General features: G+C 42.3%; 3 protein-coding genes across 4 annotated transcripts; 1 reads left to right on the forward strand and 2 right to left on the reverse strand.

The window, feature by feature from the left end:
* Nucleotides 1–4,613: 4,613 nt before the first annotated feature.
* Nucleotides 4,614–8,336, reverse strand: fzd2 (frizzled class receptor 2). The gene has a single exon (XM_066642234.1). It carries the CDS (start codon nt 8,167–8,169, stop codon nt 6,499–6,501), a length of 1,671 nt encoding a protein of 556 aa, XP_066498331.1. The 5' UTR covers nt 8,170–8,336; the 3' UTR covers nt 4,614–6,498.
* A 1,332-nt stretch (nt 8,337–9,668) lies between these two features.
* moto (minamoto) lies at nt 9,669–19,742 on the forward strand. 2 transcript variants are annotated; one of them, XM_066642207.1, is made up of 8 exons: nt 9,669–9,866; nt 11,686–11,775; nt 11,892–12,031; nt 12,314–12,418; nt 12,561–14,334; nt 14,620–14,754; nt 15,277–15,457; nt 18,266–19,742. In XM_066642207.1, the coding sequence occupies exons 1-8, from the start codon at nt 9,861–9,863 to the stop codon at nt 18,448–18,450; spliced, it is 2,616 nt and encodes an 871-aa protein (XP_066498304.1). In that variant the 5' UTR covers nt 9,669–9,860; the 3' UTR covers nt 18,451–19,742. The 2 variants fall into 2 exon arrangements, with proteins under 2 accessions (XP_066498304.1, XP_066498305.1); XM_066642208.1 differs by lacking the exons at nt 9,669–9,866; nt 11,686–11,775 and having other exon boundaries at nt 11,977–12,031; nt 12,325–12,418; nt 18,266–19,740.
* A 99-nt stretch (nt 19,743–19,841) lies between these two features.
* ccdc43 (coiled-coil domain containing 43) lies at nt 19,842–25,705 on the reverse strand. Its single transcript, XM_066642209.1, has 5 exons — nt 25,251–25,705; nt 23,294–23,381; nt 22,879–23,014; nt 22,335–22,387; nt 19,842–22,244 (listed from the first exon to the last, which is right to left on the reverse strand). The coding sequence occupies exons 1-5, from the start codon at nt 25,422–25,424 to the stop codon at nt 22,057–22,059; spliced, it is 639 nt and encodes a 212-aa protein (XP_066498306.1). The 5' UTR covers nt 25,425–25,705; the 3' UTR covers nt 19,842–22,056.
* Nucleotides 25,706–72,089: the final 46,384 nt, after the last annotated feature.

The following is a 72,089-nucleotide window of genomic DNA, read 5'->3' on the forward strand; positions in this document are numbered from 1 at the left end:
GCAACTGTCAAATTAATGAATGGTTTGCCCAGCCCTTTATGTCTGTGTTGAAATCTTGCAATGAATGTTTACCACTAGTTCAAGGTGCACCCATGGCTGACACAGACATATTGTACACACACACAATGCTCTTTGCTAAATGGGTATAAAGACCCTGAGAATGAGGTTGCAGAGCAGTGGAACTGTGTTACCTTTAATGTTTTCATTTTAGTGGGATGTATTTAAAAGTGTTTTTCTCATTTGAGTTGCAGTTTAATTTCTATACATGTGTTGGACTGGGAATTGTACACTTTGTATAGTTTTATTAAGGAAAAGAAAGGGAGGAGGATTCTGTTTTCCACAATATGGACACTATAGAGTGTTTTAATGAGGTGGCCACAAAAAAGAGAAAAGCTCTCTGGTGGGTTTACTTTCTCCTTCGTCTTATCCTCTTCATGACATCAGCAGCAGGAGTTAAATTACCGTCCTGCGTCTTCCAGGGGGATTCCAGTCCTCAGTTCCTTTGTGCACATGAGTAAGTGTCTGTACTTGACTAGATGTTTGGAGAGATTATTGTTGAGAGACACACGCACACACACACAAAGCTATTTCCATTAGGCCGACAGACGTCACTGGTCTTTCTAGAGTCCAGCCATGGTATTTGAAGTATGCACGTCCCTCATCGTCTGTGCCAGTCAGTATGTGTGTGTGTGTGTATCATGAGTGTGTGTGAGTAATGCATTTCATGGCAGTTGCTGAAGAATCTAAAAGCAAACAGATGTGTGTGAGTCCGGTTGATCATAGTTTCCCTAAATTCCTTACAACACTGACAGGAAACCTATATGTAATTACTGTTTTATCATCATTAGTTTTAATAGGACATGTTGCTATTGCTAGTGCATGGTACTTACACTACTCAAGTCTACTCGCTTTTTGGTATCTGGTTCGTTTTCCACTACCACAGCCCACTCCCAACAAAATGTAGCCAGTGCTGTTGCAAAACACCAAATTTGCCTAAGGGTAAAGCTAAGAAAACCAAGTAGTGTAGGTATCATGCAATGGAAAAGCAACACATGACAACACAATTGGCTTTGCTCCCTGGTTGTGTGAAATGGCCTTTACCCCAAGCACAGCCTCTGTCAGCTGATGTGAAAGATTTGGACAGTTCTCCAAGAGAGCTGATCTGTCCAGAGAAGAAAAACAGATGGTGGCTGGCTTCACATTTAACTATGTGCTAGCTCTCACCTTCCCAACCTGTGTGTGACAGAGTGTCCTGGCTGACAGGTGGACTTGCCAATGCAAATGGTTAGGTGGAAAATTAGGAAAGAAATTAAACAATAAAACTTCTGAGAGGTTTGAGTCTGCACTTTTTACATTTTAATATAATCTAAAATAAACAAAAGAAAATATACTTTGGGCAGCACAGTGGCACAGCAGGTAGTGTTGCAGTCACACAGGCCCAGGGACCTGGAGGTTGTGGGTTTGAGTCCCGCTCCGAGTGACTAGCTGTGAGGAGTGTGGTGTTTTCTTCCACAATCAAAAAACAGATGTTAGCAGGTCAATTGGATATTTGAAATTGCTCACGTCTGAGTGTGTGATGGACTGGCGCCCAGTGCTTTTTCCAGGTGGACTCTGGACCCACCACAAACCTAAACAGGGTAAAAGTGGTTACAGAAAATGAATGAATGAATGAAGTGGTATGGATCACAAGTGTAGTACCTGAACCTCCCACAGAAGTCTGCTTAGTTGTGTAAGAGTGATTTCTGCAGAGGATGCCTTCAAGGGTGCCTACATTTTGCATACGACTGTAGATTATGATTCTTATTTTGTTCAATGACATATCAAAATGCACTGCTTTTTAAATGTCCCTCTTCAGAGTCTGATTAGATCAATGGATATCTGAATCACTTGACAGTGCTACCACACACACACACACACACACGTTCACAGCTGTAGGTCTGGTTTGGGTAAGTGTCGGATGCTTAGTAAATGAGATTTTAGGTAAAGACTGAAGGCTGCTATTGTGTGAGGGACTCAGCATGAAATTGACTGCCTTGAGGGTATGCATTAGACCTGAAATATGAGCTCTCTCTCTCACACAGGCCTAAGTAGGCAGGGGAGTCACTGAGACGTCTGATAAAGATGTTTAAGAGGCTGATGAACTCCATTACATTTTGTAGATTACACAGAAATACACTACAAATACATGTCCAGACATTTATAGATTAGTAAATTTAACTCACAGGACACAGGACTCACAGGACACAGGAGTTCACACTTTAAGATGGAATAACCTCCACAGGATAACTCACTAGAATAGATCACTAGAATTATTCTCTGGAGCTTCTCAAAACTGGCCAAAAATAACCATACCCCATTGCATGTGTTATCCAGCAGGGTATAAAGCCCCTATGACTGAGTTCTGGAGCAGTGCAACTACATTCTTTGACATGGTGGGACAACCAGTATCTTAGGATAAACTGGAGTGGTGTTTGTGATCCAGAACTCCTCATCCGACAACAAGACCTGACCTCACATTCAATATCTGGAATAGACTTCCCAGAAGGTTACAAACTGTTACTGCAGCAAAGACAAGAAAACTCTCCATTGATTCTCTCAGTTCAGAGGGGAAGAAAATGCTGAATGAGCAACTGTCCACAAAACCTTGGTCATATTGTGTCTTTTGGCAATAACTTTGTTGATGCAATATTTAATTTATTCAAGTGAAATTATCTACATAAATTAATTCTTCATTAAGTACATTTCCTATGTTCTAGCCTTTCTTCTGAACTATGCTCTTCATCACTGAAATAGAGAGAGAGAGAGAGAGAGAGAGAGAGAGAGAGAAAATTTTCCTGGCAATGGATTAGGAACAAGGAACTTGGAGAAAGGAACGCTAAGCAAAACACACACGTTTTTTTTTAATAGAATGTATATAGAAATGTGTGTATCATATGTATCATCTCAACCGAGTTTCAGGAGATTTCAGGTTTTTCATATTTAATGGAAGAGGATTGTTTTCTGTTTTAACGTTTCTTTTGTTCTGATTATCTTTGTTTTGACACAGTATTAACATAATTTAAACTGTATCAAAATATGTAAAACAACAAAATATGGAGATGCAAGGCTTCATTTCAACAATATTTTTGCAGTTATGTGCAAATAAAGTTTGTTGATTTCCCAAGGGACTATAAAAAATTTCACAACACTCGGCAGAAAAAACACTTCTGGCACACGTTAATTCACTGGGGTGACGGTGTGTTTATTGCAGGAAAAAAAAATCTTGTTATTGTTCCCTGTAGAGGACACACACAGAGTAAGACCATATATGGATGTATACACCAGTCAGCCACAAGATTAAAACCACTGACAGGTGAAGTGATAAACATTGGTATTCTGGATAAAATTGTCCCTGTTCAGGAGTGGGATATATCAGTGAGAAGCAGGACAAACTACTCTGACGAGTGCCAAACGGTGATGGCCATGTTTTAGCCAGTACATCTTCAAAATGACAGGTCTAGTGGGGTGTTTCTGGTATGTAGTGGTTAGTTGCTACCAACATTTGTCCAAAGGAGGACAACCAGTGAACTGGGGAGAGGGTTATGGACAGTGAATGTTCATTCGGATGTGAAGAATTGCCTGCGTGGTTCAATGCCACAGAAGAGCTATACCACTTACACCACTGCATACCAAGGGCACCTCAAGGCCTGCCGTTTTGGAGAGGCCCTGACCAAAACATTAGGACCATTACAATTTGGCCCTGCTTAAGGTCACTCAGAGCCTTACACTCACCTATCTTTCTTGCTTCATCCCATCTTCATTGCTGCCTAATATATCCCAGCCACTTGACAGATGTAACAATGTAGCCACGGTAACAATGCTATTCAATTCATCTGTCAGCGATTTTAATTTTGGGGCTGACTGGTGTAAGTAAGTATATCCCACAAGATATAAGGGAAAACACCATATTCAGTTTAAACTGTGATATTATGAATTTCATGATCAATGGGCCTGAACGGGGAAAATAAATGTATAAAATCTTACACTAATTACCTGAGTTGCTATTAATTTTGACAGCAATGTATTTATATTTACCATTACTTCTATTACTACTACTAATATGAATGAAAAAAATAGTAGTGCGTGTACATGTACATTTCTGCACCCGTTGTGAACAGAGATTGAATTGTGCACTTTGTATAATCTCCATTGAAATCATGAATTGAAATGCATCTGCACGAGCCTAAGATCACTAATGTCCAATGCTAAGAATTGGCTAGTGGGGTATGACGACTCCAAGCATAGAGCCGTGGGACTGTATTTTCTGGAATGATAGAGCTCATTTTCTCATTAGCAATAAACCAGCAGCTAGTGTAAAGTTGGGAATGTAATGGCAGAAAAGAGGAAAGAATTCTGTATGTCTCGGAACTGAAAAGAAATGTTGGTCATGTTGGCAGCCACGTACTTTTAGCCACAAAGTGTGTATCTGCTACTTTAAATACAGTCTTAGGCAAAAGTAAACTTCTGTTAAAAAATGCTTGGTTGATTTTCAAAGTGAAAGAAAGGCAGCATATCTTCTGCTGGGAAAACGCTTATTGAAGAGCATACGTTATGAAATTAGTAAATTAAGCTCTGTGCAAATGATATGGCACTTATTATATGTATATAAAAATGTCATAAAAGTGTTAAAATGCTAACTGTCAATTAAGCATATGTTCACTTATTATTTACTTTCAAAATGCTTGCTAACCCTGTTTTTCCTTTTTTCACTACAAATTCAGTACAAAAATTTGTCAAAAATACACACACACACACACACACAGTTTGCTCCCTTGTCATGTGCCCCTTGTTTCCTTCTCCCAGAAGCTCCTGCTGTCCATATCATGTGAGAGCCATTTGCTGGTCAACAGCTTCTGCTTTACACCAACAAAATAAAATGAATTTAGAAAAAGAGCACATTTCACCAAGCTCTTGTTTCAACCCCACCAAAAACAGTGTCTGCTTGAATAAACCAAGTATATTTGAAGGTAAATGCTGATACATGTTAAATATGGCTGAAAATGATAACTATCAAGAGTTATAGACGAATTTGCATTTCCCTGAAGAGCTTTTAAACAGTTCACATGAGGTGAGAGAGGAAGCCAAAATTCACTTTAAATGTTTTATACAAGTGGTTGCAGGAGTGCAATCAGCTTGTTGTGACATCTGCATACAAACCTCCCCTTACTTTCTTACTTGACTGAAAATGAACATTGAAAATCAAATGTTACACAGAAGGCCTGTGTCCCCAAACTATTGGAGGGCAGCGTATACTCCTGTGCCAAAACACAGTCCAAGCCCATAATGGAAAAACATTGTTATGTAGCAAGGCTTATTTTCACTCTTGAAACATTGTTTTCTAAAGAACTACACAGATGCTTTTTTTAACAATAAAATATTCACACTGCAAAGACCACCATGAGAACAAGTACAAAGTCAAGGTAAATTGCTCATTTGCCATTTCTGTAATTCTTGTTAATTTCTTGCTAATTAAAAACCCTGCCATTCTGGTGTGTCTATTCTTTCTGATGTTGCTGTATGAGAGGGTTGGGTCACTTTTACCATTCCACTGGCCTATACTGGACGTATGGAGAGGGAGGGGGCCAAGAGAAGGAGGAGCGTTCTGTTTAGTGAACCTTTTTAATGTGAACCAGCTTTTCAGAAGGCAGTCATGGAGCACAAGAGGGAGAAACATGATTATAGATTTCTCCCTCTGATGATGTGTGCAAGGAGAGAGAGAGAGAGAGGGGGGGGGCAGGGTTTAGGAACTGGATCAAACTTAAACAAGAATCATTCCACAGTTTAAATACAAATATATAATTATATTCAAATATATATACTTTCTTACAAATAGTATTTACAGTGCCTCAAAGCACATCTAACACAATTTACTGCAAGAACAAAAAAGAAGTCCACGTTGAAAGACCTCCTCCTCCTCCTCCACCCCTACAGCTCACCTCCCTCCTTTAGCTGAATTCCCAGCTGGCATCTTGCTCTACAAGCCTGGGTTTTTCATGGCTGGTAAGTTGAGGAGGAAAAACAGGGAGGGGATAGACAGTGGAGTAGAGGGGGGAGTGAGAGAGAGTGTTTCAGCACATGGCATCAAAATGGCCACGTTTGTTTCTTTTGGAATATCCAGGTTTGGTTTTGATTTAGCCTCAGGTTGTCCATTTTTGCAACTACAAGAGAACATCAGGGAAAAACAAAACAAACAAACAAGCAAACAAAAAAAAAACACTCAGTCTCCTCATTCTAGCAAAAATAATAATAATAATAAAATAAAAAAAAACAAGCAACATACTATATTCAACAAAAACATCAAGAAGCGAGCGCTTTTGGAATTGGGAATACTGACAAGTGAAAACAAACAGTTCCACAGTCTGTCTTTGTGAAGGCAAATTAATTCAGTCATCAGTTTAAAAAAGGCAGAGTAACATTCCCTTGCTGTGAGTTTGTGTGTTAAAATAAAGTCCTAGTGTCTTACACGGTGGTCTCGCCGTGTTGTCCATTTGTCAGGCGCGTGTAAAACTTCCTCCAAGAGTGGAGGGTCTTGCCCGACCAGATCCAGAAGCCAGAGGTGATCCCAACTATGAGGGTCATGAGGTACTTTATCATGTAGACGGTGAAGTCTGGGGTCATCCGCGGGCTGGGCTGCATGGGGCAGGGGATGGCCAGGCTCTTGCAGTGTGCAGTGATCCAGCTGCGCTCCCAGTGCTCCCGGAAGGCCTGTTCATAGAAGAAACAGGCAATGACGATGGTGGCCGGCACCGTGTAGAGCACGGAGAAGATGCCAATGCGCACCATGAGCCTCTCCAGCTTTTCTGTCTTGGTGCCATCGTGTTTCATGATGGTGCGGATGCGAAAGAGTGAGACAAAGCCAGCCAGCAGGAAGGAGGTGCCGATGAAGAGGTAGATGAAAAGTGGCGCCAGAACGAAGCCTCTGAGCGGGTCCACGTTGTTGAGGCCCACAAAGCAGACGCCACTCAAAACGTCCCCGTCTATCTGCCCCATGGCCAGGATACTGATAGTTTTTACCGCAGGTACGGCCCAGGCTGCCAGGTGGAAGTACTGGGAGTTGGCTTCAATGGCTTCATGGCCCCACTTCATCCCTGCAGCAAGGAACCAGGTGAGTGACAGAATGACCCACCAGATGGAGGAGGCCATGCTAAAGAAGTACAGCATCATAAACAGAATGGTGCATCCTTCTTTTTTGGTGCCCTGTACAATGGTTTTGTAGCTCTCAGGGAAGAAGCGTTCATTGCATACAACCTTATCCCCCAGAAAGTAGCCTGTAATGTATGCAATGGAGACCATGGTGTAACAGCCGGAGAGGAAGATGATCGGCCGCTCAGGGTACTTGAAGCGCTGCATGTCCACCAGATACGTGGTCACAGTGAAAAGGGTGGATGCACAACACAGGCATGACCAGACAAGGATCCAGACTCGAGCAAAAGCGATCTCCTGGTCATTGAAGAACATGTAGGCCCCGTGGGTTCGGGAAGATTCGCAAGGGGCACCGCAATCAGATTCCCCAAGGAACTTGTAGTTGAGGTATGATGGCACCTTCAGTGAAGGTGGACAGCGGAAAGGCCTGTCTGGAGGTGAGTACAGATGATCTTCCGGTGCTTCCGGAAGCGGCATGTTATGGGCTGGGGGCGCAGTGGGTGCTGAATCGTTCTGGCCGACGCATATGTTGCCACCGCCCAACACTGGGAAGTTCTCGCACCTCAGCCTTTCTGGCCACTGGAAGCCGAATTTGTTCATGAGCGCCTCACAGCCCTGCTTGGCCCTCTCGCAAATGGAGCGACACGGGGGGATAGCCTTTTCCAAAACAGTACACACAGGAGCATACATAGAGCACAAAAAAAACTTGAGCTCTGGAGAACACTGGACCTTGACCAATGGGTAGAACTGGTGCACCTCCAATCCAGCATCCTCCTGGCTGTAGTGGCCCACAAGGTTGGGCATTATAGTCTGGTTGTAGGCAATATCCGTGCACAGTGGAATTGTAATTGGCTGGCAGAAGCCGTGGTCAGGCACAGCAATGCCATGGTCACCTTGATACTGTCCAAACACAGCAGAGAACAGCGAAAAAAACAGCAGCAGTAACGTGGGGAAAGCAGAAGAGCTCCCAGCAGTCTCCATGATCATGAGAAGTTGCTAAACTTAAACCGAAACTCCAGCAACAGCAAACGTTAAGCTTTAAATAACATATTATTGGCTGTACTTACTAAAAAAAGGCGAACAGAAACACGAACTTCTCACAACTTCCAGCAGCCATGAGCAGTGTTGCAGGACTGCATGACTTCTTTCACCCTTTGTCCGACAGGGTGGTTTCAAGCCTCCCCTTACTCTGCCTTCTTACGAGATGAAGGAGGAGCCATTTGGGGGGGCCTTGAAACAGACACTCTTCCAGACTCTTTAACTACAGACCAGAGGAAAAAAACCTGAACGTATACCCACATCTTCGGAGAAAAGCCAAGGTTTAAAGTAAAGAAAAGTCATAAAACTGGCCCTTTCCCACAGCGTTTCAGTAAAAGTAAAAGCAAGTTTCACAACTTTCATCTGTACGTGTACAGAGAAAATAAATGAAGTGCACTTAAGCAGAAATACAACAAAGCACACACATTTCTGGTTGTAAAGATTTGTCCTAGATATATGCCTTGATAATGGTTAAATAAAGCAAATAAAAGTATAATTTGCAAATTAAATGCAGTTTCTAAAGAACAGAGAGTCTAGACTGAAATAAAAATTATATTAATAATATATTCATGTGTAAATATATTGTTAATTATGTTTATCATTCAACACTTAATCCAGAGATCTGTCTTTAAATAAAAGATCTATCTTAAACTAAATTAACTAAAAGATCTATCTATCTATCTATCTATCTATCTATCTATCAGCAGCTGTAAATATTCATCGAGCTACCTACTTTACTTGTGAGGTAAGCGTCGCCTCCTTGTGGATATTTTCTTATAATGCATTATAATTCGATTTGAGAGATGGAGCATAAATTATATTATTGCTAAAATTGCTGCATACTACATTGCATAGAATAATATTTTTTTACACAATTTCTATTAATTTAACATTGCTAGGTTATAAAAACCTTTATATTTTATGTCCTAATTCCTAATTTTTCCAGTATATTAAATGAATTTCAATGTTTAAAACAACGAACAATAAATAAATAAATAAATAAATAAATAAATAAATAAAACCAGCACCCCAGACCCCCCCAAAAATAGTATTATTATTAAAATTATTCAATTATAAATTATAATGAAATAATTTTTTTAATTTTAATTTGATCTATTTTTATTCATATTTTGGCACCTCAACCCATTATCTCTGTGTGGCTGTAAAAAGTTCAAAATTAAGACTTTTTTGAAGGTATGTTATATATTTGTATATGTTTTATATGTTTATTATATGTTGATATGCATATCAATTAAAACACAATAATCAAACCATTATAATCTATGCTTATTCCATCAGCTAGCACAATATTAGCAGTGTACTAGGTGACAGTAAAAGTCCGTTTTGTTGCTATGGTTGAAAATTTGCCCTGTGAGTGGAGGCGGGTCCTAATTGGTAGATTCCGGGATTCCGATCCGAGCAACCAATTAGGATCGGCGAAATATTAAATATGAAATATCTGTTCTTTTTTCATGTAGTTTTAACGGTTTCTAGTGTTTCAGTCGCCTACAGTCGTTTTCAGGGGGTTAAAAAGTCCCATATCCAACTAAAACTGATTTTAATGTGTAAGGCGACAATCGTGGAAAAAAATTACACGTTTCTTCGAGACGAATAACGTTATTCGTTTTTTTTCGTTGGCGATGGAGGTAAGATTGATGAAGGAGGTAGCTAGCGATAGCTAATGTAGGCTGGCTGAGGTAACTTAACATTAGCTCGTGAGGGACCAAACCCTTCGTCTCAAACCATCTGTTATTCAATTAAAAACTTTTAGAATCAACATTAAGAATTTTAATAACTTTGTGTTTATTTTAGATAATTTTCATTAGTTTCATGAATATTGTTCCCCATTGTTTCGATCTTTTTCTTAGCGTGTGTTTTCTGTATCAGCCAAGTTAAATTTCCCTTCAGAGAACAGCAAAATTAAGCTAATTTTTACATAACACAGTTGTTTATGGTATCTTAGGCACGTTATCTATTAAGTAAGTTAAATATTAAACACTGAAATGTATTGTAAAATGTGTGGCGCTTGGTGCCGTACTTGTAAAACCATAAATTATTAAATAACTACTGATAAATAACAAGAGTAAATAACACGATTTTTTTGACAGTTTATTAAAAAAAAGTTAGCTGCTTTATAATTTTAAATAATGTTAATTGTTACACCTGCATGTCTACATGAAGTCTACATGGTTTATATGGGTTTTCTTTAAAGGAACACTATGTAATATTTTTACCTTTAACTTACCACATCATAGTGATGCTTAACTGATCTTTAATAGAGAGAACAGAGTCATTGGTACTCTGGCTCAACACTGCAGAAACTGCACTATGTAACATATATATAAGTGCTATAAAAATAAATAAGACTAGAGAATCTAGTGTTCATTGAATGGTGGTGCTACAGCTTGATTTACTACCAGCACCAGGGTCCTGGGGCCTTGGTGTGTGGGGTCTGGGTCTGTCCTGAAGAAATGTAATTAAAATATTTATTGGTTGAGCCAGGTATTGGATGGTAGAGCGGCATGGTGGCACAGCAGGTAGTGTTGCAGTCACACAGCTCCAGGGACCTGGAGGTAGTGGGTTCAATTCCCGCTCCGGGTGACTGTCTGTGAGGAGTTGGTGTGTTCTCCCCGTGTCCACGTGGGTTTCCTCTGGGTGCTCCGGTTTCCTCCCACAGTCCAAAAACACACGTTGGTAGGTGGATTGGCGACTCAAAAGTATCTGTATGTATGTGTGTGTGTGTCTGTGTTGCCCTGTGGTACATCCAGGGTGTATTCCTGCCTTGCGCCCAATGATTCCAGGTAGGCTCTGGACCTGCCGCGACCCTGAATTGGATGAGCGGTTACAGATAATGAATGAATTAAGGTATTGGATGGTAACTACAGTCAGTTATAGGCTTATCAGGATTTGTTAAAACACATCATATTGTCACTGTCCAGTGAAAACATGTATCTCCAAAACAGCAACTATGTGGAAGAAGGGAAAAAATAAAACATTTTTTTTCAGTAGAAATCAATGTGGAAAATTTAATTCCAAGTAAGTTTGGAGCATATCCATTCATCATTACATTTTTACACAATGTGAAGAACAGCTGTGTTCCAATTATGTAGTAAACTTAAAGTTGGCAAAAATGAAGACAAATGCTTTGCATTTGAAAACAATGATATATAACAATACTAATTATTTTATTAATATTATTTGTAAATACTTAAAAATGTAAAAAAAAATTTTTACAAACACTTTAGCAAACACTTACTGGCCAGGGAAATACATTTCATAAAGACAGTACTGTATTAATATCGGAGGTATTTTGCGAGTTTCTTTCTGTATTCACTATACTCAACAAAGGTTTGCTTAAAAACATTCAGTTCAAATGCAAATCAATAAATATTTGTGAATTTCACAGACTGAGAAACTGTGTTTTGTGTATTTATTTAATGGAAGACTGTCCTTTTGTGCTTGAAGGTTAACAATGGGAAAAGCAAAATCACTGTGGATGCAAACAGGAAAAAGATGGCTGTATCAGACTCATATTATTCACCTTACAGATTTCAGGTGAGAAATAATAATAATAATGGCAAATTGCTAGGGAATAAACCCTATCTAAAATATAGAGAAATCACAAAGGGATGTATGCTTGCTATAATTGTGTATTTTTGCATTTCAAACAGAATGATTTTGGTGGAGATAGTGGTCATTTTATGACAGATATTTCACTGCATGGGGAGACCCAACTGCCTTACAATTCCTGGTCATCTCAAGATGACCCTTGTCAACTGATCAGTTGTGCTCAAGGCATCCCAAGGAACAGGTCAGGTTCATATATTTGTATAAAGATGGGTAATTTTAAAAATGCATAGTTTTGCATGGCTTTTAAATACATTTATTTCACAAATACAGTGGGTATAGTCCATTTAAACTTGGCAAGTGAGAGCTCCTTGATTAAAATTAAATTAAATTACTACAATTTAGTAGTAAATTACTAAAACCTCATCTACCAGTCATGCCTTGTTTGTGATGAAAAATCCTCTGTAAATCTGGTCTTTTGTCAAATCTGGCCTTTTGTTGGTAATGACATGTTTGCTCATCACAGGAATGTTTTAGATGGGAATGACTGTGGGAGTGAAGCTGATCTCTATGGATTAGTGTCAAACATCTTGGAGGAGGCTGATCCAGTGGACCCTTACTTCTCACAGGAGTTAGTGTCTTAATGATGATATGCTTATTTTTTCTGAATATGTAAATCAGTATTATTCAAATACTCTCTGTAATGCTTCAAAGCTATGATAATCTACTTTCAACATCTTATGTGTGATTTATTCGAACATTGATCTCAACAGGACATCACCTGGCCTTACAACTGCATGGTCCCACAAATCTATGACAGAAGACAGTCTGCAGTACCCTAATTCTGAGGCAAAGGTGCAATCCAGCTCTGGCATGCAGTTTAACCATTTCTGTCCTGAGCCCATGAGAAAAGATTCTAATCAAAGTCCTGACATTTACCAGAATTTTAATGGTTTCGATGCTGCTGAACCAACTTGGCCTTTCTCCACTTTCATTGGAGAATCTGAGGTATCCATCCCAGCTATCCCAGATCTAACCAGACCTCCTCCTGGCCTCAGTACCCCACCTGTTGTCAATGCCTGCTTTTCCAAGAGCAGGGTTGGTAAATCTGAAAATACCATGCCTATGCCTGGGAAAGAAGACTGCTTTTATAACACCAGTGTTAATGTTTTGGAGAACATGAATGCACTAAATGACCCTCGCTGCCTTCCAAATAAAACAAATGACTCCTACTTCAGCCCATACCAAGACCTCTTTGCATCAAGCAAACGAAAAATTCAAAAGAACTGTTCATTTTCTCTGCAAGATGCCAATAAGCTAGCCAATAACATTCAAGCTCTTCTCATGGGAGATCAGGGTGTTTATAAATTTGAATCAGCTCAGAACAATTTCTTGAGGGCTCAGGATGAAAACATGTCTGATATAAAGAGTCTCCCATTTCAAAACATGTCCGCATTTGTTTCTCATGTTCCTAGTTTTAGGACAGAAATGACAGGGAGCTTAAGAGAGCAAAGAGGTTGTGAGATTGGGAAGAATCATCCTTTGCAAAGTGATTACACAACCAAAGACTTTTTTGGATTTGGTCAGTCGTCAGAATATTTTGAGCTCCCTAAATCCTTTACATCCCCCTTCAACCCCCCAACTCCACCACAGAGTAAAGAGCTGAGTCAAAGAGAAACTGGAATTCCTCAAACCAGCCTTCAACAGTACCATCATGGCCAGTCAAACCAATTTCCAAATCAAGCTAAGATTCCTGCCAAGACCAAAAACAACACTGATCACCAGGGAATATCCAAGCTAATGTCCCAGTCTGTGGCTGAATTTGTTCCACTTCTGTCATCCCAGCAGACGCCTGCAGCCAGAGTCTTCACTGATTTTGGACAGGGTGATGGAGTGAGTATGGAAGGCAGGATGAGCCAGGCATGCTTAGGTTTAGGTTTGGAAGAAGGTCTGAGGAATGGAGCAGGCACTGGAGATGGAGGGGAGTTTTTGCAGTTAGTCCAAAGTAGGCTGCAAGGATCTACTGGCATGTGTGAGGGGCGTTTCTCTCAGCGATTTGGAATGAAACCCAAACCCTCAACTAACATTTCGAGGGAGACAGAAAAACAGCAAGGCCTGCTGCAGAACCCATATCAGATTCCAGGGAGCATGTATGCTGGTCCCACCAGAAAAAATGGTGCTGTAACCAACCAAGCCAAACTTGCACCATCTCAGATGCTCCCATACATGTACCAGATGGGGAATCCCAGGCAAAATCCATGTAATTTGTTCCCTTCCAGCTCCCTGATGCCCTATGGAGCATCTGTGCCTCTTGTGGACATGAGTGAGCTTCTTCCAGATGGAGAATTTCCAGCCTTCAGCCCTTACCTACAGGAACTCTTAGGGCAAAACCCAGCAGGTGGAGATGGACCTCTCTCTGGGTATCTCCCCTCCATGAGGTCACCCAAACTCAGCAAAAGACGAGGCAAAAGCCCTATGAGCGAACTGCACCATTATCTGGAGGAGTGCTATGATCAGTGGAGATTGTTGCAGAAAGAAAGAAAGAAGGTATTGTCCAAATGTTTAAGTGTTACAATTTTCATCTATGATATAAATTGAAATCATGTTGTCAACAGAAAGTGCTGAAGAGTAATTAAATGTTTCTGATTTTTTTATGCAGTGCATAAAAAGCAGTCACTTTTTACGCTATTTCCATCATTTTGAGCAAATTATAACAATTCTAATTGTTAATTGTTGATTTTTTGAGTTATGCATTGAAAGAATATAAATTCTACATTGAGACAAACTTAGGATGTAAAAGATGACTAGCAGCTAAGTGTAATTTTCTAATAGACAGAGACTGTACTGTTGAAGAGCTATCCAGGAAAACGTGTGTCTGCGATGACCAATATCTCTCTGCCCATGATGCCCCCCAACCCTTCCAGAGTGGATAGGTTAATTCTGGACCAGCTTCAAGAGCAGGCCAAGGTCAGCATAAATATACATACGTAGATATTACATCATTATATATATCAAAACATCATAGAAAAGAACCAAGACAATGAACACTGACATCCAGATGTCAGGTGTTTAGGGTGTAACTATGGACTTTATTGAAAAGGAACCTGCTTTTTTTTAATAAAGTGTTCTGTTTTCATATTTGTCTCACAAACCTTACATAATATTTGTAAAAATAATTTAATCACAAAATGAAACATTTCAGGAAACTGTGTCCCAAATGTAATGAGACAGATAAGAAAGGAATCCCCATTAAAAACATGGTGACCCAATTTTAGACACAAGCTGTGGGGAAAAGGCGTAAATGTGACCTAACAGGTTTCTTTCTGCCATAGCTTGTGTCTAAAATTGGATCACAATGTTTTATGTGGGTGTTTCCTTTCTTTTCTTACTTTTGGGATGCCTTGTGCTATGTTGCGTATTTAAGTAATCCCTCATTTTAGTATCAAGACTGGTGCATTTTTAAATTTGCTGATATATTTTTTTTAATAGGTGGTGGGTTTACTGCGGAAGATGGAGCGCTTGCAGAGTTTTCCACTCAATGCCAACATCTGTTCAACATTGGATAGACACCTAGAGTTGATCTGTATTGCTCAGGCCCGCCACAGGGATAAATTCCTCAACAGCAGCAGCAGACAGAGACAGGGCCTGGCTTTCCTCTGGGAGGACAGAGGTAGTAATATACAACCCTAATTCCAATGAAGTTGTGTAAAACATAAATAAAAATACAATACGATGATTTGCTAAATCATTTTTAAACTTTATTCAATTGAATACACTAAAAAGACAAGATATTTAATGTTCAAACATTCATTCATTCATTCATTATCTGTAACCGCTTATCCAGTTCAGGGTCACAGTGGGTCCAGAGCCTACCCAGAATCACTGGGCACAAGGCAGGAATACACCCTGGAGGGGGCGTCAGTCATTCACAGGGCAACACACATTCACTCACAAAGTCACACCTACGGACACGTTTAAGTTGCCAGTCCACCTACCAATGTGTGTTTTTGGATTGTGGGAGGAAACCGGAGCACCCGGAGGAAACCCACGTGAACATGGGGGAGAACGCCCCGAACTCCTCATAGGCAGTCACACGGAGCGGGACTTGAACCAACAACCTCCAGGTCCCTGGTGCTGTGTGACTGCGCCACCATGCCGCCCTAATGTTCAAACAGATAAACTTTATTGCTTTTTTGCAAATATTCACTCATTTTGAATTTGAGGCCTGCAACACATTCCAAAAGAGATGAGACAGGGGCATGTTTACCACTGTGTTACCTTTCCTTTTAACAACACTCAAAAAGCATTTGGGAACTGTGGACACTAATTGTTGAAACTTTGTAGGTGGAATCCTTACCCATTCTTGCTTGATGTACAACTTCAGTTGCTCAACAGTTTGGGGTCTCCGTTGTCATATTTTGTGCTTCATAATGCGGCCACAAATTTTCAGTGAGAGACAGGTCTGGACTGCAGTCAGGCCAGTCTACTACCTGCACTCTTTTACTACAAAGCCACACTGTTGTAATACGTGCAGAATGTGGTTTGGCATCGTCTTGCTGAAATAAGCAGGGACGTCCCTAAAAAAGACATTGCTTGGATGGAAGCATATGTTGCTCCCAAACCTGTATGCACATTTCAGCATTAATGGTGCCATGGGCACTAACCCGCCCTACCATAAGAGATGCTGGATTTTGAACTTTGGCCGATAACAATCCAGACAGTACTTTTCCTCTTTGGCCCGAAGGACACGACGTCCATGATTTCCAAAAAAATTGAAAAGATTTAAAATGTGGACTCGTCAGACCACTTTCCACTTGTGTCAATCCATCTCAGATGAGCTCGGGCCCAGAGAAGCCAGCTATGTTTCTGGGTGTTGTTGATAAATGGCTTTCGCATTGCATGGTAGAGTTTTAACTTGCACTTGCAAATGGAGCGACGAACTGTGTTCATTGACAATGGTTTTCTGAAGTGTTGCTGAGCCCATGTAATATCCATTACAGAATGATGTTGATTTTTAATGCAGTGCCGCCTGAGGGATCAAAGGTCACGGGCATTCAATGTTGGTTTTCGGCCTTGCCGTTTACTTGCAGAGATTTCTCCAGATGTTGAGAAACGTTGTTCTTAAACTTTGCTGATGCAGCAAATTTGCTCACAGTTGTTCACAAAGTGGTGAACCTCGCCCCATCCTTGCTTGTGAACAACTGAGCCCTTCAGGGCTGCTCCCTTTATACACAATCATGACACTCACCTCTTTCCAATTAACATGTTCACATGTGGAATGTTCCAAACAGGTGTTTTTTTGAGCATTCCTCAACTTTCCCAGTGTTGTAGCCCCTGTCTCATCTCTTTTGGAATGTGTTGCAGGCCTCAAATTCAAAATGAGTGAAAATTTGCAAAAACAAAGTTTATCTGTTTGAACAATAAATATCTTGTCTTTGTAGTGTGTTCAATTAAATAAAGTTTGAAAGGATTAGCAAATCTTTGTATTCTGTATTTATGTTTTACACAACTTCATTGGCATTGGTTTGTACTAACCTGGGTGTGCTGAGGTGGTAACAAATTTCAGCTGCTAAAGACATAAATCTTATAACCATTCTTATCTATATTGACAAATAATTGAGCCTATATAATAAATAACAATATATTATTTTTTTTCTCTACTACATGTTAAGCCTGAAATTACGTTTTGATGCCCTCTATTTGAAATTAGGGCTCAGCTGTTGCCGGTTACCATATACCAACAGTCCTGATATGATTATATATTATCAGGCTTTGCCTCAAATCTGAAAACCTTACTCTGCATCATTCACTTTGCACTATTTTTCACTTATTGAACATAAAACTAAAACAAAATATTTATATCTCTGCAGAGCTGTTGAAACTGCTTAATTTGATCTATTGATATTTGACATTTATTGCCTCAGTAGTACTACAGTATAAGCTTATAATAGTATAAATTATCTGTTACACAAATGGATGTTTGAAACTTCATGATCATTGTTACATTTTGCATCACTGCACTTGTGAGTAGGTTAGAAAACAGTAAAGCATCAACATATCATTATCAAAATGTTTACATCAGAAAATTTATTCAACTGTAATTTAAATAGATTTCTTAAAATGAATCAATATATCACTTACTACATCCGCCACAGAGCAGCTTTACAGATGTCCTGGCCCTAAGTGAACAAGTAAAGGATGCCCCCCCCCCCCCCCCAAAAAAAAAAAACACCTCTGAAAAAAGTTATAAAGATTCTCGTGTTAGGTCTTTATATTACCGAAAAAAAAACCTAAAGTAATGACACTGTACGTAATTCAGATTATAGTTGTTATAATAAAATGTTTTTTACAGTGAACAAAAATTTTAAATACAATAATTGCAAATATAGCAGGTACTTCATAATTTTATGACATTTTTGTGCCATTGTTCTCTAAAGTATCCACATATTTGAAACTTGTTTTGTTTTGTCTGTCTCAGATATCCTGATTCTGGCCTCTGCACTGAAGGACCTGAGCAGCAGCACCAGGAAATCTCGCACTGCTCTGTGGTGTGCTCTGCAGATGACATTGCCCAAAACCACCTCCAGTCTTGAGGATGGAGGAGAGGGAGACACCTGTCTACCTTTGAGCCATCACAGTCCTGACCACATAATCTCAGAGTGAGCCTTGTGGCCTTCAGCAGGGTGTCATTTCATCTTGTGTGTTCACACACTACCAAATACACTGCACATATGCAGGTACGAGATTCTTTGTGTTCAGTGGGGTGAGCGAATATTGTTACTTTAGTTATTATACTACAGTGATACTGTAGGTTCTGTTCTGAGCAGTAGATGGAATCTTCAGTTCAGTAATATTTATGTCTTATTTAAATAACCCAATCAACTTATGAACAACTTAAATAATAGTGGGTGGAAATGATGGCCATAAGATCACAGAGCCATTATCCATGGATTGCAAAAGGCCATTCATATGTTTTATGGAATGACTACTTAGAATGAGAGCAAGAGAAAGAGACAGACAGACAGAGGGCAGAGTTTGTGTGAATGAAAGATGTAGGGAGTCAATGGAAAGAAGGACAAGATCCAGAAAGATGAAAGACTGAAAAGAACAGATAAGAAGTGGGACCTTTTAGCTACTGATCAGTGATCATTGTAAAAGAATGTAAAGGTCAGTGAGCTTGAAGGATAATGAAATTGTCACCCTCTTGGCCTCAGACTAGTACAAATGTTAAAACGGTATTTCCCCCCTTTGAAATATTCACATTCTGCTTTAAAAATGAATTATCTTGGAATAGTTTAATCTGGTTTAATTAGTGTCTGCTCTTAAAAACCAATCTTGGGGGTATCTTTAAGTTAAGGCACTATTTATAAGTGAAATGTCAGTAAATTGTCCAATTCTGTTGTGCTTTACCTATTTATTGGAACACTGTCATTTGTTATAACATCTAATTTAAACAATAACTGCAAACTATGTAACTTTCTATGCTATTGAATTTAGATTTTATGTTATTCTGTATTTTTTTTAACCCGATATCATTCTTTAACTTCAGATAAAGACACCATATATACTTGTAATAAATTTGAAAGAGACCTAGTACAATTCAGGCTGAAGTACATATGGTATATCTCAAGTCAAAATACAACTCTGTGTTAAATCATATGTAATCTCAATCTTCTACATGCAGTGTACTTAGTCAAACCAGTCTATGAATTAATCATATTGCTTAGGTGATTTTGATTTGAAGTCGGTAAAGACTGAGTCCCTATGAAGACCTGGGAAAATGATGACTTGTGCATGAATTGATCCAAATGACGTAAACCCCTCAAACCCTGGTGATGTCAGGGCCCATCATTGTTTAAATGATGCATTTTAACGTTTCTGTTTGTGATTAACGTTGTATTGCTCCTCTTTGTTATCAGTTACAGATATAAATAAATTATTCCATATAACAATGAAGTCCAGAAGCCAAACAGATGCTTCACTGCCATTTTTATAGTTATTTGGAAAGGTATTAAAATGCACCCATCTTAATTCATTGCACACACTGGGGTAGGAAACGACATACCACGGTGTAATCTTAGATATTTGTTTAGTAAAATAAACTACATGCAATTAAAAAAAAAAACCTAATACAACAAAGCCAAACAACTTGTTCCATAAGCAATGATTTTCAAAATGCCTTTGTTTCATTAACTCAGCAGACATGGTGCATGTCTGAATGTTACCTCTTAATTCTTAACACACTGATTTTAGGGTAAAGTAAAAGTGGTAATGTTTGGTGTTAGGTATACAGTAACCCACATAGTGCATAAAGTGGCAATCTGCGAGGTATGGATTGGCACATGTAGCAGCTTCAAATGTACGCTAAAAAAATGCCCCTGGTTCTGACAGTGTACTGCTGATGTTTACATAAAGAAAACACTAGTGTTTTTGTAACCAGACTTTTTCAGCTGTATCTGTAGAGTACAGTCAACACTTTCCTACAACTTTACACTACAAAAAATATCTTGAAAAGTGGAAGTACCTTAAACATAAACACACATTTTAATTGTTGGAAAAATATTTTCCAGATTTACAGAAATTAATGTTTGTCAATCTTACAATTTTGACAGATTATTTCTATGGACAATTACCTAAAATAAGCAACATGCAGTAAAGCTGGAAAATCTTTAATATTTTTACATGTCTTTTAATGAGGACGTAGATAATTTGAATATATTGAAGAGGTTTTCACTTACAAAGATATTTTTTGAGAGCAGAAAGCATTGCCAGAAACAAGGGCAATAGGCAAGTGCTCTAGCACTTTCTTCAGCACCTGCCAACTGGCTCCTACTGTAATTATGATTTCAGTTAATAGTTTTATAAATGAACAAAAACGCACCGTACAAGACAGATGGAGACACAGTTGAAATACAGAATATTCCTTTAAATTATTTAGTGCTAAACACATCAGGGAAAAGCAACATGGTGTAAGAGTGACCACAAGGTACTTTAAGCCATTTTAAGATGTGAAGTAGTGAAGCCTAATGTCTCGTTCCCTTTCATCTACAGAAGGCTCACTTCTTTGAGCTCACTTGGAGTATTGCTGCATGTAAAGGCGGCTTGTGGCAGTTTCAAGTTGTTTTGCAAAGGCTTACAAGCAGGTCACGCTGAAAGTAAAGCTCAGCGCTGAGTGCTATTTCTGTTGCATCTTAAACTGTTGAACTAGTCAGTAGAAACAATAATAAAAGCACATTGGTTTACCTTCAAAAAGCAGCTTATACCTAATGACACGTAGGAGCTCTGAATTGTGAACAGTTTGTTTAAACGGGGGAAGAGGATCAGATACCTGAAGTTGAACAGAAAACATGATAAACAGCTCTGACACTTTCAGACAGATTCAAGTTTGATACTAAAGCAAGTGGCACGGCGTATGTTAAAACAATCAAATTGATTCCATGCACCTGATCAGTGCTGAATCATGATAAACACCTTGCTCGGTCACAGCTACAGTAGTTCTATCTCAGTCCTGAGGAGCCCATTCACACTACAATACTTTAACAGGTTTGGCTGAACTCATCAGCTAATGATCAAATAAAAGATTAAAATAAATAAATAAAATTCAGCCAAATTAGCTTCCAGGTAACCTCATTTTTTTCTACTTTACTCCTACTTCATCAATGTGTTTTAAACGTGTAGTTTACAATAAGGTGGTTCCTATCACCACTTTGGAAAAAAAAAAAAACAGGTTTGGTGAGTTCTCTACCACACACCATTTCATATCAAACATTTCTAATTACCCTGTTTTCATATTAAATGATTGAATTAAACACATTAATTCCTGCTGGATTTTCCCTTTAAGACCATTTCTGTGAACATTTCAGTTTGACCTTTACTGGGGTTTTATCTAATGGTTTAATAAACCCTAACCCTAGGGTAAATTAAATCTTTGGTGAACCTGGCCCCTGTTCCTTCACTAGCCAAAGCCAGGTGTGTTACAGAATGAAAACCACTGATGTGCATTGGGTCCTCATGACTGGAGCCAAGAAGCACTGTAACCGGATTTGGATGGACATAATCAGGAAATACATATGTGCTGTGACTTTAGTCAACCAGGCCCTGGGTTAAAATTTCTTAGCAGAGCTGCATGTCAGTTGTTTTTAAAAAAAGGGATATGGGTGCCTATATCTTTCACCAGAACACAGTCTATAGAGGTGTTGTTGTTTTCTTGCTTTCAGTAAAAAGAATCTTTGTATAGTCCAAAAAACGGATTCCACTGATGCCTCCCGTCTATCTCTTGCGCTCGCCTTTTTGTGTGCGTTTCTTCTCTTTCTCCTTGCGCTCCTGTTTGGAGAGCTTGTCTTTCTCCCTCTGCATCTTGTCCTGCTCTTTCTTCTTGTGGGAGTCCTCCTTGGCCTGCTCACGCTGCTGCCGGCGCCGGTTCAGGACGTCCTCCACGTTTGTGTTCTTGAACAGGGCTGAGATTCAGAGTGAAGGGCAAACAGAGCTCTGCATGGCTTTAAACAGGTCAGTATTTGTGTAAGAATGAAGAGAAAAAAAAAGGATACATTTGTCAGTGGGGATTGGCAGAGCTCCTGATTCCTCCTCTTCCGCGGCTTCAGTGGCAAAAGTCAAGGACATTTCTTAAAACATGGGCAAACTCATATGTTCTATAGTGCTTCTACTAGAATCTGATGTTACCCTGTTACAATCCAATGATGTGAGTTTTGATGATATGTAAAATTTTAGATTACGTCTTTGTTCACCAGCACGGTGACCACCCTCCTGACCACCTCACGTAGTCTAAAGTCAGAGGCCCTCTCTGATGCTTAGTTTTTGATGTCTCAGAATTAACACATTATTCACATCTAATCATACATTACAGGCAATGTCTACGATTGTGGGTAAACAAAGTTCTCTGGTTTAGATTTAGAAGCCTGTGTCCTTAAGGTGGAATGGTGTGTTGGAGGGGAGAGGGAAATGCTTCTTCCTTAAACATACAGTTACACTTTAAAAGGTGCTGAACTACTAAATACACACAAAGAGTAAGAGGAGTTTGTTCAGAATCATCTATGTTGCCTTTAAAACACACAGTGTAATGAGTAAGGATATTCTTCCTCATCTGTAACATTGGCATATTGAGCGAGTAAAGCTTCTTTCCTCTTCTTGTCCTCCTCCGGCACTTCCTTCTGTTTGACCACAATCTGGGCCTGCTTCTCTATGAGACTGGCAATGGCCTGAACCTCATCTAGAGCCAGAGAGACAAAAACGTTAACCTAGTTAGTGCCTTAACAAAATCTATAGGAAGGAAAAACTCATTCTGCTAGTTACACAAACAAAACATTGAGTTAATTTAAGCAAGCATGATTTAGTTTTAATTTAGTTTTAATCTATTTGTAGAGTCGTTAACAAAATACCCCCCTAGTGGCACTGGCCCATTTTATTCTAATTTCTTTTCCCTGAATTACACCAAATTTGATTCATGGTAATATTTACTGACAACATTTTAGGATTAACCTTGAAGTACCTTGGTTGCTGGTACCGGAGGATTGAGAAAGGCAGTCTGTCCAATGTTGTAATATCTGCTGACAAACTTCTTCAACTGTGTCTTCCTCCTGACAAGAGATGAGAGATTAACCAGTGCTGCTCAATTAAAAGACAAGCAAATGCAATGACTTACAAAACAAATTAGTTTTCCTGCTTAATATGGACACATTTTTGACGTAGGGTCAAGCCCAGTAGCTGTAAAGATGTGTTATATATCAGTGACATTGGTGTGTATAAATCACTGAAATTGTTACAATATATCATCATGATTAGTTGCTCTATAATAGACACAAATTGCCATTTTTTCGTAGCAAATTTTAATTAAACAATGTTCTAAAGAATCTCCTATTTGACAGAATGAATGACACAATGTTATGGCACTTCAGCACAGATTTAGCAGTAGTAGAGAAATTCAGTGCCATGACATATCACACAGATTTGGCCAAAACCAAATAGTACGTTTTCTGATTCTGGGTTTAGTCACAGAAGTAAATCTGCTTCAGGATTTCCCAGGCCCCCCTTTGCATTGTCCATTACACTAAAGGGATTACCATAGGACCACTGAAAGTATCTGGGTCAGCTCTCAGCAGAGCAGTGGATGTGTAGTAGTGTGTAAACTGTACCCACAGGACGTAGGTAGAAAATAGCCATCCCCCCTGTAAGCTACTATTTATGGAACAATTTTGGGTGTACACTTGCACTGGCCTATCTTCTCTTCCTGTTTTTCTCATCAAATATTTAACGATAGATTTAATCAGATTTAATTGATTATGCAGCTGAGGTGGGAAATATGAAGAGTATTCTTCACTCTTCACTTTTATAGTGTGCATTTTGTGGGTATTGGCAGTGTTTAAAGACCACTGAACAACTGCATATTTCATTAGAAAATGAGCATTTTGTGCAGCACAGTACGTCAACTGAATTTAACCATCATATGCAGAGACTGGGATGTGCTCACTGTGTAAAGATATCATGATACACCTCTGATAAAAAAATTCAACATCTTCAACCTGACTAGTGTTGAATGGACACACTGGATGGGGCATCAGTTCATCACACCATCATACACACAAACAAATGTGGACAGTTTCCCCACACACACCCAGTGACTCACACCTGTGGACAATTTCACACACTCATCTTGTCATTCAAATAAACACGCCCAGACCATGGGGCAATTCCACACATTCACTCAGTCTCTCTCTCTCACACACACAGTACTTGTGAAAAGATTCCTCACATTCAACCAGTCATTCACACCTGTGGACAATTCCACTCACTCACAAATGTGGACATTTTCTCACACTCACGTGTATGAACAATTTCGTACACGTCTAATCCATCTACTGGCATTTTGGACTGTGGGAACAAACCAACCGGGAGAACACACCAAACTCCAGTGACACAATGCTAGGACCGACTCAGGACCTCCAGACCCTGGATCAGTGGCGCTGCTCTCAGCCGTGTCCGTATATATGTGGCGTTATTAGCAAGTAATAGAAGCCACACTCAGAACTGTGCACGTGTCCCTGCCTTGGGTGATCAACGTCTGTGATTTTCAGGCATCGAAACTGAATTCAACTTCCACACGTTTTAACGTGAAATGGGAAAGTTAGACAAGAGGCCAAATGTAGTCCTTATATAGCCTCAGCACCCCCACACACTGCACATGTCACTAGTCGAGCCTCTATGTAACTCTTACGCCATTTAAGGTGGACAGGAAAACTGATACCAAGTCAAATTTAACTGCCATTGCTAAACTATTTAACGTGGAACGGTAAATAGAAAAGATTGGTGCATTTTACATGTCCCTGTTTTGGTGAACAAGCAGCGCCTCTGAGCCTCGTGTGCTTGAAATTACCCGCTACACCATTTAATATGGAATGGAAGATTCGAGTAAGCAGACGCAAAGGCAGTATTGTCAGTAAAGCCCTCACCAGCATGGCCGAGAGAGTGGCTCTGAGAGCGTCCAGGCGCTCGGCCTCGCTGTCCTCTTCCTCCAGCAGAGAGCGGATATAAACCCCGTAGACGTCCCGGTCCAGCTGCAGCGCGTCCAGCCGCGAACACAGCCACGAGTCGAACTGCTCTCGGCCCGCCGCCGCTGCCGCCATACTGCCGCACCCCCGCTCTCTCTCACTCCTGAGTTTTCACACCGAGAGAGAATCACACTCAGCGCCAGGGAACACCGCACCACCGCGTGGTCCCAGGGGAGACAAACGGCCGCCGAGATATTAACTTATATTTAGACCCTAGGCTCTCTACGACGCTTCAACAGTTGTTGAATGAAAGTTCGCTTCCTGTCCGCCGCTCTCTGTTCCTCTGATCTGTAGCTCATACAGTCACTGAGCACCGAGGAGCTGGTCGATCCGCCTGTGCCATAGGTCAGAGGAAACAGCGCAAAGGAAGTGAGATTGTCGGTTAATACTTTCAAAAACAAGAGTTAATTCTGTTTTAAAGTAATTCAGAGTAATACTTTATTTGAATATATCTTATATTTTATTTGAATTTATTATATGTAACTACTATTAATAATGTAAAATATTTTAAAATATTATATCATGTTATTAATCCCACAGTGGAGATTTGCAGTAGCTTCAGAAACAATAACCAAAAATAAATATATGAATAGAAATACAACAAAAATAAAATTATAGCTATTTAAATGATAAAAATATACACTTTTATGTTATGTTCACTATGTAGTAAAAGTACCATAAGTCAAACAACTCAAATATTTACCTGCACACCAACTGTATACAGGCACTTTTTATTATGTACATTGTAGGAATTAATCTGTGGATAAATGTACATGATATAAATCCGCTCAATTTATCTTCTGCTATGCTCTGTATCTGCAAGGTATCTTGTCCTATAATGTGTTATTGATAACAGTTAACTGAACACACCTGTAAAGTTGAGTGATAAATGTTGGGCTACATACTTCAGACTACCGTTCTCACCCTTGACATTTTAAAATCTTTTTGAACATCCTGTTTTCTTGTGAAGAGATGGTGATGTCCTCTGTTTGACGCTAGGTGGTGATGAGAGACTGTGTTAAAGCGCTTTGAGTGAACTGTGAAATTTTTTTGAAGTCTGCATTTTTAGCTTGTGTTTGCTGTCAGTTGCAGGTTTAATGATGTTCAATTTTAGAGCAAAATGGAGCTGATGCTATCACAGAGAATGGTGTACGGAGAGCAGCAGGCTTAGTGAATATCTGTAAAAACGAGTGTTGAAGAGCTGGAGTTCATCTTTTTTATTTATTATTTATCCTGTATTGTATCTTTTCCTTAGTTATGGAGGCAGTGCAGTCTTAATAAAAGTGGTTTTAATAAACGGAGCATGCTCTTCTATCAGCCTTTTTGAACCATATGAAGAAACTTTTCAAATGACAAAATCACTAAGCTCAACACTTTTGGAGGAGAGCATTATCTTACAAATTTGTTGCTAATGTCAGCTAACAGACATTTGTTTTTTGGCTAGTATTGCACTGAATGATAGGGAGGGAGGACCATTTGATGACCAGCACAGGACCTCAGGAATGTTGTTTTTTAATAGCAACAGTGCAGGTGGTGGTTATACATCCTGGGCTTCTTGTTAGTCTTTGAAAAACTTTCCTTAGTTTGTTTCTAATGAATACACATATACAGATGTTTTCCAGACCCCCAAAGCCCTTTACATTATTAGGAACGCTTCAACCACCATCAATGTGCAGCGCCAACCTGGACGACACGATGGCAACAGATCCGCTTTATTACTTTCGTTGCGCAACGGCAATTTCGGTTGGAATTCTAAGTCATCACGCACTCATTCACACCCAAAGAATATTTCACAGAGCCAGTCCACCTACTGACATGTGTTTGAATTGTAGAAGGAAAATGGAGCTCCCAGTGGAAACCCATACATACATAGGGAGAACACACCAAGAATACAGCAGTGAATTCCTCATGAATGTGTGTGATTAGACTGGAGTGAGCCGGTCCATATTTGTGCTCTCTGCTTCTGCCCACGTAATGTTACACGATATTCTATACAATGTAGATATTTCACAGTGTGAAATATTTATTTAATGTCAATACGTAGATTTACTTTGATCCCTTTAAGTACACAGCTGCATAAGCTCTGTATGTTTTGTTACATCAGTTTAGATAACATTATTTGCTTATTTTGTATTTACTCTTTATACACAAATGTATTTTGTAAGGTCAAATATGTATGCATTATTTTCACCAAGATAAAGTGATACTGTCTCATACATGAAATAAAGTGATTCTGATAAGGACAGAAACTGTGTATGTGTGTGTGTGTGCTCAGGGGATATAGAACAGAATGTCTATTGTTCTGGTGTGTGTCCCCTGTGTGCTGTGTGATGAAGGAGAATATTGTGCTGACTCTGATCAGAGCACAAGCAGAAACTCACCAGTGCACAATTCTTTACAAGTTACACACATAGAAAACCTGTGAAAAACCTCATCTGTTCATTTCATTAAAAAAAAAAAAATTCATATATTACACTTCAGGACAACACAGTGTCGCAGTCACACAGCTCCAGGGACCTGGATGTTGCGAGTTCGAGTCCCGCTCTGGGTGACTGTCTGTGAGGAGTTTGGTGTGTTCTCTCTGTCTGCGTGGGTTTCGTCTGGGTGACTGTCTGTGAGGAGTGTGGTGTGTTCTCCCTGTGTCCGTGTGGGTTTCCTCTGGGTGACTGTCTGTGAGGAGTGTGATGTGTTCTCCCTGTCTCCGTGTGGGTTTCCTCTGGGTGACTGTCTGTGAGGAGTGTGGTGTGTTCTCCCTGTCTCCGTGTGGGTTTCCTCTGGGTGACTGTCTATGAGGAGTGTGGTGTGTTCTCCCTGTGTCCGTGTGGGTTTCCTCTGGGTGACTGTCTGTGAGGAGTGTGGTGTGTTCTCCCTGTGTCTGCGTGGGTTTCCTCTGGGTGACTGTCTGTGAGGAGTGTGGTGTGTTCTCCCTGTGTCCGTGTGGGTTTCCTCCAGGTGACTGTCTGTGAGGAGTGTGGTGTGTTCTCCCTGTGTGCGTGTGGGTTTCCTCTGGGTGACTGTCTGTGAGGAGTGTGGTGTGTTCTCCCTGTGTCTGCGTGGGTTTCCTCTGGGTGACTGTCTGTGAGGAGTGTGGTGTGTTCTCCCTGTGTCCGTGTGGGTTTCCTCTGAGTGACTGTCTGTGAGGAGTGTGGTGTGTTCTCCCTGTGTCTGCGTGAGTTTCCTCCGGGTGACTGTCTGTGAGGAGTGTGGTGTGTTCTCCCTGTGTCCGTGTGGGTTTCCTCTGGGTGACTGTCTGTGAGGAGTGTGGTGTGTTCTCCCTGTGTCCGTGTGGGTTTCCTCTGAGTGACTGTCTGTGAGGACTGTAGTGCGTTCTCCCTGTGTCTGCGTGGGTTTCCTCTGGGTGACTGTCTATGAGGAGTGTGGTGTGTTCTCCCTGTGTCCGTGTGGGTTTCCTCTGGGTGACTGTCTGTGAGGAGTGTGGTGTGTTCTCCCTGTGTCCACATGGGTTTCCTCCGGGTGACTGTCTGTGAGGAGTGTGGTGTGTTCTCCCTGTGTCCACATGGGTTTCCTCCGGGTGCTCTGGTTTCCTCCCACAGTCCAAAAACACAAGGTGGTTGGTGGATTGACAACTCAAAAGTGTCTGTAGGTGTGAGTGTGTGAATGAATGTGTGAGTGTGCTTCACCCTGTGAAGGACTGGTGCCCCCTCCAGGGTGTGTTCCTGCCTTGCGCCCAGTGATTCTAGCTAGGCTCCCTGAACATGATAAGCACCTACAGACAATGAATGAAAAAATTACTGTTACACTTCAGCATATACAGGCCATTCACCTTGGACAATACAGTTGGCTAATAAAAAACCTTTTTTGATATAATATTAAGAAGCCAATGAACATTAAATAAATAATACAAATGTTTCTCAAACTGCTTCAATTAGTCAGTAAATAATTACTAGAAATTATTCAATAATTCATATAAAAATTGCATATATTTTCAGTGTTTAATACAGACCCAGGAAAACATTTACACAAGACTTCAGAAGCAGAAATCAGTGTCTTTTTATACTTATTTAAACTTATAATGAAATAAAGGAGATTCAGACGATCTGTGCTGAAATGACCCTTGAACTTTAGTCCATGACCAGGCTGTTTGTAGAGCTGCTGTGTCCGTCTTGACGTGGTTCTACAGTTAAGTGCTTCAGGCGAGTAAAGATGCTTTCAGCCTCTGTGTGTGTGTGTGTGTGTGTGTGTGAATTGACTGGAGTGACCTCGACCATATCTGTGGTCAGTATGAACAGAAGCCTGTGTTTCTGAACCCATTACACTGCATGTGGCTGCTTAATCTAGAAATAGGTTTAAACGTGAAGCTGGATTTAATATTTATACTTTGCTAATTATTTTAACATGCAGAATATCACTCTGACTGTTAAGATTTTCTTGTATGTTGCTATTATAAAATGTTACTGACAGCCGTGTTCAGACTAACTGCGTCTATAGAGGTTATGTTGTTACTGTCCGATCCAAACCAACTATCTAAATATGAAAACAGCAGGCCACTATTTACCATGTGTCTAAAAACTCACAATGAATGAATCAACTGTGTAAGTCTACAACCCCCAGTCTCTCTATCACACTGAATGGCTCTGACTCAGTCGCAGCACTGACTAAGTGGCTGCTTACAGCTACAGAGCCACTGCTGGGGCTTTATTTTTCTTCTTTTATTAGAATGAAAAATTAATTAGAAAGACTGGCGCCCCCTCCAGGGTGTGTTCCTCCCTTGCGCCCAGTGATTCCGGGGAGACTCCAGACCAACCTCGACCCTGAACTGGATAAGCGGTTACAGACAATGAGTGAATGAATGAATTAATTTATTTCTAAAGGATTTTTAGATGTGAAACAATGAAAAGAGCTTTAAACTCACTCACATTTCTACTCCTTCACTTTTTTCTTTTCGTTTTTTTGTAATTACTCCACAAGCGTTGCTAATTCTCACATACTAAATCGTAACACAAGGTGGCTCTATGGTACTTTGCATCAGTGACATTTCCTATTAATGTTATACCCACTTTTTGCCAATTTTTCTCAGCAGTTTAACACCAGGACTCTCCCAGTAACAGCCAAGGTTTTGGCATCATTTTTCAAATATATATTTAATAGTTAATATATATAGGGGCGGCACGGTGGAGCAGCAGGTAGTGTCTGTGAGTAGTTGGTGTGTTCTCCCCGTGTCCGCGTGGGTTTCCTCCGGGTGCTCCAGTTTCCTCCCAAAGTCCAAAAACACACGTTGGTAGGTGGATTGGCGACTCAAAAGTGTCCGTAGGTGTGAGTGTGTGAGTGAATGTGTGTGTGTCTGTGTTGCCCTGTGAAGGACTGGCGCCCCCTCCAGGGTGTATTCCCGCCTTGCGCCCAATGATTCCAGGTAGGCTCTGGACCCACCGCAACCCTGAATTGGATAAACGGTTACAGATAATGAATGAATGAATGAGTTAATACATATATATATATATATATATATTTAAACCATTGACCATCTGAAATGCCACTAACAAATTTAGATAAATATAAATTTACAGAAAAGAAAACTGTAAGCTTCCTATAGTGCTCTGGGTGTAGAAAGGGATGAGGAGTAGAGAGATAGCCCTGCTACAGAAAACTCTCACTTTGCTTGCTCCAGGTCAAGGCGAGAGCGTGAAGCTGCAGAGTATAGAGCTGTGCAGAACCGGCTAACTCCAGCTGGGATGTAGCATTATGCTTAATGTGCTAGCTGGGTCTCTGTTCTCCTTTGCTTAACAGACTAGAACCTCTGGTGTATCTTTTATAGTGCCCTCTGACGCAGTAGGGAGTCCTTATCGAGTGTTTAAACCCTGTGTCCACTCACTGTCCACTCTGTTAGATACACCTACATTGTTGCTCCACCTTGCAGATCTGAAGTCAGAGAGAGCAGCTCATCTGTTGTTGCACACTTTGTTTTGGTCGCCCTCTAGTCCTTCAGCATTGGACACAGGATGCTGCCCATAGGTCAGAGCACCTGGAGGAAACCCAGGCAGAAACAGGGAGAACACACCAAACTCATCCCAGACAGTGACCCAAGGTGGGGCTTGAACCTAAAACCACTGGAGTTCAAATGTTTGCACACGACTGCATTAGACTGTAGTTTTAGGCAGAAACATGGTACATTTCTGGAAATCGAATGAATAACTGTATACCATTCTTTTGACATAATGAAATATTTCAGACTTTTTTTTTAATAACTATGTTTTCACTAGCAGAGACGTCATTTGTGTGTCTAAGAGTGTGTATGGGGATGGGCTCTAACTACTTAGTATCCCCCCCAGACACACTTTTGAAAGCAAAACTAGACCCTTGGCTGGTGAGAGAGAAGTGGCTGGAAGGGAGGAGCAGAAGGGGACTATGTGTGTGTGTGAGCACTGCTGGAAGCCCCCCTGGGCTGTGAGGTCCTGGGTGGATGGCCCATGATGCCACTCTGCCTGGCTGAGGGCCATGCGCCACTATTTTTATCAAGGGGACACAGATTGATGTAAAGTGACTGGAACCGGGGGCTGAGTGGACTTCTACACACACACACACACACACACACACACACACACACACACACACACACCGATCTCCATCTCATCCAACTCTGTTTGGAATTCCCCTGGGAGTCAGTTGTCCTCATTGCTGCGTCCAAATTTGAATGTGACACAAACTCAAAAACCCAGACCCAAACTCAGTGTGTATGTGTGTGTGTGTATGTGTGTGTGTGTGTGTGTGTGTATGTGTGTGTGTGTGTGTGTGTGTGTGTGTTCGTACCAGGAATATATCATATTGAGGGGACCTAAACTTGTTTAAACATATTCATATTTTTACAAGGTTATCCTCACAATCTATAATTAATCCATGTATTAAGGTTACGGTTTGGTTTACAGACATGATTAGACTAATGGCGCTACATGGTACCTACTCTACTCGACTCCGCTCTTCTGTTTTCTAACAGGCAAATCTGGTACCTAGTCCCTGGAACCAGGTACTTTTTTAGTACCTACACTCTCCTGGTTCTAACTGAGCCGTGTGAAGACTAAGCATGACACGTTAACCTTGCAGTGCTCTGATTGGCCAGAGATACTTGTCTGCACAACAAAATGCAGACATCCAGCACCAACCAGACATCCCACAATCTTCTGCATAATCCCCAAATTACAGCAAAGGACATATTTGTTTTATTTGCCTCAAACGGCAGCTCGTAAAATTACACATTGGTCTCGGAGAGGTTGAAACGCTCCTTGGACCAGTGGCCTATGAAATAGCTCAGTGAGAGGTGGACGGGGCAATAAGGAATGAAAAAAACCCACTGATCTAGGGCACAGAGCTGTGTTCAGTCCCAAAAAACATCAACAACACATGAATACACAATGAGTAAACAAAGCTAAATTGTTGTGGTTTCCAAAGCAAGTGGTTCCCATTAGAGATGGGGTTTTATGACATCACCAGCTATGTTTTTGTGGAGGTATAATGGAAATCCAACCAGTGACCAAACCATTAGAGCTATTTGTGTACAGTCCAGTAGAGTAGGTACCATACAGTGGAAAAGCAACATAAGACTTCAAAATTTAAAGCTTTGGGTTTGGCTACTAGTAGCTATGGTCTTCATGAAATTAATAGAAATTTTTAAATTGTCCCCACAGTTCACAAAAAAGTAAAATATTTATTACATTGTAACAATCTAGCCCCCCTCCAGGGTGTGTTCCCACCTTTCATCCCGTGATTTCTGGTAGTCTCCGGACCCACCGCAGAGGCAGCACGGTGTCTCAGCAGGTAGTGTCACTGTCACACAGCTCCAAGTTCCTGGGGTTGTGGGTTCGGCCTTGCTCTGGGTAACTGTTTGGTGTGTTCTTCCCGTGTCTGCATGGATTTCCTCCTGTTTCCTTCCACTGTACAAAAACACACATTGGTAGGCGAATGGGCGACTCAAACCAGGTGTGAGTGAGTGGGTGACTGTGTGAGTGTATGGTGTCCTGTGATGGACAGGTGCTCTGTCCAGCATGAGCTTCTACCTTGCAGATACACTGCGACTGAACAGGATGAAGTGGTTAAAGAAGATGAATGAAAGAATGAATTGATAACAGTGATCCCAAAAGTTTGAGGGTATTATTCAGCCCAGAACTCGTGTTTGGTATGCTGCTCCAAATCCGTGGAGAATACTGTGAACACAGAGAAGGGACATAATGAAAATGTCATTTACATTTATGGTATGTGGCAGCGTTTCTTATCCCTGTGAGGAGTGTTACTGGTGTTGTGGGGTGTTTCCGCTCAAGATGGGAATTGAACCTTAATCTCACTGTCTTTTACAGAGTAAAATATAATTAAAACTGATAAAAAAAGTAGCTACTTTCATATGATGACAGGTGAGTGTGAAGATGGTAAAATTCTTCTTGTCTTGTGGCTCAAAGCACAGCTGCCGTGTTCATGATATTTTAAGAACTGTGCACTTTGAACATGCGTTTGAGGGTATTTGAGGACCAGTGTGTGTGTGTGTGTGTGTGTGTGTGTGTGTGTGCCCTGCTTTTGTTAGCGCTGCATATAACAGACAATCCAGCTGTACAATAGACACAGAGGAGGTTGAGTGTGTGGCTGTTTCAGTGGCATATGAAGTGGTCAGTGAGTCTAGAGGTTATCACTTCTCTTCTTCTGCTTTTCATTCTATGACAGCTCTCAGCCTGGCTGAGGTCCTCTCCAAACCCGGTCCCCTTATCTACACTCACTCTGCATTCTCCTGTTCTTCTCTCCCTGTGCCGCTCTCATTGTTTGTCATCTGTCTCATCTTATCACAGAGCTGACCCCTCGTGTTACTGTACTGTTAATAGTGGTGTGTATCGAACTGTGGTTTGGGGAAAATAAATGGATTTACATTTTGCTACTTATCTCAACTATAATTTATCAGCCATTCGGGAAAAGTGGCAATTTTTGGGATATTTAGTTGGGTTTTACTGATTTTTAATAAATGAAACCACAACCTTGTCTCTATTAAACAATCTGATGCAACATCCTTGGTCTCAGCACAATTTAAACACGGTTCAGACTGTCCTAAAATCTGAGTGTAACCACACTGTAAGAGAACTGATAATTGGCTTGGTCGTTAGCACATTCGCCTCCCAGCACTGGGATCTTGGGTTCAAGTCCCATCTGGGTGGAGTTTCCATGTTCTCCCCGTGTCTGCGTGGGTTTCCTCCGGGGCCTCCGGTTTCCTCCCACAGTCCAAAAACATGGAGGGTGGGTGAATTGGCTTCTGTAATAACTGTCCTGGTTTGTGAGTGAATGTGTGTGTGCCCAGATATGGATTGGCGCTCTGTCCTGGGTGAAATCCTAGTGCCCGATGCAGTCCTCCAGGTGGACGGCCGTTCCTGGTTGAGAGTACGCTGTGCGCGTTTGGCTGCCGCTTCTCGCCAGTGTGTGTGTGTGAATTGAGCGTTCTGAGCAGTGTAGATTGTAAAGCGTCCTTGGGTATCTAGAAAGGCGCTATATAAGTGTAACGATAATAATAATAAAAGAGACGATTTTAGCCTGCTGTTATTATGATGGACTCATTTTAATAACGAACTTGACTTTAAGTGACTTACACGTGTCTAAATAACTCCTTATGTCCACCTTTTTCTTTTTTGCTGCCATCCTCACTCGCTTTCGACACCCATGTGTCACCCATGATGCACCTGAGTCTTGCTCAGTAATACTGGCTTATGAAGTTTTCTTTCCAGTTTTGGTGCTGCTAACAACCAAACTACAGAGACTCACGTGAAAGCAGGGAAAGGCACAGCCAATCACACTGGCCATATGTGTTACGTAGAGGTAGGATTCAAGTGGAGAACATGATTGAACACTTTCTGCAGCTCTTGGTTAATGAGACGTTGACAGATCGTTTTTTTTTCTTTTCTTTGGAGGGGATCACATTTTCAATAATCGCTGGATACTGGTGGGGACACCTCTGTGCTAATTCTAATTGACATTCTGAGGAACTGGACAGTGCTCACTGGCGCCGCCACATGCCAACAGCACACTTGTTTGGTTCCAAGTAAACACAGCCCAAGAGTTTATAATTAAGAATGTGACTAGCTTTGTTGACCAGCTGGCCACTCTGTGCAGGGGAAACTGGGTTTTGAAGAAACTACTTTTGAAGAGACTGACTTTTCTTCCATAGCTTTTTTAGCTGCATTAGCTTCTTAGCTACAGTGCAAAATTAAAGAAGCCAACTTCAGAACATTTAACATGTCTTTGATGAACAACTGTATTTGCCATTAAAGGGGGCGCTGGGTGGGCTGCTTGAAGAGTCTGTGTTTATGAGCTTTGATAGGAGTGCCTGCATATTGATGGGAGACAGAGGCACAGCTAATGGGATTTGATCACATGGGAACGGAGGGCACACACACACACATAGATGCTAGCCTCAGAAGGAGAGTTTAGCATTTCTGTTGGGTGTATTGGGAGTGAGCAAAGATGCCAAAAAGGAAGCAGAGGAGAGAGGAAGTGACAGAGAAGAGCGAACGATAAGGAGCTAATTAGTGGAGATGAGGAGAAGTGCGATGATGGAGAAGCCCGAGAGAGATGGAAACATTTGTGTAGGCCCACACACACTGTGTATGTGTGAAGATGGGGTCGAGCGCGTGGAAGCTCCGGTGGGAGTGTGTGCGACAGAGTGTTTTCCACTGGCTCCGAGAGGCCGCACCAAGTTCAGAACGAGTGACTACACTGCGCTGAGCTTCTAACAGACGCCATCCTCTCACTCAGAGACCATCACGCAATCGTCCAGAGAGGCGCCTCCTCCACTCCCACCACTGAGAGGTTTTAAACGGAATTATGACAATTAAACGGGAGCCGTGTGAAGGAGGGATGAGGGAAGAGGGTAATGATGGAGTGATGAATATTCAGATGGCAGTGCTGCTGGTGTTAGGATCCAAAGGGGAATTCTCCCTTTCTCTCGCATTGGGTTGGGTTTCTGTTTCTTCTTTCAAACCACAGTGGCTAAAAAGTACAACTCTTAGTTGACAGTGCTTTTCATGTGTGTTTACATTGGCCAACAGATGTTTAGAGGTATGTTAATGCTCAGCACCCAGCTTCATGTACATCATAGTATCTTCCTTGATATAAAAAAGCAGGATTTGTATAAATTGTAAAAAGAATATTTTCTTTTCTAAAGTGTAGAGGGGCACAAAGTGGTCCTGGTGCTATTAGGGGCATGGCCAGATACACTATTGTACATAATCCTGGTTACAGTTTGGACAGGTACCTTGTTATCATTTCCGGGCCTGTTTCTTGGACATAGTTAGGGACCAGAGGAACACTATCTCGGTCCTGAAAGTGGTGAGGGCATGTCTGCATTAGAATTACAATTTAGAACCAACTCCAAAGTGGCCCTGTCCAAGACATTTACAAATGTGATATCGTTGAGTCTGACCTATCACAGCACTATTGCTGTGTTTGTTCATTCATTCATTTATTATCTGTAACCGCTTATCCAATTCAGGTGGGTCCAGAGCCTACCTTGAATCATTGTGCAAAGCGGGAATACACCCTGGACGGGGCGCCAGTCCTTCACAGGGCAACACAGACACACACACACATTCACTCACACACTTTTGAGTCACCAATCCACCTACCAACGTGTGATTTTAGACTATGGGAGGAAACCGAAGCACCCAGAGGAAACCCATGTGGACACAGGGAGAACACACCAACTCCTCACAGACAGTCACCCTGGAGCTGTGTGACTGTGACACCGTGCTGTTCTGTTGTGTTTGTGTCAAAATGAAAAGAAGGGGTTAAACTAAACAAATAAACAATGAATGCAGAGAAAATGAGCGCTAAGTAAAAATGTAGAAAATGAGAGAGAAAAAAGAGAACCAAGCGAAAATGGCTAAAAAAAACTCCTGCTCCTCGCTCCTCACTGCTGTACTCTCAGGTCGCGGTGAACAGTGGATTATTTTCATTTAAAGGAACAGGCGGTGAAATCCACCGCTATGAACAGGGCTGTTGAGACAGGGAAAGAATGCTGTTGTGGTGTTTGATCCTTGTGGTATTTTCACCAATGCATGCCAAAGACCCCAGGATTGTGTTCAATGTGGAGGAGAGAAATGGAACTAAACATATTACATAACAGTCATTATTTTCCATAGATATTACAGGAAAAAGGACATGCGTTAAGAATTAATTTAATTTATATATCATTCCATACAGCAATTGGATTTCAGTGTAGGTAACAGTAACAGCAGACCCCTGACTGCAAGTGATTTGGGGGAAATTTTGCCAGGATGCAGTCAAAGAAAAGGAAAAAAAAAATCAAATGCTTACTTTCATGTCAAAACCTTTTGAAATTATGGTACCCCCAAACATTTAACAGCCAGCATGATAGGTCTATGCATGTGTGTGAGTGGGAGAGAGAGAGAGAGAGAGAGAGAGAGAGAGAGAGAGAGAGAGTGTGTGTGTGATTCAGAGTCATTCTGCTCAGAGGTATTTAAGAATGCGTGATCTGTCTCTTTCCAGGTCGTTGAACTTTGGCGACCTCCTCCAAGCGTCACTCTCAAACTTTTCCTCGTCTGGGCCCTGGCTGCCTGCCTCCATTTCTGTGCCAACTCCTGCAGTTGCCATGGAGTGAGGTGTGTGTGCGTGAGTGTGTGTGTGTGTGTGTGTGTGTGTGTGAGTCAAGAAGTGGTGGCGATGGCAATATTGGGCACTTAGCAAGAGAGGCCAATGTCCAGACGACTGAGAGGCATAGGGCAAATATTTAGCCTTGCCACTGTGGGACCCAGAGGGAGAGAGAGAGAGAGAGAGAGAGAGAGAGAGAGAGAGAGAGAGAGAGAGAGAGAGAGAGAGAAAACAGAAACGTGACTGGTGGCCTGGCACTGAAACCTATGCACCCCTGCATCCCCTTCCCCACGTATTCAGGGTCACGGATCTCATCTCTGGGCTAATATCTCAAGCGCCCCACAGATGGGGGAATTAAATTGGAGGGCTGCCTCTGTATTGGGCAATGGATGAATGGATGGATGGATGGATGGAGTGGAGGGTGAAGGAGGCAGGGAAGGAGGGACAGGAGGCGTAAGGGTGACAGTGATTGATGATGGAAGGTGGAACCAAATGGGCAGAGGGGAGCGTGGAGGAAAGAGTTGGCAGAGACGAGGCTAAGGTAAACAGTAAGACTGATTCCATCCGTTTTCTTCTGTACGTGGCTCCTGCTGAATAGGTCAATATGGCTCAGAGCTCTCTGAGGCCACTGTACGTGAGGTCTGACCAAAAGTTTCCTGGAATCTTTGTGCTTTTGTAAACCTACACTATGTTTAATGTCTTAACTTTCTTAAACACTACAGGGGACCTACAGCTACTACAGCACCTCACAGCATGGAGCAGAGCAGGGGTATTTCATTACATCTCATTAAGGTCCAGTTAGAGGAAATTTCCTCCAGCCAAGGCTCGGAACATTATAATGTGCCATATCCCGTATATTGAAGTAGGCTAGTGGTGATTATCAATATCTTATGTAGCAAGCAACAACAGAATGTCAAACCAATTCAATAATGAATTTAAATCAATTTCAACAATATTTTTCAGTTTTCACACAGAATTGGATGAATTATAAATAACAAATACTCAAAATATTCTTTTCTCATTTAAGTAAATAAATAAAAATAATACAGATCAATAATAATAACAAGAAAAAGCCTATTAATAGGAATTGCCTAATGGCTTGTCTTGTAGTTGCAGTTGACTTTACTGCTTTTCCTCATTATCATCACAATAACATTGACCCTCCTCCGCTCGCTGCATAACCAAAAAGCCTATTAGCTCTTTTTGCTGGTGGGACTTTATCCGTGAACAGACTGTTGACATTTATAACTCCCTCATATTTCAACTGGTGATCAGTCTCTTTATTAATAACTAATTAATTTATGGTTTTACCCCAAACACTTTCATCCCAAAAGTGTTTTAAAGGAGCCATGGTGTATTTTTATTGGCCCCACGACATCGATGTGTGGAGCACTGCCCTGTGTTTGTCATTTGATCAAGTTGCAGCGCTCATCATAACGCACAGATCTGATTGGCTGAGTAGTGTCATGTGTGATATGTACATGAAAATTGTACAGTAAGAGCTAGAAAAGTTGTATCAGTTAAAATAACATTCAAAATGAAATAGTTGTCAGTAATAGATCAGTTAATGTCCTGATAGGACAGCTTTTGAGTTGCTATATACCATTATGCTATATACCGTGCTATACCAGTAAGGGTCCTTGGGTTGGACTCCTAACATCCATTTATGACATGATTGGACTGTAACTCAATGGCCAGTCTGCTCAATGCTGTAATGGCAAATACTTGCTGTTGCCCATTTTCCCTTGGCATTTCGACTGTTACACCAGATGCAGTTATGTCAGCGAATTCAGGCAAAGGAGAGCTCATTTTTCTGATTGGAAGTTTCAGACTGACTGATCTGAGAGCAATAATCTGGGAAAACTTGTTTCTATCAGTTGGCTACGATTGCCCTTTTACCTGGTGCTCTCCATCCTTCCCAGGGACTCATCCTTGCTGGGCTTTTATACTTTATGGTGTGCCTGCACTCTGCACACTGCATTCAGGGAGATGTTTCTCACAGGATCAGCAGCAGGAACAGGAGCAAATACCACATGTGACAGAAAGCAGCGCTGGGACTAATGAGCTAATTAGCACGACAGTTGTGGGATGTTAAGACCCTACTGCCTGTGATAGGTGATTAGGTGTTGACGTCTAATGTCGTGTGGAAAAGTTCATGTCCTGGAAAGTCTTCGGATGAGAGCGAAAGTGTGAAGTGCGTGCGTGAGGAAATGGCTGTTGTGTGCATAACGGCGTAACAGAACTGCGGTGGTTCAACTTGGACTCAGATGCCTTTTGAAAATAATGCAGCGATACAATAAATCTGAAGGACAAACAGTTCCGACCCTGTTATAGCAGCGTTCGTCCTTGTGCCATATGCTGAAGTCACATACACTAAGAGGAAAGTTAGCAAATTGATATTTGAGCGGCTATTATTGGTTTATACGCTCTCAAACGCTTTACAGGCAGATGCTTTTATAATGTTGTGCCCAAGTCGAGTAGTGATGTAAAAGGGCTCGTAGGCACTGAGAAGTTTTGGGACAACAGATTGGACAACTCTTTATCATCACTCACACACACACACACACACACACACCCACACACACCCACACACACACACACACACACACCCACACACACACCCACACACACACACACACACACACACACACACGCTCAAGGGTGCAAGTATTTCCCCTGGTCTGTCTCTGCCTCTTATGGTTTAGTTTTTTTGCCTTGGATATTTTAATGATTTAAATGGAAATTTGTTTTGACAGAAGCAATAGATAGATGGACTTAAATGCAAGCATATTTAGCTATTGAGATGGTGTGTGTGTGTGTGTGTGTGGCTCGTAGGACCCTCCAAATGTTGGGAGGATGAACAAGAGGTACCAATCCAGGGCGTGAATTGCTCATTGACCCACTCACACTTGTGGACACTTTTACACACTCACCCAGTCACTCAGGTTCCACTGAGATACGTTGGAAGTATATGTATATATATATATGGACAGTGAGTGTAGATACAGTGAGTGTTGATTTGGTGTAGTTGTCTCTACATTCCTGTTTCATTGCTGAGACAATCCTGAGTAAGCCGGCCTGGGCATCACACATGTTAACACTGCCTCAGAAGAGTGAAATGACAGAAGGTAATGTTTGGTAACGTTTGTTTGACCCGCTCACCTGCCTCTGTGCTCTAAGAGGCTGCTGCTCAACCTGCAGGTGTCCACTCCCTCACTGGCAACGTGGGAGCCTGGCAAGTGCACACTGCCAATAGGGAGACTGACATTCTGTTAAAGGGCGTGTGTTACGTCCCCTGTTGTCAAATGATTGGACGGGCCAGCGTCTGCCTTCTCACCAGACTGACCTCGCACTCTGGACACACTGCACCATGCATACAAATCAGTGTGTACCTAACTTTGAACGAGCATTCTCTCGCTGAACTCTGATTAAACTACCAAACCAGGAGATGTCCAGACCTAAAGTAGTTTTTTAATGGTCTGTACAGGGCCCTGTTTAATATATTTCACTCAAAACATTGCCTAGAACCCTAATGAGAAAACCAGGTAAAGTCTTGGAAGTCAGCCCAGCGTGGCTAAGAGCTTCCTACTTTGACAGGTATGGTACATTGATTTAACAACCAGTCATGAATTGCCCATTGCTCACTAGTAGCTCAACACAGATTCTCAATATTTTTAACACAGAGAACCAAGTGTCCTAGTCCATTTCAATACAGGGTTGTGTGGAGAAAATATGTAACGGGAATATGTGGCATAAAAATTACCATGTTGAATTTCCTTCTATTGGCAGAATAGCCACTAGAGGGATCTGAAAAAAGGTTTTCCCCAGGGATAATCTTAGTTTGTATAGAGGCACTGGGAGAATACAATGAAAGAGACGAAAGCGGTACGAAAACTTAATATTATGATTATTCATTCATTATCTGTAAGCGCTTATCCAGTTCAGGGTCACATAGGGTCAGAACCTACCTGGAATCACTGGGCGCATGGCAGGACTACACCCTAGAGGGGGCACCAGTCCTTCACAGAGCAACACACACATTTACTCACATCTACAGACACTTTTGAGTCGGCAATCCACCTACCAACGTGTGTTGTTGGACCGTGGGAGGAAACAGGAAAACACCCGGAGGAAACCCACACGGACACGGGGAGAACACACCAACTCCTCACAGACAGTCACCCGGAGCGGGAATAGAACCCACAACCTCCAGGTCCCTGGAGCTGTGTGACTGTGACACTACCTGCTGTGACTACTAACCATTATTGTGGCCAAAATATGTGCTGAAAAGTTAAATATATTCACCACATTTTATATTAAATAACTGAAATTAGCAGCACAATGTATATGCATTAAAATAAATTTCTACCAAAAATGAAAAAGACCTACAATAGACAATAAACTCTGCATTCATGTGAGATTGAGATAGAATCAACACGCAGAGGCATAGCCCTGAAACTCTCTGAATGTCCTACAGAAAATAACTCCAGAACAGCTTGGTGTACAGGCACAGATCCTGAATGAGGTGCTGGAATCCCCCGTGTGCTGTTGTCTTTTCTGGAGATTGGGGTGAACCCAGTGTGTTCGTCATTTAGACGCAGGGCTTAAAATTGAAATGACAAATTTGTCATTCTTACTAGGCTCATGTTAAGAGGAATAGCTGAGTGAGGCAGGCCCGGGGCTCGGTTTTGAGAGGTAGACCTGATGTCTTGTTCCTCCTCCTCCTCCAGTGCTGAACACGGAGAGCCCTGTGGACCACGGTACCCTTGAGGAGCGAGGGCAGAGAATGCAGTGAGCTCCAGCATTAGCAGTGACCTCTGTGCTGACTGGCGATCTGCCACCAAAGCAAACCGTGCTATCTGCTGATAAGCTGCCACTGGATATAACCACACACTCCTCTGCTACTCACCACCATCTGCAGCCACATCCAGGGTCCACTTTTCTGCAAATATCTCTGAGTCGCTTCCCTCCTCCAAGCGATTCTGTCCTTCTCCTCCGCTTCCCCATTGGGGTGAAAACCAGAGAGCCGCCTCAGAGCCAAGAAGAGAGATGGAGATGAAAATAAGTCGCTCGAAGTGTGGACTACAAATGCCTCCATATATATATATATATATATATATATATATATATATATATATATATATATACACACACACACACACACACACACAATACTGTGCAAGAATTTTTTTAGGCACCAGAGATTGAGATTTAAAAAGCTATTTATCTGAGCAGTAAGTGTTTATTTGCTAAAAACAAACAAATAAACAAACAACAAATAACACCCAACATTAGAATAAACCTCACCTACTGCTTTATAGAAAAAAAAGTATCTTGTTTGATTTGTTTTATATTATTATTTTTTGTATTTACTGTGAATATATGATTTTATACAAGCGCCACACTTACTGAGAGGGCATTAGTTTAAATATATATCATTATCTTAGTTGCCTAAGACGTCTGCACAGTCTATATACATATACATATACATATACACACTCTTTAAACTTGACCAGTAGGGGAAGCACTGTGCTTACTTATGTATTTTCATTGTTTTTATGAATTATTTAATACCTATTCTTCTGTTACTAGATGTCTCGATTTGTCTGCTGTGCTGGACCACTGTTTTGCTGCATAATACTTCCTATTGTAAAACAATGAAAGTATTTCCATGTGCAAGAATAAGAAAACCCACTGTGGGCCGCGAAGAGCGGGTGTAAGAGGGAAACTGCAACCAAGTCCTTTTTTGTCTCTCTGATTTTCTCCCTTGCTCTCTCAGCTCCACTTTCCTGAGTGTGTGTGTGTGTACAAGTTGGCTGCAGGCGCTCATATACCCTTCTGCGCACCAGTGAGCAGCACACACTCTTCCTGGCCTCGTGTGAGGGGCTCGGAGGGCTCAGTTTGACATCTAAATCACAGCGGTCAGCTTGGAGCTATCAACATCTGAGTGAAGAAAGAGAGAGGTACTATTCCCTTTATGGGTTTTAATGGGTCTATCTAAGCTCCGCCCACAAAGGCACTGTCTTATAGAAACCTCCGCAAAGCTTTATAGAACATTCCCCAAAAACCCTAGAGCATTAGTATAATTAACACGGCTAAATCTAGAGTGAGTTATCATACTTAACTTTTAATGATTATTTACAGTGTAAACAGATGCTGTAATTTCACAGTAAATTAAAATGCAGTTGTAAATGCGGGTTACTGTCTGTGAGGAGTGTGGTGTGTTCTCCCCGTGTCCATGTGGGTTTCCTCCCACAGTCCATAAACACATGTTGCAAGTGGATTGGTGACTCAAAAGTGTCTGTGGGTGTGACTGTGTGTGTGACTGTGTGTGTGTTGCCCTGTGAAGGGCAGGATGTGTTCTCACCTTGCGCCCAGTAATTCCGGGTAGGTTCCTGACCCACCGCGACCCTGAACTGGATAAGGGTTGCAGACAACGATTAATAATATTTGTATTATGGTAGTTTTCTTAAACATGTATTCTACAGTATATTATTGAACATGAATTTTGGGAGCTGGCAGCCATTTTCAGCAGGGTAACTACACCCTGTAGCTACAGCTAACGGCTATTTATACTACTGTGAATATACGCGTAAATATCTGTGTCATGACGCTGCTGTTGTCCATTAACCTACTTTAACATCGTGTGAATGTGTGCACTACAGTGCAGAAAACAAAGAGGATAGACTTGTGCTGCATTGTACTCAATGAGCTGTCACAGGAAAACACTTGAAAAAATAAGTGATATGCACTGTAACTCTCACGGTTGAAGGGAGGATCAGGAGGTGGACGTACACGCAAGGAATCTTTATTTAAACAAAACCAAAGCAAACACAACAAACAGAGAAAACTACACACAAGACCAGACAATGGAGCACTGAGAATAAGGTGGTATACACACACACACAAGAACATAGAACACAGATGAGAGGGCAGTGACTGAGGCGGGACTAAGGCGAGGACTAGGACAAAATAAAAACAGAGCCATGTTCCTTTAGCACATGGAAGAGAAGGAAAACAATGCTAAAGCAGCACATGGTAGACACGGGAACTCAGAAAACACAGAAACAGAGCAGGAAGTGTGACAGTAACTGAAGATTACCTGTGACCTGCTTTAACCTTTCTGACCACACAGTGTTTAGCTGAGGTCCTGGAGGGCTCCCCAAAGAGAGGTATGTGGAGCACATACTTTTAAAACAAAGTGCTCAGCACTTTTGGAGGAGAGCACTAAGTGCCACAATCACATCATATTCTTTTTCCAACAATGTGTTATTATTAAAAAAAAATTAATAAATATATATTCATCTCTCTCTCTCTTTCTCTCTCTCTCTCTCTCTCTCTCTGTGTGTGTTTTCAGGGTTGTGTGATGTTCCAACACTCATTAGAATCTCACCCTTGAGGTGGAAAAACAAGTCCATTTGTGTTTAGATAATACGATGTGAAATGTAGTACTGTGTTTATAGATTCAACCAGGAGATCAGAGAAATTGAGAGAGAGAGAGAGAGAGAGAGAGATCTACTGAATGCAGCAGTTTGCCGGAGGAGGGAGTGTTAGAGTACTAATCGTTAGCAGTGTGTGTGGAAGTGTGTGGACTGCTTTTCTTCTGCACTTTTTCTCTCTCTCCCCAATCCCTCGCTCTTTCCCTGAGTACACACACTCTCCTCTTCCTCTCTGTACAGTTTCTTAAGTCCAGCACTGACACACACTTCTGACACTGTGTCCTGTGTTTTTTGAAGTGGGCAGTATCTTTATATTCTTGTGTGTGCGTGTGTGTGTGTGTGTGTGTGTGTGTGTGTGTGATAAGAATCTAATGATGTGTCAGTTGTTCCTCAGCTGAAGCTGCTGCCCTGCCGTCTCGATGTCACTTCCTGTGAAAGCCCTGCAACACAGGAGACAGATACAGATCTGGCGCACACACACACACACACACACACACACACACACACACACACACACACACAAACACACTGAGCTCTTTAAAGGTTTTTTTCTGCTGCAGTTGCTTCCCCATGGTGTAAAGCAGTGGACAGAAGAGTGGTCATTTTATCTGGAGCGGCCTGAATCCTTGGGTGCCATCATTCGGCCAGTGGACACTCTTTTATCTCCTTTACCCCCCCCCCCCCCCTCCCTCTCTTTAGCTGTCCATTCTTCCATTCAAACTCCACCCACAAATGTGTGCTTTCTAGGAAATGTTAGAGAGAGAGAGAGAAAAGAGAGAGAGAGAGAGAGAGAGAGAGAGAGAGAGAGAGAGAGAGAGAGCAAAACATGGTCCTTCTTTGCTCCGCAGTTTTGGATCCACTGAGACCCCAGTCATTTGCATGTGTCCTGGGTGGTGGATTGATAAAGGTCCAGTGTGAAGAGGGTAAAGGGTATTGTGTCTCCACTGTTACATCACCACTGAAAGTGTAACAGTGACCCAAGCCACAGGTTAATGCCAGGTGTGATGAAGGTCTCACCCATTTCTCCTTCTAGAACCGACTGTTCACTCGTTGCCTGAAAATACCCCACTCCTCGCCGAGGACCATCGTGACCTTCTCTGTGTCTTCACCTCACTCAGCAGTGGTTGATTGGCATGTGTGTTTGAAACAGAGGGGAAAAGAACAGAGCAATGGAAGAGGATAAAAAGAGGAGAGAAAGAGAGAGAGAGAGTGAGCAAGAAAAAAAAGCTTAGAAGGAGAAAGATGTTCAGAGAGAGAGAGAGAGAGAGGGAGAAGTTGGTGAAAGGTAGAAAAGGAAAGAGGTAAAAATGGACGAGAGAGAGAGGGTGAAGGAGAAAGGACAGAAAGAAGGTAGATAAAAGAGGAGAGATGGAAAATGAGAGATGGAGAGAAAAGGGAATAATAATGTGTGTGTGTGTGTGTGTGAGAGAGAGAGTTTGTGTGTGTGTGTGTGTGTGTGTGTGTGTGTGTTTCAGGGTTGTTTTGTTTCCTGAACTGATTTCTTTAATCTGATGCTTGTTCCACTCTCTGTAAACAAGGGGCTTATTTCTGTCAACACACACACACACACACACACACACACACACACACACACACACAGGCTCTGTCCTAATTAGACTGAATTAAGACGAATGACTGGCCCTCCCAATATCGATTGGCATTGAGCAGACCCCCATAGTACAGCTCAGGGGAGCCCACCTTACCCAGCGCATCATTTATATCAATCGTCTCTGTTTTCTTTAACCCAAACACACATTTTCTCTCTCTCTCTCTCTCTCTCTCTCTCTTTCTCTCTGTGTGTGTTGAGTATGCGATTGGTGGAGAGAGGGATGGATGGGGAGAGAAAGCTATTGCGGACGGCAGTTCAATTTGTTGGCGAGTGCTGTAGAGAAGAGAACAGATTGAGTGTGCTTGTCTTAGGGGACCTTGTGTGTGTGTGTGTGTGTGTGTGTGTGTGTCCATGTGTGCTGTCCACATACAGTAAGTTTAGCTTTTATATAGATGTGCCTGTATATGTGTTTGTGTGTGTGTGTGTGTCGCTCTCTTTATTACAGCTTCCCTCCTTTTATCAATCAGTTGTTCACACAGAGCTGTGGGACAATTCTCCCCTCCAAAGTCCAGTCTCAAAAGTTGTTTCCACTTTCCACTTCTCACAGTTCAAGTTGATCTTAAACACATTCAGTGTTGTAAAGGTCTGGGCTCTAAGGTTGCCAGATCATTGTTTCTTCGTCTGTGTCTATTCCCGTTTCTCAGTGTGCTGTTCTCCACATCCTTTCAGACCCACATCGATACATTGAAAAATGGACACAGACAGCCGTGGATGTGCTCAGATCTGAAGCTGAGAGTGGGGCTGGGTTTTCTCCTGTCTCTTAAAGATGAAGGAATGGTAGTTGCTCTTCTATAGCACTTCTCTGGACCCCATAAAATGTTTTATACCAATGTGCAGCCTCCACCTGAACGCACCACACATTAAACACACCTCATATATCAGGCCGAGAGGAGTGGAGAGGAGAGGGAGTGATAGTTGCAGATTGGGGTCTATTCTTTGGATCTTTGGTGACATCAGAGAGTTAGGACTTAGGCTCTCATCTGAAGGACAACACCATGTCTTCAATACAGTGTCCCTGTCACCCAGGCACCCCACGCAGACCACAGGGACAGTGCCCTCGTTGGTCCCACCAACACCACCTCCAGTAGCCACCCAAGCTCTGGCCATGCGCAGACCTGCTTAGCTTCAGAGGATCTGCAGTGCGATGGTGCCATGATGAGAGCTTAAAGTGCTGTTTATATCACGGGGTCAGTGTTGGTTAGAGATCATGTGTTGTGCAGTTGTTATTAGTCTCGCTTTTTCAAAATCTCTTAATGAGGAGTATCAGGAAAATGAATAAAGATCATTTAGACTGGAAATGGAATACATTATGGACTCTACTGAGTGTGTGTGTGTGTGTGTGTGTGTGTGTGTGTGTGTAAGGTCTCAGAGAATGAAATATTAAAGCATCTCTGCTCCTGTTGACATTCAGTGTGAGTGGATAAGGGGCTCCCTGCTGCAGCCGGACGGAGCAGGAGCCACAGGGCCAGCCGGAGGACCCCCGAGACCCCCACTGCAGAATGGGAAAGTAATTAAAGTTTCATTCACTTATGCTGAAAAATATTCACTGCTTCTACAATGATGTGTAAAGAAAAAAAACCCAGCAGTGATCTAAATAAATACCAATAAATACATGAGCATCATTGCTATTGTTTTTAATGATTTTTGTTGTTGTTGTTATTTTGCCTTATTCCTGTAGCGTTAATGATGTTTGGAGCTAATCTCAGGTCTTTTGGACATAAATCTCTCAGTGAACTCATGTTTTATTGATACTTAATTCATTATTAACATTATTGTTATTATTATATTCACAAAATAGCTCCAAGAAAATTAAGCTAAATATTTGGGCAGCTGTGGCCTAGCACCCAACCCCCAACTGCTCCCAGGGCGCCAGCCCACTGCTCCGTGTATGTGTGCTCACTGCCCCCTAGTGTTCTCTATTGTGTGTGTAAATATGTGTTTCACTGCACGGATTGGGTTAAATGTGGAGAACAAATCCCTCTGTGTGCAAGCGCAGTGCCCAATAAAGTGATTCAGATTTTAATTCTAATTGATCAGACTAACAACTCTTTCTAAAGGAGATTTATTGGTGGAATCTGAGCCTAATCACTGTCCCTGATGATCCTAGGCTTAGGCCCTATCCACATGGATCTGTTTATTTTTCGTTATTGAAGAAAATCCTCATCCAGATGAATATGAAAACAGCTGCATTATCATGCCAGACCAGTAGGGGGACTAGTACCTCATAAAAGCACCACGATGCATGAGAGAATTCCAGATACTCCCATTGTGTAGTGCACAATGCAAGTAATAACATTACTGAATCTGGATCTTAACAGTGCATTATATATTTCTAATACAGCCTCATTTTTATTTATTCACATCTGAAATCTAGTGCTGTCTGAATGTATACTGTAGTTTAATGACTCTTCACTGGTACTAGGGCTGCAAATTAGCTTAGCTACATGTCCTATAAACATTACATACGCTACATTTTATGTAACAAAGTTTATCTGTATTGTCACTGTCAAATAAAATAAAATAAATAAAATCCTACAGAAGGAGCGAAGAACTATTTGCATTTCAGACAGAAACAGGCACGGTGTGTGACGTTAGCTTTTCTGAAAATATCCTGTTAACATTTTCTAAAATCTCTAAATTTCTAAAACCTTGGAGAGTGTTTTCGAAAACCTGTATTTCTCGTGAGGACGGGAGGCCAAACACAGACAAAAGCCTTTAAAAAGAAACAGATCTGTGTTGACGGTGCCTCAGTGTGAGCTGAGCCTCATTTAATCAGATCTTGAAGAACAGCTGCATAAACTCATTACGACCAAGAGGGCAGTGATACAGTCTGAGGGCAAATGGGCAGGGACGGCAGCCCCTCCCTTGTGGTGGATGTGTGCACGTGCCTGATGGGCCCCGTATCAAAATGACCTTTAATCCCATCTCACAGAGCTCCTCATTGCTGATTCATTCACAATCTCCTTCTTTGACCCCTTTAACTCATTAAAATCTGCCCCCGGAGCGGTCGCTGGAGGTGTGTGCCCATGCTGGTCAGAGTAAAACTGGAGCTCTCTCTGTGTGTTACACGCACTCACTCCTTCATTCAATCCCTCATTCACTCACATCTTCACTCATTCACATACTACTCATGCACTTATCTACTCATTCATTCACTCGCCCACCCACACATTTACACACTCATGTCCTTCACATACGCATTCTCTCACACACACATTCACTCACCTAATCATGCACTCACTCATACTCACACAGTCATTCATATATTCACTCATTCATTCACATATTCAAGCTCGCTTACAAATTCACAAACAAAACACTCAACTGTGCACTCACTCACTCACTCACTCACTCACTCACTCACTCACACAGTCACTCACTCACTCACTCACACAGTCACTCACTCACTCACTCACTCACTCACTCACTCACTCACTCACATGTTTACCCTCTCTCACGCATTCACTCACTCATGTTTAACAAAGTGCTCCACAAGGGACACCCTTTAGTGCCCGGACAGACACAGTCTTGTTGTTGCTGGCAGTGTATTTATGATAATAATGAAGTAATTACAGTGTTGTTACTGTGTTGTTTTTCTTCAGTGCTTCTCCCCTGCCCTCTCCCTCACTGACCAGCTGCACGATGCTGACCAGGGAGGATGACTGACTGAAGAAAACAGAAGAGTACTGTGTACAATAATCAGTAAAGTATAATTACTGTAGTATTTGTTGTTCTTTCTTATTTTCCCCCTCAGCTGTCCTCCTGTGTCCTCTCCTTCACTGACCAGCAGGACAGCGCTGACCGGGTGGTATTCCTCTTCATCTTTGGCTGAATCTCTGATGCAGGCGGTGAGGCGATGCCGAGGGCTAGTTTGAGTGCCGTGTTGAGGGACGGACAGAGCGAGAGAGTCATTTCAGTGGCTGAGCTGCGGTCAGTTCAGGCGTGGCCTCGGGCTCAGTCGGACCTGTCCAGAAGGCCCGAGTGGAGCTGTGTGTGCTGGTCCCGCTGTCTGGGAATGCTGCAGTGTGTTAGGGAAGGCTTTGTTGATTCGACTCAGTCAGAGTTAACTCCGCGTTGGAAGCCTTGCCGAGAACTGTGTGTTTCTCTTTTCAAACCGCAGGCCTCTGAGCTACTGTCACAACTCTCAGTGTGTGTGCGTGTGCATGCATCATATGTGTGTGTGTGTGTGTGTGAGAAAGAGAGAGCCTGGGCATGTGCAGCCCCCTCAGGACATGATAGTTCTATCTCTCCTGCTCACTAGCTTTTTCTATCCCTTTCTGTATCCCTCTCTCACTGTCTCTCTCTCTCTCTCTCTGCCACCTGCTCTCCACTCACTCGCCCCTGTGGGGGACAGCTTTGTCCTCTCCTCACCTCGCCCAAACCTGCTGCATGAGAGAGAGACAGAACGACAGAGGCTAGGCTGTAGGGAGAGAGAGAGAGAGAGAGAGAGAGAGAGAGAGAGAGTAGGCTCCTTATACTGGAAAAAAATATTTTCTGGCAAGTGAAAGTATCTCAGATATTGGCACTGTTTCTGATATTCATGACTCTAATATTCCTATAAGAACACCATCACATCCTCCAGCGTCTCCAGATCTGTTCGACTCAGTTTAACTTTGTATTCAGTCAAACTAATTCAGGGCTTTTGTTCTTTTATAAGTTAAATACTTGAAGGAAAGACACCACCTTCCACTGTTGTTTGTAGAGAGAGAGATAGAGAGAGAGAGAAAGAGAGAGAGAGAAAGAGAGAGAGGTGGAGGGTTACATACACACACACACACATACACACACACACACACACACACACACACACACACACATAATATATTACATTATATATATATATATATATATATATATATATATATGGCGATTGCTCTAAGACTGCAAGGGAAGCTCAGCTTCCCCTAAAATGTAAAAAAATAAGTGATCAAATATATACTGTTGTGTGTACATGTCATTGAATAAATATGCCCTACAACGCGATTAACTTTTGTTCAGAATCAGCTTCTTATCACTGGTAAAGACGCGGCTTTCCTCTAATCATTCCTGCAGCTTCACAGTGCTATAAACAGCGAGGACTATGAGCGTCCACAGAGTTCAATAGCAAAGCAGCGAAGTGCAGCGAAACGAGATGAGTCATTGGATAAATGCTGGGCTTTGTCCCGCCCATCAGACGTTCAGCATCTCTGGGGGTCTATGGGGCAGTGGGCTGGTCTCGGCTGGCCTGGACGCTCAGCTTCTGCATGATGATTGGATGATCTGTCTGAGGCTGAATCCCTTTTTGATTGACAGCGAAATGAGCGAATCAGCGATCCTTTGGTGTAAAGTTCTGTGGGAGCACAGGCGGACACACTTCACATGGGCCAAGGCTGTTTAAGCAGCCTAGCTCTGCTGGACATTGAGAGGACACTAGTCAAGTCCCTGGAAAAGACACCTTGTTGGTACGACAGGGTCACAGATCATTTTCTTAAAAAGGAACGGAGGGTAGAATTTACGTATAAATAAACCAACACATTTTATGATGTAGGCCGAAATTGAGCTTCCCCTCCTTGAAAGATCAGCATCCGCCACTGATCTATATATATAGTATGTGTAAGTATGCATTGTACATATATAGACACATAGATAGCAACAAACCAAGTGAAGCCAAGTACTCCAACAATGCCTTTGACAGCTCAATACTCTTGAAAGACACCGAAAGCCCAGATCTGTTACACCAGCTAACAGACTACTGAGCATGATGTGGATTGGCAGGGAAGAGGAGGGGCCATCCTACCCACACAGCGAGTGAAGACTACACTTCTCTCTTAGACCCGTGTCAGAGGAATGAGACATCACTGGGGTTCAACACAGGGACCCAACCTGTACAAGGAGGAGGCCTTAGAACCGGACTGCCTCCCTCCGCCTGAACTCGTTTACTCTCCGCTGTGCGAAACCGAGGGACGAGGGAGGATGAGAGCCATCATTTGAAGGCATATGTAATTGTTGAACTACATCCCGAGCTGTGATTTTCTCTTCTTTAGGCACTTTTTTTTTCCCGTGGATCGAGCGCAGGAGGGCTCCAGATGCTGGGTAAATATTACCCACGGTGCCGTGCGGTGATTGTGCCGCTTCACCGTTATTTTCCTGCTGACGCCTCCCTCACTAATGAGTCTCTAAGGACAGTGGGCGATCTGAATGGCCACAGCAATAGAGAGGACAGAACAGAGGAATAGTGCTACCTCTGCTTTTTCTTCACTCTGTATCTGTGTGTGTGTGTGTGAGTGTGTGTGTGTGTGTGCAGGGATAAAAAAGAAAACTACTTAAAGATTGATACAACTGCAGAATAAAGCTTTTAACAAATCAATAAGAAATGAACATTTCTATTACAAATTCTAACAAGGAAATCAGACATGAATAAAACATGGCGCTCTGCTGACCCATGCAGAAAATCCATAGATGCTTAAAGCTGCTATTAATGTTCATGAATAACCGCATAATGTACATGCATAAGGCAGCAGAAGGTAACTGCACATTGTTTCTGTTCTGCATGCTTAATAATAATATCATGAATCACTTGAGGGCTTGATGGACAGGGAGAAGTGGGCAGACGTAGGTTATGATACAGGAACACATTAAACTAGGTGTGTTTAACAATAGAGCAGATTATTCTGGAGCACTTCGTGTGGTCACACAGTGATTCATTTTTACTCTCAGGTCTTTTTGAGTTTTATGGCACAAACGTCAAAACTCTTAATATAAAGTAAAAAAAAAAAAAACACCCCTAGAGTAATGATACTTTCTGGTAGCACCCCTGCTATGAGATTTCTAGTAATAGTTTAGTGCAAATATATCAGCGGTGTACAAGCCCTTTTTCACAAGTTTAGATTAAACAGATATTTTATAAAGAATAGAATAAAGTTAAATATTTTATTTGGATACTGTATCTTGAGTGCTGCAGTTTTAAACCGACTCCTTCAGTAATTTTGCCATGGTTTTCTAACAACAGTTACCTCATGAGAAAATACAGACGAGAAAGGACTTTTATTTTTTCATTGTCTAGAAACTTGACGTGTTGTTTATTTTCATGAAAAAAAACCTTTCAATTTCTCCAACTCATTAGCCCTTATCGGAAGGGGCTAAAAATTGTATTAATACATATTACATGTATTTTATATCTGGATGTAAATTCAGCAGAGCTGTGTGACTGCGACACTACCGGCTGCGCCACCGTGCCGCCCTGGATGTAAATTATTAAATAAATTTAAGTTTAATTTTTGTCTGTGGAGAATGGTTCCCCACTGATATTACACTAACTGTGGGAGTATTTTAATTTCAGTTGCTGAATTTTGTTTCATTAATTTTTTTCTTATTATCAAGAGTTTGATAATTGGCTAGCTACTCATTGCTAACATGAAAAGTAAACAGAGAGATTTAAGTATCTTCAGTAGGAGAATCATATCTGGGGGTTTTTCTGTGTCAGGCGAGTGGTTGCAGCTGGAAATGTTCTATGTGCTTTAGGAATGGGAGGGGCCTGTTCAGCATGTGCAGTATACACAGCATGAGACTCCGGAACATTAGTGGCTATATTCACACATGCGCACCAGCAAGATAAAGTCTGTGTAAAGTCAGAGACAAAAGTTACAGATGCTTTCATTCACAAATACATTCTGAATTATTGCCCCGTGCTTGAAGGGGAACACAAATTGTCTGTTATACCAGCTCACAGAGGCTGATTTTGGCTAGGATTGTGATTGGTATGAGGGAGAAATGGAGGGCCATTGTAGCCACTCAGAGGGTCCTGCTGTGTTCTCTTAGAGTCCGGACCTCGGATGGGTTTCGAAGCCGAGACCTCCACAGTTAGCTCTTGCGTTAGTTCAGAATTTTCATCATATGAATTTATCTTCTGTAAATAGCACATCCTTTGAGTAAAGGCCTTCAGTGTCTGGCTCAGTGCTGTGTGTACAGTGTGTTGCTGGGAAAGCAGTGACTCTGAGCCTGTATCTGAAACACAGAGAGCTTTCTGGAGCTCACTCGCTCAGTTCTGAATAATCATTTGTTGCGGTTTGTGAGTCAGGACTTGTGCGTAAACAGCGGCGGAGACATGAGGCCTCAGGAGGGGTCAGAGGAGCTGAGGCTTTCGCTCTGGGACCCTCAGGAAGAACCACCATGAGCAGGAGGTCAGGAAAATCACGCTTACGCTGGGAGCTCTCTCTCTGTGTTTCTCTGGGTTTTAAGGGGAAAAGGGGTCAGGACAGTACCCTTGACAGTGATGTGATGGAGCCGACACAGCCTCTCTCTCTTTCTCTCTCTCTCTCTGGATGGTGATTATAAAAGCCGATTACTCCACTTACCCGCTGCCCTGTAATTTATGCCTGATTGCTCTCCTACAATCTGCGGTGATCTGTCTTCCTCATCATCACTGTCTGTGCTTTTAATCTTTCAAACCCTTAGCTCTCAAATACCTGTGTGCGTGTGTTTGTGTGTGTGTGTGTGCATGCGGTGCTGTTCATATTTCATAATGTTTTCTGTTTTGTCAGAATGGAATTAGTTACCTGTGGTACTGCTTGGCATACATAGAAAAGGCCTTGGGGGGGTTTCAGGGGGAAGCCAAGCTCCATCCCTGACTGTGCAAAAAAAAGTCCTCATTAGTGCTTATTATACAATAGGAACCATTAAATTACTGATCACTTACAGCTTGTTCCCACCTTAAATATTTAAAACTGACCTCCAAAGCTTTTGTCTTATTAGTTGTAGGTTAATGCTTTCTGTGTTTGTCATGGCAATGTTTACGTGGCTGCATGATGCCGTGGGATACACCAGCTGTTCAACAGGGCATGGAATCATGTTCTTGTTTCAATTCTAGTGTGTAAGAAGAGCATCACCATGCTTGGCTGCTTCTAGAGGGTGTAGGAGCTTGCTCTTAGCATAGGCTACAATGTACCTAGCAATCAAAGTGAAAGACTCAAGGTTTTTACACTAGCAGGCCTTGTAAATGCCATTCTCCTGGAAAAACCTGTGGTTTCTGTGTTGAATGTTGTGATTCTTGTTTTGTTCCAGTCCTATTTACCACCACCCACTGCAGCTTTGCCTTTCTATGTGTTTATGCACCATTATATTTTTTATTGATAAACCCCAACACAAGATTTTAGGGTTCATCCAAACAACATCTTACAATATTTTCATCAGGACTCAAAGGCAGCATTTGCGTGGAGCTGCTAGCAAGCAATTTTGGGTTGAGATCCCCCTGCTATGACAGCAGTTCACATTTCTTTGATGTGTCAACCTCCATGCTGAGATAAAACAATAGGACTGTGTGTATATTCAGACGTTTTAGTTACTACTGGCTCACCTGGTTTAAATGCATGTGTCTGTGTGCCTCATTGTGTGTGTGTGTGTTCCTGTGTGTGTGTGTGTGTGTGTGTGTGTGTGCATGTGTATGTGTGTGTTCCTGTGTGTGTGTGTGTGTGTGTGTGCATGTGTATGTGTGTGTTCCTGTGTGTGTGTGTGTGTGTGTGTGTGTGTGTATGTGTGCTCTCAAATGTGTGACACACCGGGTGAATGAGTTTGATTCAGGTTAAGCTAATAGAAGCTGACCCATTGGTTTGTTTGCTTGCTCTGAAGGGAGAATATATCTTAATTTACCCTGGTGTCCCTGCACTTGTCCTTTTCTTCCCCCGCTGGCCTATTTTCAAAACCAGCATCCACCCAGGGAATAATAACAACACAGGGAACAATTAATAACACAAACTGCCTATTTAATAGAGTCTGTGCAGTTATAAAGACAAGGTTAGAATACTTATGGATTAGACGTTTTAATGTCATTATCAGTGGCACACTAAAACCTTCCAGTGTGTGAGGGACTGTGTGTATATAGCAACTTTGCAGGCAGGCTTGAGAAGGCATGTGTGTCAGAAACCTATTCACTATATAGTGCACAGGTTTGGGTTTCTGCCATTTTGTAATAGGGTCTGAAAACATTGTGGTGAGGTTGACTATCACTAGGTGTGACCCCTATAATATGGGGAAGGGGACCCCTCGCTAAGCCACTCAACTAAAAGAGTGTAAGAGCCAGCCAATAACACATGTGCATCAATCAGGATAGCAGTCTTGGTACAAATTTTATTTCAATTAATTAGTATTTATAAAATTGGCGGCACGGTGGTGCAGCAGGTAGTGTCGCAGTCACACAGCTCCAGGGGCCTGGAGGTTGTGGGTTCGATTCCCGCTCCAGGTGACTGACAGGAGTGTGGTGTGTTCTCCCTGTGTCCGCGTGGGTCCAAAGTCCAAAGTCCAAAAACACACGTTGGTAGGTGGATTGATGACTTAAAAGTGTCCGTGGGTGTGAGTGTGTGTGTGTCTGTGTTGCCCCGTGAAGGACTGGCACCCCCTCCAGGGTGTATTCCCGCCTTGCGCCCAATGATTCCAGGTAGGCTCTGGACCCACCGCGACCCTGAACTGGATAAGGGTTACAGGTAATGAATGAATGAGTATTTATTAAATGCATTAAGAGAGAAAAAAACATGTTTAATGTTGTAAACACTATTAGAAAATGATATATATGGTATAGACACTAAATAACATAGCACTGGCTCAAAAAAGTGTGAGCAAAATTCACTAATTACAAAATTATCACAAATTTACAACACCACCGCACAAATACCACAGACCACAGACCACAATCTGAGGTCACCACCAAAGTAAACCACCCCAAAAGAGCACAACCAGAGCACCAGGGTGACCCACTCCTTGACCACAAAACAATGAAAAGAACCAAAACTAGCAAAGCAACGTCCTGGAAATGTCCTATGATATGTTATTAGAATACGTTATAGATAACTGCCTTGAGGCCTCAACCCCCAGCTGCGGCCCCACTCCAGGTGAAAGACACTGCTGTTATACAACTGTTCCATAGTAGTAACTCAATGAACATGCAGCAGCGTAGAACCAGCACTGGTTAAGTCACTGCCAACGCCAATCCACAGTTTATTAACAGGTTTAAAGCAATTATTACAAACACTGTATTGTTGGTGGGCGGCACGGTGGCACAGCAGGTAGTGTCGCAGTCACACAGCTCCAGGGGCCTTGGAGGTTGTGGGTTCGATTCCAGCTCCGGGTGACTGTCTGTGAGGAGTTGGTGTGTTCTCCCCGTGTCCGCGTGGGTTTCCTCCGGGTGCTCCGGTTTCCTCCCACAGTCCAAAATCACACGTTGCAGGTGGATTGGCGACTCAAAAGTGTCCGTAGGTGTGAGTGTGTGAGTGAATGTGTCTGTGTTGCCCTGTGAAGGACTGGCGTCCCCTCCAGGGTGTATTCCCGCCTTGCGCCCAATGATTCCAGGTAGGCTCTGGACCCCCCGCGACCCTAAATTGGATAAGCGGTTACAGATAATGGATGGATGGATGGATGGATGTATTGTTGGTGAGAGTGAAATATTAGCATTGTTATTTTGACTTACACTGATCAGCCATATCATTACGACCACCTCTTTGTTTCTACACTCACTGTCCATTCTCTCAGCTCCTCTGATCACGCAGGAACAATTTGTAGTTCTATAATTGCAGACTGTAGTCCATCTGCATAATTTGTTAAACATTTTTACCCTGTTTTTCTTTGTTGACCCTCACAGGACCACAACAGAGCAGGTATTTATTGCACAGCAAATTCACCTTTGTGAAATGAACAATAAAACTGTTAAATTATCACTGTGTGTTAGAACTGAAAACTGTGCTTCCTTTGTAGGCTTCTTAGATTTGCAGCTCCACTGGAAAACAGAGGAAGCAAACTTCTGACCCTAATCATGTCTTGGATGATGGACTGCATATAGAGTGAGGGACAAACTGCATTCAGAAAGTCAGACTATTGCTTTTAAAGCCCAGGCTCATTACTATAACAGTGTTTGTGGTGGTGGAGCTGCTGCTGTTCGTAAGTCTTTGAGTCTCTGCTGGTTCTGAGTTCGAAGCCAACAGCACAATCAAATCAGCTCTAACCAGCCTCTCTGATTTTCTCTCTCTCTCACTCTCAGTCTCACACTCTCTTTAGCTCGCTCGCCCTGCTCTGCAGGATTCATTGGATGTGAGAGAACTGTGTTTCCTTCGCTAAACGGCTCCAGGGACGAGAAGCGGATGAACGCAGATGACAAGGCAATCTAAACTCCAACTCCCAGCGCTTCAGACCAGAGTCCGCCGTCAGTTAACTGTCTGTTTGTGTTGATTGAACGAGGGAACATTTGCATGATGGAGCATTGGAAAGAGAGAGGGGAGAGAGAGTTACAGAGAGGGAGAGGGAGTGTGTCTGTGCAGTGACAGATAAAGTCGAATAGCATACAATAAACATCCATGTGCCTGTGTATATTCATGTTAAGATTTACTGTATTTTACAGAACAGCGTTCGGTTTATCCTTGTTTATTGTTGTTTATTCCTGATTATTTCTGTTTATCCTTGTTTACAGTCGCCACTACATCTATCGGAGCACCAGGCTTCAGGCCTGACATTGATTTCCCATTGCTCGATGCTGGCTCCAGTTAAATCACAATGGCAGAGAGCTTCTTTGGTTCACTCCTCTCTCTGTTCCCTCTCTGTCTCTCTTCCTTTTTCTTTCTTTCTCTCTCCTTCCTCCCCTTCTTCCTTGAGGAGGATGACCTTTGTGTCTTCAGCTGCAGCAGTGTGGCAGCTGAGAAAGGACGGAGGGAGGGGGAAAAAAAGCAAAGAAGGACAGAGGAGAGACTTGTTTGATTATTCATGATAAAATGAGAGTGAGAAGGAGAGAGAGGGAATTAAAGAGTGACATAATGTGTGAGATTATAGGGAGAGAAATAAAAAGAGAGAGATGGGGAATAGAGAGACAGAGTAAATGATAGAACAGAGAGAGAGAGATTTGAAGACAACGAGAAAGGGAGACAGAAAAAGATCTGTCTGTCTATCTATCTATCTATCTGCAGGGGAACTGAAAGATTCCTCACTCTCTCTCTCTGCTCTCTGAGGGTGGGCCAGAGCTGTCAGAGCCCACTGAAAAATGAAGACAAGCTGCATGGACCTAGGCTGCATTGTGCAGAAGTGCATATATGGAAAATGAAGAAGTAGCTTGGAGGTTTGGAGCTGTTCTGCCAAAGGTCTCTGCGCAACTGAATGTGGAGCTGGGAAAGTCTCTGCAGCAGGAGCTCCACAACATGGAGGGTGGCACTGCCCCAGGGGTTGCTGAACTTCCAGTAGAGTGTTGGACATCTGGCCTGGCATTGAATTAAAGTTCAGGCCTTGAGCTGAACAGGAGCGACCTGCCGAATATCATCTGGGGACCAGTTCTCCAAAAGCAATGTGTGCAAAATTACTACTCAAAACAGTTCTGGAGGCAGCACTGTCTTTGAGGCAGAATAAATGTAATTGGTTACCAGCCAACATGCGAGAACCAATCTGATTGGTAAGCACACACTGAGCAGAGATTTTGAAAAACTGTGCCATAAATTGCTAAAGCTCCACCTAGACCTCAGTGGTTTGTGTGCTCTGAATGCCATAAATGTCTTTGGAAGAAATTCTTATGGAAATTTTTTTTTTATTGGAAGATTTTGCAGAAAGTGGCAGGAAGTTTCACTCATGAAATATAACTGCCTTGGATGACTGTGGCACAAAATCGCTCATCAGGGTGAATTCCATTCAAACTAATGGCTATTGTTTAGTGCGACCACAGCTTTAGGCCAGTCGTGGGATATGACAAGGCTGAGCTTCATCTGGAATCTCTTCAGTCAACATTATGCTCCAAAATCGAAAGGGTTGTGTTTTGTCAACATCATATTCAGCTTCATATTTCAGCCTGCGCAACCATAACCATTATGGCTAAATCAGACCAATCAGATATTTGTCACAAGGTGGGTGTAGGGGAGTGTCAGGGTGGTCAGAGATATAAAAGAGAACAGAGGTAATTGCAGGAGACTTTTAATGAATACAACAAGGAAACTAAACAGAAAGGCTAGGGAACTAGAGAAAGGGACTAAACACAAGGGCTAGAACGCTAAACACAAGAGCTAAACACAGAGGCTAAACAAGAACAGATCAAAAGGGGCAAAACACTAAACCGTAAGATGAACATTAAACAAGAAGACTAAACAAGATGGCTAAACAGAACAGAACACAGAAACTAAACAAGAACTAAAGAGAGCAGGCTAAACACTTAACAAAGAGGATAAACACAAAACAGAGACTAAACTATAAACAGAGAATTAAAACTTAAATCACGGACATGAACCACAAACATGCATACAACCACAATGACCCACAAACAGGAAACACTGACCTGGACTATAAAAAGACAACACAAACAAGAAACACCTGGGATAGATAATGAAGGAGCAGGAACACAAAGGAGGCACAAGAGGGAGGAGAAAAGGCAGAGACGAGGAATAAAACAAAGAGCCATGTGCTTAAATACATGACAAACAAAAGAATGATACACAGACAGCAGGAAAACAATAGACAGGGCTATACATGACAATATTGATCACTGACTTTCTGCTGCGTGGGACTTTGTGGCAATTTGTCTGCTGCCAGAGAGATGTTCATTCATTCATTCTATTCATCTGTAAGCGCTTATCTAGTTCAGGGTCATGGTGGGTCCGAAGCCTACCCAGAATAACTGGGCACAAGGTGGGAACACACCCTGGAGGAGGCCATCAGTCCTTCAGAGGGCGATCCACCAATCCACCTACCAACATGTGTTTTTGGGTTGTGAGAGGAAACTGGAGCACCTGGAGGAAACCCACACGGACACAGGGAGAACACACCAAACTCCTCACAATCACCCGGAGCGGGACTCAAACCCACAACCTCTAGGGCCCTGGTGTGTGACTGCGACGCTACCTGCTGCACCACTGTGCCGCCCCAGAGGGATGTTCTGGTCATCAATACTTGGATAGAGTTAGCTAAGGTGGCACAACAATGTAAAAACTAGACGCCACTATTAACACAATGTGATAAACCTAAACCTGTGATTTTATCATGTCTGTGCAAATGTGGAATCATAACCACACGCTGATATACTGTAGTCTTCCTTCTCAAATCGATTGTCTCCACACACCAAGTGCATTCACCTCAGCTTTTCTATGCTTGAGTTTAATACAGGGCCCCGGGGCTCATGGTCCTTCCCGTAAGTGAATGCTGTTGGCAGTCCTTGTGTCATCACCGACAGCACATTAAGAAAAGACTTCTCCAGAAGACAAAGACAGCAGATTAAGAGGAACACGGAGAGGTGATTTAGTTTTAGGATTATCTTGTAATAATAATTCACACATAACACAGCATGCACCCACTGACTCCCGTTGCCCACTTACTCAACCCTGCATCAAATTAATAGGATCAAGCTACAACGCGCAGACTGCCACTCAGCTTCTCAGCCTTTCACTGACAGAAACGATCTTCAGCCCGTCCTCGAAATCTGTCAAAACCACCCTCATGTCAAACCCTGAGCACAGAGCAGCTGAGGTGACTTACTTGGTGTGTGAGGACAAACAAATCAAGAAGGAAGAGAGACTGCAATGTTATGATAAATGCTAAATTTCACATGGGTGCTTGTGATTCAGATATTTCTCCTCGCAACATGTTAAAACTCACAAGTTCACACTTTCCCCCTTCAGTTGTTAAGGCCTCTAGATGGGAAGGCTGGCCATATTCAGCCCTCAGCTGCTGTTGTTGTCAGGACCCTCCGGTTGGGCTACCGGCTGTTCTATAAACCATCATGGATGGCTTTTTTTTAATGGACAAACATCTTCCTTAAGGTTTCTGAGAGGCCCTGGAACAGAGGGTGAACTGCCAAACCTCCCACCGAACCCGTCTCCCTGTGTGAGGGAAAAAACCTAGAGAGAAACCCAAACTTTGGCCCAAAAGTTGCTTGGACTGAGGTGGGTCTGCTGCCCCAAGACCACTCTCACTCCATCCAGCTCTGCTGATTACTTGGTAGTGCAGAGCTACAGTGAGATGCCTGCTGTAGGATGTACTGGCAGGAATATGAGAGAGAGCCAGAGAGAGCTGTGGGCAGGAAAATAAAGGGGCAGAGACAGCTTTCAAAACATGATTGAGAACCGGCCAGAGGGCTGACCTGCTCCTGTCTCGACTGTCCAACTTCCCAAGACGGCATGGTCCTTGCCACAGAGGATGAGGCCTGGTGCATCTGACAAATAGACTATCAGCATTTTGGTTGCAGCTTGTACACATTTTTAACTGACTCAGGGGACTTAGTATGGAGGAAGACGGACGACTACTTTTTCCATCATGGACTGCTTAAGATTTGGACATAGGAAGTGGAGGGGCACTGTGTGGACATAGTGAAACTCCAGCACATGGTGGAGGGCTTCCCAATTAGTCCTGGGGCCTGATCACCTTATGAGGGCTGTGATGAACTTATAGGTAAGATGGCTGATGGCTGAAGAGTAGTTCGTATTAGAGGAGTACTGGACTGGATGTGCTGTGGCCAGTAGGGAGACTGGTGACCTAGAGGAGATGGTCTTAATGGTCTCCACACAGTCTCAGGGCAGATCAAGCAAAGCTCACACTCTAACTCAAGGAGAAGAAACTGGAGAACAGACCTGGGCTGCTCTGGGTTTCCCACAAAACACGTTTGGCCATATCTGGCAAAGATATGGCTGTGCTGGGTGAGGCAAACTGGATTTGAGCCAAAAGTGGCCCAAACACTGACTTGTATTTATGTGGCCCTTGTGTGTCAAGATGAAGTGCCGTCAAGCCTTGTGGGAAGTGGACCATGAAAATGGGGCCTGTGGGCCAGCTCTGAATCAGGAGGATATGGGAGGGTGTATTTCTCAGGTGATATCTGGAGATGAAGAATTTGGAAGTGTTCTCATCAGAAAAGTAGAGTGATGTTCCAGTGAGATGTTGTGATGTCCTGGACACTGTTTGAACTGATTAAATAATAAGCTTCTGTTATTCCAAACACTTTCTTTCTTTCTTTTTTTCTTTGTTTCTCTCTCTCTCTCTCTCTCTCTCTCTCTCTCTCTCTCTTTCCCCACCACTGAAAGGCTTCATATTTATATTGAAAGTAAATAAAAATATCAATAAAAAGAATGAAATAGAAATAAAAACAGCAAGAAAAAAAGAATAAGAGAGAAAACGTAAAATGGAGTGAAAGAAAGGAGGCTGAAAGGAGTAAATGAGAACAACAGTGAGAAAAAAGAAAAAATGAGTGAAAAGCAGAGAGAAATGGGTAATAGAGGATGCGAAGAGAGAGAGAGATGGTGTGAAAAAAGAAGGAAGAAAAGAAATAAAAAATAAAAGTGAATGAAAGAGTGTGAGAAAGAGAACGCAGGAGAGAAAATAGTGCTAAAGGGGGATGGATTGATTCAGTGCATTTCATTGTGTTTGATGAAATCATGAGAAATAGGAAGAGAGAGGGAGAGAGGGAGAGAGAGAGAGAGAAACAGAGAGTCATCATCTCTGATATGAAATCATATTTCATTTCCCCCACACCGGCAGAGACGGATGGTGGGCCTGAGCTGGAAATATCGATATGAAATGAAACTCCAGGCGATAGACACTTTAGTTCAGAGGAACCTGTATCAATATTAGTTTACTGTATTTCTTCTTTATGTGAAAGACACTCCCCCCTCAGTCCCCTGCCTCCACTGCGGGCTTTGCTCTGATGATCCTCCTGTTATGATGCAAAATAAAATAAAGATATGAGCACATTCTGTTTTCTGCAAAACCCCTTAGAATTAAATTATTCCATTATTAGCAAGATTAGCAATGCAAGAGCACAGCAGTCCACAGGGCATAACACACACACACACACACACACACACACACACACACACACACACACACACACACCTGTGCACAGTTTCACACACTCATCCAGACCCTTACCCATGTGGACAGTTTCACACAGCCACTCCACCTTCAATGTCTTTGGACTGTGGGAGGAATCTGGAGTCCCCGTAGGACAGACACTGGGAGAGCATGCCAATCACCTCCCAGATACTGACCCGAGGCGAGGGTCGAACACACAACCCTAGGACCCTGGAGCTGTGAGACCTGTAGTGTCACCCTGACATCCTCCAAACCATTAAGTGCACTGGAGGGAATGCAAACTGCCCAGAACTGTCAAACCAGCTGAAAGACACCTGTGGTAGCTAGCCCTGTAGGCAGTGATGAGGGAAGAAGGGGCTGTCCTACCCATACAGAGTGAGGCCGCTTGGGCTTTCTAGGACTCCTGGCCTCGGATGGCTGCTTTTAAGGGGAACCACAGACTTTGAAAACCACAATAGCAGCTGTAATTTTAAGCGTTGTTTACTCATTGTGTATTCGCATGTTGTTGTTGTTATTTGGGACTGAACACAGCTCCGCAGCTCAGACAGATCAAGAGAGTTCTTTCATGCCTTGTTGCTTTGCTTGGATCCTGCTGGATTTTTCCGTTGGCCACAATCTAAGGAGCATTTGAACCTCTTCAAAAGACCATGGCATAATTTTATGAGCTGCCTAACTAATGTGATATCTGCTGTAACTTGGAGATGACATGTCTCTGGCCAATCAGTGCTCTGCAAAGTTTACACGTCACCTTTAGTATCTAGTCGCTTCGCTTGAAACCACAGACAAGAAAGGACTAATAAAGTACCTGGCTCCAGGGACTAGATGTGTCTAATAGAAAAGCAAAAATAGCTGAAGCAAGTAGGTACCATGCAGTGGAAAAGCACCAGTGGGTACTAACCTGCAGTCTCCAGGTTCGGAATCACAATCCCAACACTACCTTGTTCCTGGGGGACCTTGTAATCTTATAGCTGACACTTGCCTATGGGCATGGTGGCCATAAGCTCATGTTCAGCTGCTTCAGAGCATCCCTTTCTACTGGACAGTGTTATTAAAGGTAGTCTCCACAAACTATCGGTCATAAGTTTTCAGAAATGGGTGCCATAGAAAGCCAGCCTTGATTCCTTTACTTTCTTTGTGAAGTTGACGGAGTGTAACTCTCCCTGATTCATTGGTGGATTGATGAAAGGTGTGTGTGTGTGTGTGTATCACACATTTTAAATGCCATGTTCCAGGAGACTCTGCTTCGTCTCTGTCAGATCTGTGATTAATTTCTAATTCTCTCTCTTTCACACCCTCTCTCTCTCTCTCTCTCTCTCTCTCTCTCTTTCTTGAAGCTTCTGTCACTTTGTGACTTCTGACCCCATCATCAGTCATTCTTCTCTATGCTGGATACTGCTGATCTCTGACCCTGACCCTGGCTCTGTCTCTTGCTTCTCCTCATATCTCTCTCTCTCTCTCTCTCTCTCTCTCTCTCTATCTATCTCTCTCTCTGTCTCTCTCTCTCTCTGTCTCTCTCTCTCTCTCTCATCTCTCTCTCTCTCTCTCTCTCTCTCTCACACACACACACACAGCCACACCCCTGACCACTGTTTGGCTTCAGCGCATTCTATTCAATCTCTATCCACACACATTTTTATTACTCAGATTTAATAGAGCATGGGATACCTCCTCGGCCACTCAGTGCTGGGACTTTTATTTTGAAGACAGAAGTCTGAATGTACCAGCAAGAGTTTTATCAATGGTTTATTTGTAGGCCCTATTTACAACTGTAAAGCACAGTGAGGAATGACTAACTAATGTGGTAAACAGCCTCTCTGCTGCTATAAGCTACATATGTAACCACAGACCCCACATTTGTGAGCTTGGATCAGTGATGGGTTAAACACAGTATGGGCATCCCACCCAAAAATAAAACATATCTTTAAAGAAATACCACCCACAATTTGCCCATATTGTGCCCCATAATGCAATACATTTACAACCACCTACTTGTTTCTACACCCACTGTCTGTTCTCTGAGCTCCACTGACCATACAGAGAGTCCATCTGTTGCTCTACACACTTTGATAGTCTTTAGTACACTGAAGGACTGAGAGACCGCACTGGATGATCCCATGTCCCGATGACTTAGATCACACTTGCCCTTCTGCCACCTACTGACCCAGGAAAGGATCTAATAAGGATGATGCCTGGATGCTTCCTGCTGGAGGTATACCAAGCACAGCCATGTGGGAGGAAGCCCCAGGGTAGACCCAGGGCTCAGTGGAAGGCTGGCCTAGGAATGCCTGGGGATCCCCCAGAAAAAGCTAGAGGAAACTTGTGGGGGCCAGAGACATGTTCCTGTTGCTTGAAATGGACCAAGCAAATGAGATGAGAGGTTTGGCCACACAAGGAGTACTCACTCCTTACAGTCCATGCTGACCACTGATTTGAAGCCCAAACAGAGGCTGTGCATTAAAAGGATTCCAACTTATCGGGTATTGAATCTCCAAACCTGCTTCATAACAAGGTCTCTGAAGGAAAAGATGCTTGTTTTTCACTTGTATTCTTTCTCCTGCTGCTTCTGCTGAGTTACTGAGTAGTACTTCCGTTTCTTCCGGGTCTGTGTTTATTCTCTAAAGCGCTGGGTCCTGTCATGGTGATCATTTTTCTGTGCCACTTTCAGCTGAATCACACTGCTGCTTTCTTTTCTCTCTCCCTTTCTTTGTGACAGCATTGGAACAAGTCAGAGTTATCTGTGTGAAATCGTGTGAGAAGTGTGTCACAGAGAAGCTGCCTCATACACTGCACTGAATGTGTGTGTGTGTGTGTGTGTCCCTCGCTGGTGGAAGGAGAGCACTGTCAGACAGGCGTTTGAGTCCGGGGCCCGAGAGGGGACATCGCTGCAGCGACAAGAAAGGAAGGGAAGATGGAGGAGTGCTCTTCTCGCGCTCATCAGACGAGTGCCAAGGCTGTCAAGGCCCCCATCAGTGGCGCACCCTTGCCTTTGTTTCGCCTTCATCTGTATTCATCCGTTTATCTCCAAGTTTTTCCGTGCCTTGACATCCAGCCGGCTTCCTCACTTTCGCAGCGATTGCTTATTTGGGGGTGGCTGGACTGATTTTCCTTAATTACTTTTTTTTTCTTAACGCTGTGTGACCTTGAGCAACAAGTCCCAGATTTTAATAGTTTTCCTCAGATTAAAGTTTGATTAAAACCCGGATTAAAGGGTTGTGTCTCCGCTGAGGTTGAGGCCTACTTTTAATTTGGATGAAGTGGCTCAGAGAATCTCTAAATATTCAGCCCTGGGCTCTGTTCACACTGGGCAAAGACATTAGTTTAGGCCCTTTTTAAAAGTTAACACAGGCTCAGGACCAGCCTAACTTCCCTATGCTCTAAAGCCCTTTGATACGCTAATCAATTAATAATATTACAATGACCTCCTTTTTTAAACTCATTGTCCATTTTATCTGCCCCCATTTACCCTGTCCTCCAATCATCAGGACCCCCCAGTTTCTCCATAGAGCAGCGCTGCAGTGACTCTGGTTGTTGTGTGTTATGCCGATTTCACACCAGCTTTCGGCAACCTAGGAGTGTACAGGATCTACACGCCCAGCTGCAGCATCTGTGGGCAAACATACCAAAGGATGAGGAACCTGAATGCCTACATGCCAGTATACAGGCCGAACAGGGGGCTAGAGCCTTCTTTCAATTATTTTTGTTCAGTTTACCCCGATTAACTTATCCTCTCGCATTAATATTGTAATCACTTACATATATCATCATTACATTCCCTCATTGCCCTGTGAAGGACTGGCGCCCCTTCCAGGGTGTATTCCCGCCTTGCGCCCAATGATTCCAGGTAGGCTCTGGACCCTCCGCGACCCTGAACTGGATAAGGGTTACAGATAATGAATGAATGAATGAACATTCCCTCATACAAAATTTCATTTGATTCCAACAACTCCTTAGTGCATTATATTTTTGTCAATGAGTGTATAATACAGAATACTCCTCGTGACAGGCCCTGGGGAAAGAGAGGTCTAGATACCAAAACAAATACTGAATAATACACTAAAACATATGTTCACAATATTTAAAGACCCTCTAGAAGCAGTAAATTCAGTTAAAATGAGGTCCAGATGTTGCATACAATCTCAATAAAAAATGCTCAGGACCAGCTGCACATTTGCTTAAAGTCAACATGCTCAATGCCAAATGTCAGAGTATAAAGCCTAAAAGCAAGTTTCTCAGGAGTGATGGAGCTCCATACAAAGCTCATGAGATGAGGATGGGAGTGAATTTTTGCTCCAGATATGGCTGATTTTCCTGTGGCTCAATGCAAATTCACAATAAAGTTCCAAGCCTTTGCAAAAGAGTTGAGGCTGTTACAATGCAACACTGACCAACTACTTCATACAGAGTATATGCTCATAAAGACATAACAAAGGTTAAACGAATAGCCGGTTAATGGCATGTTTATTCTCTCCTCAGTAGAAGGCTCTGGCGTTTTGTATTTAACATTTCATAACTCATATCTTTCTGCGAGATAAGAGGAGCGTAGCGCTGAGCTTAAGCCGGTGAATAGCTGATTTGGCGTGTGTTTTAGGGCTGTACGCTCACCTGGCTGATGTGATGGACACTTTTATTGTGTGGCCTCGCAGGAGCATCCATCACCTTGATCACAGAAGAATAGAAAAGTCCGCTCTGCAGCATTTGGACGCTGTGTCTTCCTGGGTCTAAATGTTAAAATGTGCAAAAGAAAAAGAAGCATTCTTTTTTAAGCATCTCTATTGTTACTTTACAGACGGCGCTGGTATTTTCTAATTTTGCTTTTTGCCCAAAAAAGTGGTGGCAGAGGGTTAACGAAGGGGTGTGGTGAAGGAAAATAAAGACTGGATGTAAATGTGAAAGACGAAAAAATTGGGCATAAAATTAAATGTGAACTCAAAAACATAAACACAGGCGTAAACCAACAAATTACTATAATACACTTACACTACACTGGAGAGAAACCCTGAAGTGCATGAACAGAAACATGAAAACATCAGAAAACACAGGAAACCACTAGCAACAACACAGCAAGGCTCTAGAGAAGACAATGACCTACAAACGCAAATGAAAGAGCACACTTATAAACATAATAGGAAACAAGGGACACCTGTGACAGCAAGTGTGCCAGAGTTGGGCCAAATTTGAACAGAACATTCTCTAATTATTAATTAAAATCTTAATTTATAGTTTGAGTTTCTTTGTACAAATTAAAAGTCCTGTTTTAGTCTTATAGGGCTTCTGTTTGACTCACATTTAAATAAACGTAATCAATCAAGGACTATGATTATCTCTTACGTTTGCAGACACTGGGAACCTCTCACATTCCTTACCTTTACTCCAACTACAGATAGTTTGTAGTTTGTATTTGGATGTTTTAGTAACGTGCTCTGATAAGACTTGAGTGAATGAGTGACTGGGTGAGTGTGTGAAATTTTCCATAGGTTTGAGGGTGTGAGTGATTGTGTGAGTGTGTGATTACCTGTGATGTACTTGTGCCTTGTCCAAGGTGTCTTCTCGCCTTGTGCCCAGCAATTTCAAGTAGGCTAGAGCCACCATGACCATGCAGCTATAGAAAATGAACAAAAAGTTTATATATTTATGTATCAAAATGTTGACATAGACAGTATAGTAGAGATACTGATATATCTGGGTTTGTACTTGGATGATGCATTTTAATGGCTGTGTGTTAAGTGAACTGTTGGACCATGCGTAAAATAATAAGTAATTCCTCTTCAGTGGTCTGCTAGAAGAACAAGGCTTTTGCTTACTATCAAATGATGAAAAATCCCAAATCCGACTGTGAAAACGGCAGGAGTATGTCTCAGAAATATGTCATACAGCTTTTCAGAGGTGAAGACAGGTTACCAAGATACGCTGGAGCAGGTAATAGAAAGGAAACATATGTTGTAGTAACTGCTGTTGTCAAATGGGAATGATGCGATGGAGCTGTCGCGGTAGCCGTACAATGTCATTTCAGCTGATTTCTTCACAGTGACTTGTTTTTCTCTATAACATGGATGGAATATCTCAGTGAAGACTTTCACAGGGGTGTCTGATGTCAGAATCTGGAAATGAAATGCGATGTTGTCTTAGTCGGTGAATGATGAATGAATCGTGATATGTCCTATACATTTTTGTTTTGATCTCTTCACCCTTGAAATGTACAGGACCCTCCCTTAGAGGTTAAAAAGAGATATCTTTATGACAAGTTATTCACTGTGTGGTGATTGATCCTTGTTGTATTTTGACCAAAGCAGGTCATAGACAGTTCATTAAGACCCCAGAACCCTTGTGGAAAACTGGGAGAGTATGTCCCCTTTAACTCTCATGTATCTAACAATGAAAAAATAGTGAAAGTATAGAGTCTAACAGTATGAACTTCAGAAAACACAGGACAAACTCCCAACTAATGTCTTTTGTTTCAGAAGAAACGCTGGACGAGCAGCTGTCAACAAACCTTTGGACAAGCTTCACACATCAGTCACGGCTGTGAGATGACATGGCTGAAGGCCAGGGTCAAGTGTGATGTCTGGATGGTTAGACAGAAGTGGCATCTATCCATCATCCAAGGGAACGGCACAGCCCAGGTTACGGATCCTCATTCTGGAACGTGTCTTTTTCATTAACAGTAGATAGAGCCCTTCCATTTGAAATTTCCTTCTAATGAATCATATGACTGCCCAGACATGACTCCAAAGGTGAAGGGCCATGGAGACGCCAGGTCACTCGACTGAACAGCACATACATCACATCCAGATGTCACGGCAGATCTCTGAGGAACTATGCATGGTAAAACTTTCCAGGAATAATATAAGGCTATATGAGTAGGTTCCATTGACAACTGACCAGTAAAGTGTAATGGTCTGGAGCAATCACACACCAGTCTTAAAGGCAACATAGAGGATTCTGGTGAACTGCTGTTCTTGTCGCAATATTCCCACTCTGGTTTGTTTTCATTCAGAAGCTCTGCATATTTTAAGGTGGAACAGTGTGTTTGAGTAAGAAACTGACTTTAGCTTGTACATAGTTTAACTTTTAAAATGACTATAGAAACAGTTTTAACTCATTGTTATTGTAAATTTGGTCTACGTTTACTTTCATGGAAAGTTAGAGGCTAGAGTCAGTTCCACCTTAAGAGAAGTAATACGTCTGAAACAGCAAAAACAACATAATGTTACCCACCTATGGAGCAAAAAGAGTGCAACGTCCTCTTCTCTGTTCATGCTTTTCGAGGTCTTGCCACCCTCCAAACATCTCCAGATGCCATTTCTCGGCTCTGGCTCAGCCAGTGAC

This window comes from Hoplias malabaricus, chromosome 13 (assembly GCF_029633855.1).
Source record: "Hoplias malabaricus isolate fHopMal1 chromosome 13, fHopMal1.hap1, whole genome shotgun sequence".
NCBI lineage: Eukaryota > Metazoa > Chordata > Actinopteri > Characiformes > Erythrinidae > Hoplias > Hoplias malabaricus.

What these genes read in the sequence shown, in the direction of transcription:
- moto (XM_066642207.1), top strand. An exon ending in TGCAGAAAGAAAGAAAGAAG is followed by an intron (nt 14,335 to 14,619) that starts GTATTGTCCAAA and finishes ATTTTCTAATAG; the next exon opens with ACAGAGACTGTACTGTTGAA. An exon ending in AGCTTCAAGAGCAGGCCAAG is followed by an intron (nt 14,755 to 15,276) that starts GTCAGCATAAAT and finishes TTTTTTTAATAG; the next exon opens with GTGGTGGGTTTACTGCGGAA.
- ccdc43 (XM_066642209.1), bottom strand. Translation starts at nt 25,424, where the DNA reads ATGGCGGCAGCGGCGGCGGGCCGAGAGCAGTTCGACTCGTGGCTGTGT. An exon ending in CCACTCTCTCGGCCATGCTG is followed by an intron (nt 23,382 to 25,250) that starts GTGAGGGCTTTA and finishes ATCTCTTGTCAG; the next exon opens with GAGGAAGACACAGTTGAAGA. An exon ending in CTCCGGTACCAGCAACCAAG is followed by an intron (nt 23,015 to 23,293) that starts GTACTTCAAGGT and finishes CTCTGGCTCTAG; the next exon opens with ATGAGGTTCAGGCCATTGCC.
- fzd2 (XM_066642234.1), bottom strand. Translation starts at nt 8,169, where the DNA reads ATGATCATGGAGACTGCTGGGAGCTCTTCTGCTTTCCCCACGTTACTG.